Raw genomic sequence first — 72,089 nt, forward strand, 5'->3', positions numbered from 1 at the left:
CTAGATAAGCAATGGTGAGTCATATAAATGTTCAAAAATTTTTATATTGATGTATTTATTTAGTATGCTTTTAAAAACATTTTCATTTTCCTGGAATAGAAAAGGGAAAGTGTATTGTAGATAAGACAATTTATTATAAAAAAATTAGCCATTTAGAAGACCTACAAAGAGACTTAGGCTCCCACATAATAATAGTGGGAGACTTTAACACTCCACTGTCAATATTGGGCACATCAATGAGATAGAAAATTAACAAGGATATCCAGGACTTGAACTCAGATTTGGACCAAATGGACCTAATAGACATTTACAGAACTATCCACCCCAAATCCACAGAATATACATTCTTCTCAACACCACATCACACTTATTCTAAAATTGACCACATAATTGGAAGTAAAACACTCCTCACAAATACAGAAGAGTGGAAATCATAACAAACAGTCTCTCAGACCATAGTGCAAACAAATTAGAACTCAGGATTAAGAAACTCACTCAAAACTGCACAAATACATGGAAACTGGACAACCTGCTCCTGAATTACTACTGGATAAATAACAAAATGAAGGAAGAAATAAAGATATGCTTGAATGAATATGAAAACACAATGAAAACGAAGACACAACGTACCAGAATCTCTGGGACACCTTTAAAGCAGTGAGTAGAGGGAAATTTATAGCACTAAATGTCCCCCCAAAAAGGAGGAAATATCTAAAATTGAAACCTGAATGTCATCATTAAAAGAACTAGAGGAGCAAGAAGAAACAAATTCAAAAACTGGCAAAAGACAGGAAATAACTAAGATCAGAGCAGAACTGAAGGAGAAGAGACACAAAAAACCCTTCAAAAAAATCAATGAATATGGGAGCTGGTTTTTTGAAAAGATCAACAAAATAGACCACTAACCAGATTAAGAAAGAAGAAAAGAGAGAAAAATCAAATAGATGCAATAAAAAATGATAAAGGGGATATCACCACTGATCCCACAGAAATACAAATTACCATCAGAGATTACTACTAACAATTCTATGCACATAAACCAGTAAATCTAGAATAAATGGATAAATTCCTGGACACTTACACCATCCCAAGACTAAACCAGTAAGAAACCAAATCTCTGAATAGGCCAATAACAAGGCAGCAATTAATAGCCTACCAACCAAAAGAAGTCCAGGAGCAGACAGGTTCACAGCCAATTTATACCAGAGGTACAAAGTAGAGCTGGTACCATTCCTTCTGAAACTATTCCAAACAATAGAAAAAGAAGGAATCCTCCCTAACTCATTTTATGAGACCAACATCATCCCAATACAAAAACCTGGCAGAAACACAACTAAAATAGAAAATTTCAGGCCAATATCCATGATGAACATTGATGCGAAAATCCTCAATAAAATACTGGCAAACCAAATCCAACCGCACATCAAAAAGCTTATCTGTCACAACCAACTCGACTTCATCCCTGGGATGCAAGGAGGGTTCAACATACTCAAATCAATAAACATAATCCATCAAATAAACAGGACCAAAGACAAAAAACCACATGATGTCTCAATAGATGCAGACAAGGCCTTCGACAAAATTCAACAGCCCTTTACACTAAAAACTCTTAATAAACTAGGTATCGATGGAATGTATCTCAAAATAATAAGAGCTATTTATGACAGACCCACAGCCATTATCATACTAAATGGTCAAAAGCTGAAAGCATTCCCTTTGAAAACTGGCACAAGTCAAGGATGCCCTCTCTCACCATTCCTATTCAATATAGTATTAGAAGTTCTGGCCAAGGCAATCAGGCAAGAAAAAGAAGTAAAGCGCATTCGGTTAGGAAAAGAGGAAGTCAAATTGTGTCTATTTTCAAACATGATTGTATATTTAGAAGACCCCATAGTCTCAGCTCAAAATCTCCTGAAGCTGATAAACAATTTCAGCAAAGTCTTAGGATACAAAATCAATGTGCAGAAATCACAAGCATTCCTATATCCAATAACAGACAGAGAACCAAATCATGAGTGAACTCCCATTCACAATTGCTACAAAGAGAATAAAATACCTAGGATTGAAACTAACAAAGGATGCGAAGGACTTCTTTAAGGAGAATTACAAACCATTACTCAAGGAAATAAGAGAGGACACAAACAGATGGAAAAACATTCCATGCTCATGGTTAGGAAGAATCAATATCGTGAAAATGGCCATACTGCCCAAAGTAATTTATAGATTCAGTGCTGTCCCCATCAAGTTACGATTTACTTTCTTCACAGAATTGGAAAAAAAACCACCTTAAATTTTATATGAAACCCAAAAATAGCCCACATAGCCAAGACAATCCTAATCAAAAACAAAAAACAAAAAAAAAAACAAAACAAAAAAAGCTGAAGGCCTCACGCTACCTGACTTCAAACTATATTACAAAGCTACAGTAATCAAAACAGCATGGTACTGGTACTAAAACAGAGATACAGACCAATGGAACAAAACAGAGGCCTCAGAAATAATGCCACACATTTACAACCATCTGATCTTTGACAAATCTGACAAAAACAAGCATTAGGGAAAGGATTCCCTATTTAATCAATGGTTTTGGGAAAACTGGCTAGCCATAGGCGGAAAGCTGAAACTGAACTCCTTCCTTACACCTTATACAAAAATTAACTCCAAATGGATTAAAGATTTATACATAAGACCTAACACCATAAAAATCCTAGAAGGAAAACTAGACAATACCATTCAGGTCATAGGCATAGGCAAGGACTTCATGACTAAAATACCAAAGCAATGGCAACAAAAGCCAAAATAGACAAATGGGATCTAATTAAACTAAAAAGCTTCTGCACAGCAATAGAAACTACCATTAGAGTGAGATGGAAACCAACATAATAGGAAAAAATTTGTGCAATCAACCCACCTGACAAAGGGCTAATACCAGAATCTACAAGGAACATAAACAAATTTACAAGAAACAACCCCATCAAAAAGTAGATGATGGATACAAACAGAAACTTCTCAAAAAAAGACATTCATGCAACCACAAACATCTGAAAGAAAAAGCTCATCATCACTGGTAATTAGGGGAAGGCAAATAAACCACATTGAGATACCATCTCACGCCAGTTAGAATGGTGATCATTAAAAAATCAGAAGACAACAGATGCTGGAGAGGATGTGGAGAAATACAAATGATTTTGCCCTGTTGGTGGGAGTGTAAATTAATTCAGCTATTGTGGAAGACAGTGTGGTGATTCCTTAAGGATCTAGAACTAGAAATACCATTTGACCCAGCAATCCCATTATTTGGTATATACCCAAGCATTATAAATCATTCTATTATAAAGACACATACACATATATGCTTACTGTGGCACTGTTCACAATAGCAAAGACATGCAACCAACCCAAATGCCCATCAGTAATAGAATGGATAAAGAAAATGTGGCTCATATACACCATGGAATACTATGCAACCATAAAAAAGGATGAGTTCATGTACTTTGCAGTGACATGGATGAAGCTGGAAACCGTCATTCTCAGCAAACTGACACAAGAACAGAAAGCCAAACACTGCATGTTCTCCTTCATAAGTGGGTGTTGAGCAATGGGAACACATGGACACAGGGATGGGAACATCACACACCAGGGCCTGTCAGTGGGTGAGGGGCTAGGGGAGGGATAGCAGGGGGTGGGGTCTAGGGAAGGGATAGCATTGGGATAAAAACCTAATGTAGATAACAGGGTGATGGGTGCAGCAAACCACCATGGCACAGGTATACCTATGTAACAAACTTACACATTCTGCACATGTACCCCAGAACTTAAAGTATAATAATAATAATAATAATAAAATAATAAAGCTATTAAATGAATTGATGAACAAAAAATCCAAATTTAAAGAACAAATAAAAATTAATTCAAACTAAAGGCATGTCACTATTTTTTGTTATAGATATTTGTTTTTGTTTATTTTTTTTGAGACAGAGTCTCCCCCTGTCACCAGACTGGAGTGCAGTGGCATGATCTCGGCTCACTGCAGCCTCTGGCTCCCAGGTTCAAGTGACTCTCCTGCCTCAGCCTCCCGAGTAGCTGGGACTACAGGCATGCGCCACCACGCCAAGCTAATTTTTCTATTTTTAGTAGAGAGGGGGTTTCACCATGTTGACCAGGGTGGTCTCGATCTCTTGGCCTCTTGATCCCCCTGCCTTGGCCTCCCAAAGTGCTGGGATTACAGGCATGAGCCACTGCACCCGGGCTGCTATAAATATTTTTAACGCAACAAGAATTTATTAAAAATCACTATGGCTCAGTGTTATGCAGTAAGTGTACAAAAATATAAGGCTCAGTTTTCCCCCTAGACTATCAGAACATTTGGGGAAAACATAATTGCTATTTGAATCGTATGTTCTGTTACACAAAACTGAGTTTGCATATACTATCTCTCCTAATTTTTATAAAAAATACTTGGCATATTGTTGTTTTTAATATTACTTTTACAGATGAAATGGAAGCTTAGAGACACTCTAAGTGATTCAATTACGCTAGCTAATTAGTATAAGAACTGAGGCACAGACCACATTTTTAACCTAATAACATAATTCTACTGCACACAGATACTTCTAAATATTAAATTTATTTATAATATTATTTCTGAGATTAATTAATACTATTATAATTAGGTATTTCTCAATAACTAAAAATAATCAAATATGGAAATACTCTGATGGGGCGTATTCCAATAATGACTAAGCAAAGGTCCTGAAAGAGAGCTTTGTCCGCAGTGATCATGGCAGCGGACTTTGAATCCCTGCACGTTGGAAGCAGTATTCTCTAAAAGACTTGCTTTTTACAATGAAATAATTCTTGTTATAGATATATTGGAAATACTTGTTTGCCTCACTTTTAGTTCAATTTGATGTTTGTCTATGGTTCCAGATTAGGCAAAGCTAAGCCAGCGTGTTGCTGGGAGTGCCAACTTAGAGGATAATCCATGAAACAAATTAATTTGTTATTTTGTTGAGAATAACTCCCCATCTGTACACTTCTGACAGGAAAATATGAGAGTATACAAATAGCTGAATTGTGCCTTTGTCCATCTTAACAGCCAAACTGGACCAACTGCACAGGTTGTCTGATTGATTAGGCAGGGATTGTTTAAGGCAGCTGAAAAATAACCCATTGGGCAAAAACATATCAATTTAATGGCCATGGAGCAAGACGGGTGAGAAGGATGGAATCACTAGAAGATGTGAGAAGCACTGAATTCCAAGGTGCTCCCTTCAATCTTTGGGAAAGTATGACGTGTTGGTCTCCCTACAAAGATAAATTATGGCTGCATCGATCTGTTACCAAAAGAATGACTGCAAAATCAGAATCAGTTTAGTTACTTGAAGCCAACTAACTTTTTACGCTGATTTTCTTACAGAGTTCTTTGACTTTTTGATGGGATAGGGTGTGGGACTCTCCTGTGCTTCTGTCTGAGAGTGAGGGTTAGGAAATCCGGCTTCAAGCTCCTTAGGCTGCTTCAAGCTGCCTCCCTGGACACGGGGCCCTCGGAAAAGTAGCCCATTCATTCCCCAAGTCCGCGGCTCCTTTGTACTGATAATGGTGATTGGTGTGAAAATAAGCCATGTGTCCCAACCCTAGCCCTGGTGTTTTTCACGGTAGAGTGTGTTCTTTTATGGGGACTTTGTTGGGTCTTCTGTGACTTTTCCTCTTCGTTCGATTGCTATGCTGTTATCGCCTGGGAAGCAGTCTGCTTTCCCAGGAATGCGTCCTTGCTTGGAATGCCAACAGTAATGGCTTCCTTCAAACATGTAGAAGCCATTTTCGCAGCACATTGTTGTATGCCTCATATTTTATTTTTTTAAGTGTAAATTTTCTCCTTTCATTTTGTAGGACTTAATACGTCTTTTCTCACCCTGTTGTAAGGAGACCTTTTGTATATTTTTAAGACCAGAGGTTTATCTATTGAGCAAATTGGTTGATCTATTAACCAAATTGTTAATTACCAGTAGATCAATCACTGAACAGATAGAAGAAGGAAGAGATGCCGATTAAGAAGAAGCAAAATGTAAGAATTTTGAGAAAGTGTTTTCTAAAAAAAATTGGACTGTAAAACACTTATAAGAAAAAGAGTATAACCCAAATTCAGTAACCAACGAAGATGTTTCTTAAATATCATCTGTAAAACCAAAAAAAAAAAAAAATAGAAAAGAAAAAGGCCAGGCTCAGTGACTCACACCTGAAATCCCAGCACTTCAGGAGGCTGAGTTGAGCGGATCACCTGAGGTTGGAAGTTCAAGATCAGCCTGACCAACATGGAGAAACCCCATCTCTACTAAAAATACAAAATTAGCTGGGTATGGTGGTGCATGCCTATAATTCCAGCTACTTGGGCGGCTGAGGCAGGAGAATCTCGTGAACCTGGAAGGCGGAGACTGTGGTGAGCCGAGATTGTGCCACTGCACTCCAGCCTGAGCAACAAGAGCAAAACTCTGTCGGAAAAAAAAAAAAAAGCAAAACATCTTTTGGAGACATCTCAGCTTGAGCTTCAATAGCACATGGAAAACCACTTATTTTGCATATTTCTGCGGGCTTTGAAACAGTATTATAAGGTATTTAGCAAGGTTATTTGCATTCAGTGAACTCACAAAGCATATTACCTATCATTATTTGTATTATTATTGTATTTCTGTCTCAGCAATATTTTCAGTTTCTAATGGAATGATTTTTGTTTACAGAATTAGTGTCCCAGAGAAGGGAAACCCAGAGAAGTTTAGGAAATGCAGTCGTGTGTCCAGACTCAGAAAGGTTCTCTTTCAACTCTGTTGTGCTCAAATGCCAGTCTTGGATGAAGGATTGTTGTTTTTTGGTATTAAGGATGCTTCCACAAGTCTGTTGCGCACTCTGTTGCCCTCAAATGTTGGTCTTGGGCTAAGGCTTGTTGCTTCGTAGTATCAAGAAAGATTCCACAGTCTGACAGTTTTGCCTCCAAACTATCAGAACATTTGGGGCAAACATAATTGCGAATTGAATAGTATGTTGTATTACACAAAACTGAGTTTGCACATACTATCTGTCCTAATTTTTATAAAAAATTCTTGACACATTAAGTCCCAGAAATCAATTTCTAAAAGGAATGTTTCCGGTATGAGAAGGGAGGCAGAAGGGCAAAGGGGCTTTCTTATTGCACATTTCTCTCTCACATGGGAGGAACTGATTCTCAGAAATGGAACCTGTAGACACCCCAAGGGTTTTGGAAAATCAGCTCGCAATACTTGAAAGAGTCTAGCCACAGTGTCAGCAGCTTGAAAAAAGAAAAACAAGGTGAGACCTGCAATTGTATAATCATCCAGCAATATTTGTATTTTATCTGAAGTAAACACATTTTATCTTCTAAAATCATTTACCTTCTCTTCCTTCTACTGCCTTTATTTCAGTTAATAAATTGTTAGTAAAATGTTTTTCATTCTAACTGTTGCAAACCCAGGTGGATTAGGTTAAGTGGATACCACATGTTATTAGAATACAGGATAAGATTTATCTATTGACCAAGGCCAGATGCCACTTGCTCGCAAGACCAGGGATATGCCCTTTAGGGTACAGAGGTTTCAGTATTAGGCTAATTGTCACATTGGACACTCTGCCAAAGCGTGCGTGGAGAAGTGTGGCAACACATTTGAAGGATCTAGGAAACAATAAAGTCCATCACTTGCTTTTATTCGCATTGAATAAGGAACTCTCAATAATCCAGGCTGACAAAATAATATAAACTGAAGTATGCACAAGGAAATTGTATTTCTATCAATGCTTCCAAGTGCTGCTTATTTCTTAAACACATCTCACACATACCTATTTTGTCAAAGACATTTAACACATAGTGAGTGCTCAACAAATATTGTTCAATAAAAGAGTGGTACATTTTGACATAAAAATAGTTTTTCTTCAATGGTTATAGAGTAAAAATAATCAATAATTGCTTTTAAAAATCAAATTTTGTAATTGTCTGTGTTTTGGCGTATGCTGTGAATGTACCAAAATGTTGCCAAACTTCTTTGCCAAAAAAGTGAATGAAATTGACAGGAATGGTTACTCATGTAGAAAACAATTTTAGTACTTCCAGAAATGAATGTACATGCTTTGACGTTGCGCTGTGGCCTGACTCATAGGTGTGCACTACACATAGTCAACGTTGGATTACTGATCATTGGCATGTTAGATTTGTCAAATACTCAGAACAATACGGTAACATCTCACTGTATTATTTCCTATAATTCTTCATATTTTTTCTGAGTTACATTGATTTATATGTTTTGAGGCTATGCTGTTTGACCTACTAAGATTCATATCTATTTAGCTTTCTTGTACACCCATTACAAAATGCAAGAATGGTTTAAGATTGGAGTCAAATATTCTACCCCTGAGAAGCCCTGGGTAAGCTTCTTCACCTCTGTGTCTCTCGGGTTTCGTGCAAGTAAATAATACAATTTCTTTCACAGACTAAGAAATGAGCAAAAGCCTAGCATAATTCTTTTAATGTTTAAACACAAAATAGAAGTTAGCAATGATACATACTGCTGTTATTATTGTTAAAATTAGTATGACATGATAAAAGCAAACATTATCTCAAATCTGGCCTTCTTGTTTCAAAGGCAATTTTCCCATGAGACAGGTCAAAATCATTTTGTCAATTACAAATTAAAGTCAAGGTAGTGGTGTGAGACCTATGTTGCCTCTTAGTGATTGCCTGAGTTGATGAACCTGGTTTACTGTGGTATGTACCAGCAGTATTCCGTGCAATTATGTAAAAAGACCTGGGGTGTTGACTATGCAAAAGTCTTAATTTTATGATGATGAGCTGTGCTTGGCAGTACTTTTCTAGTCGTGCAAGTACACATTCTCATTACCTAGAATAATGTTCATGAGCCTTCTCTACGCTCTTCTGGTCTTCTGGGGGGAATCAACCATTCATATCATGGAGACATCAAATAACAGATTTCAATTTCAAACTTTCACAGACGATGTGTCAAAATGGCTAAGATTACTTTGCTCTTCAGAGCATTGAAAAATAAGACATGAGAGTTACTTTGATGAGCATAAACAACTCAACAGTATATGTTCAGATAAATATAACATCAGTACTCTGTGGATCACCATTGAAGATGAGCTCCATCTGACTGTACTTCTCACAAAGCTATTTGGGGGGCTATGGGGATACAGTCCATAACAACATATAATGGACCAAAAGAGAATAATAAAAAGAAAGAAAGAAAGCAAAAAGGGAAAAAGCCTGTCGGCTGATATGATGAAACATTCATTACTTTGTGGAAAAGCAGCCAAAGTGATTTATACTTCAACGCTCCATGCTGAAATCAAAGAGAATAGGATAGAAATGTTGATGAAACTCTGTGTGGGGGGCTCTGTGAAATAGGGCTATGCAAAAGAATATTTTGATTGAGACACTTAATGGCAATTCAAACAGACTAATTATGAATTAAGGTACTAAAAATGCATGTGATTTCACTTCTGAGGCAAACAGCTGAATTTTTATTTCTAGATGCAGTATTTGGCTACTCATCCTAGTATGATTGGGACAATATAACTTTATTGTGTAAGCGATTTCGAGCCAACAATGTGAAAACTGATTTTCAGAGTCTGCTTATATATAAAATGGAACACATTGAAGATATTGGTTATTCTCTTTCAGCTCTTTAGCGTTTAGAAACATATTACACAAGAGAACTAATGTTTTTTATGGTTTTCCAAAAATATTGTTATTAGAGAACAGCATTCTCACAAAAGTAAACATTTTAATCTTGACTACATGCACATAATTCATCATGTTTAAATTTAGTTCCCTTTGTTGAGAATGTTAAAGGAAAGATTGTGATTATACACCAAGTCTAGGGCAATAATAGAAACTGAAGTTACTGGAAATTTATTTTTGAAAATCCCTTGATATCATTTATTTCTCTGTAATTTATCTTTAACGTAAATATACAAATTCACATATTACATAATATAGTTATTAAGTTTTATATTTAGTTTGCGTCAGTGAGGTAGAAAGTACATGTGTGTGCTTTAGGTGTGATGATTCTGTCTGTGACATGCTAGTTGTCAGAAGAGCCAGATAGACTCTTAATCATTTGCATTCTAAAAATATCTCTTGGCCTTCATATCTAAGTAATTCTTGATGTTACTCTAGTTTTATTTCTTTATTTTTAAAATTACGTTCTCATCAATCCTTACTAGATTTCTACTTCTTCCTGAGTTATGGGAGAGAATATGTCCGAATCGAAATTATTCCATGTCAACTTTTGTCTCATTACATTATCAAGATAGAAATGAGCCACAGGTTGTGCAGCTATTCAAACAAAATAAACAAAAATGCTCTAAAATTGGTTTAGGATACTAATTTGAATACATTTTGCCACTGACTTGAAAATAGGTAACTTTAATTTAGATCATAATGTAACTTTTAAATAAAATACTATCTTGGCAGGGCGTGGTGGCTCACGCCTATAATCCCAGCACTTTGGGAGGCCGAGGCGGGTGGATCACGAGGTCAAGAGATCGAGACCATCCTGGTCAACATGGTGAAACACTGTCTTTACTAAAAATACAAAAATTAGCTGGGCATGGTGGTGCGTGCCTGTAGTCCCAGCTACTCAGGAGGCTGAGGCAGGAGAATTGCTTGAACCCAGGAGGTGGAGGTTGCAGTGAGCTGAGATCGCACCATTGCACTCCAGCCTGGGTAACAAGAGTGAAACTCCATCTCAAAAAATAAATAAATAAAATAAAATAAAATACTATCTTAATAGAATAAAAATATAGTCACTATTCTAATAAAGGTAATATTTTTAAATGACCCCATTAATGGGCTTTTTTTGTAAAATTATAGACATTTTGTATTATTTGTTTAGATATTCATAATACATATTGTTACATAATACATGTTATACAGTATGTTAAACAAAAAAATGCCAGTTTTAGGGAGGATTTAAATTTATCTTTTCATGATGAACAGAAACATTTCATTAAGTATTAGATTACATAGCTAACTCCAAACTTGTATTCATGTGTCAAAATTTCATACAGATAAATTTAATTACAGCAAAATATTTCCCATGTAAACAATAAATGTATTTATGTATTTATAGATGTTTGGAATTTACTAACTTGACAACTTTTGAAAGTATTTGTCAACAGCTAAACCTAGAGAAAGTCATGAATATTTTAATTCTCAAAATGTGGTTACTAAGAAATGCTATTTTAATAAAGTATATTTAAAAATTTTTCTTAATACTACCTATGAAGATAATCATGAAGACTAAAAAAAATCATGGCTCTAAATAACATAAAACATTTAAGTGTAAATAAAAGAGAAAAATTATTCACTTAAACATGAGTTAATAGTATTTTAGAATACCTTTACATTTGAATAGGATGACCTTACCAAAAAGAAAAAAAAAAAAAGAAAATTCATAGTAAATAATATACCAGGTCTGATGGTGGAAGAGTTTTTTCTCCATTAAGTGAATGTAAAGGAAAAAATTAAATGTGTAGGCAGATTGAGGGGGGTCAATTTTGATGAGTGACTTGGTAAGTTTAAAGTTTTGCTGTACCTTGAAGCATGTCTCCTGTTAATGTCATGTACTCAAAGACACTTTTCCTTATCATCTTCTCCCTGCCTGGACATCCAACGCCTTTTATCACACTCTCTGTTGAGCTACCAGTGTACCTTATTCAAGACATCACTGTTGCATTTCATGGCATTACCATAATTTTTATGCATATTTGCTCCCCTGATTAGACCTCATTTTGAAGAGAGCAAGAATTATGACTCCTTCAACAGCATATTTTGTTTCTTTAATATAATACCCAGCACAGTGTAAATGCTTCACTAAATACATGTGAATTAATTATAGGGTAAGAGGCCAGGGAGTGGTAACCGAGGCCTGTAATCCCAGCATTTTGGGAAGCCAAGGCAGATGGATCACCTGAGGTTAGGAGTTCAAGACTAGCCTGACCAACATGGCAAAACTCCATCTCTACTAAAAAATACAAAAATTAGCCGGGCATTGTGGCACATGCCTGCCTGTAGTCCCAGCTATTGGAGAGGCTGAGGCATGAGAATTGCTTGAACCTGGAAGGTGGAGGTTACAGTGAGCCAAGATCATGCCACTGCACTCCAGCTTGGATGACAGAGTAAGACTTCATCTCAAAAAAAAAAAAATAATAATAATAATAAAGGCTAAATTAGCTCTTTCCAGGGATTTTTGTCTTTGAAGAGAACATTCTCACTGACCAAAATGACTTTATTTCCCAGATTCCCTAGAGTTTAAATGCTGCTATAGGATTAAGTTCTGGTCAATTACGTAAAATATAAGTTTTTTTTTAAATAGACTTTTAGAAAACCCTTCAAACAAAAAAGGTGATGTATCATTCTTTATACCCTCCTTGGAGAGCAGGACTTAATTGGTGCTAAATATGTGATTTGTAATAATAACTAGAAATCCAGCTGTTATCATGTACCGTGAAGAAAAGGAATCTACTCTAAGAATACTGGAGAAACGAGCTTGAAAGATTGTGTGTGGCTTTGTGTGTCTTTACGGCACCAGCACACTAGGCCAGTGTCATGGATGAAATCATGTCTTCCAAAAATTCACAGTTAGGCCACTACCCCAGGTACTTCGGAATGTGAATTTATTTGAACGTGAAGTCTTTACAGAGGTAATTAGGATGAAATGAGGCCAATGGCGTGGCCCTAATCTGATACAACTGCTATTTCTGTAAGAAGAGGGAATGAAGAGACAGACATACACTGGGAGGCCAGTGAAGACACAGGGATAAAGTGACCACCTGCAAGCCAAGAAGCGAAGTTTTAGAAGAAAGTCTGCTTATGCTGACAACTAGATTAGAAACTTCCAGAATTGTGAGAGAGTAAACTTTTGATGTTTAAGCTGTCCAATCTGTTGCACTTTAACAGGTCTAGCAAACTAACGTGGATTTTGGTACAGGGGAGTCCATGAGGCTGCAGCAAACACCTACTGTGTGAGTGTGGTTTTGGAACTGGATGATACGCAAAGGCTGGAAGAATTTTGAGATGTTAGAAAATGTTTAGATTGTCTTAAAGAAACTGTGGATATAAATATGGAAATTAAAGGGAATTCTGGTGAGGCTTCATACAGAAGAGAGAAGAGCTGTAGAGAAATATTTGATTGTCTTAGGATACGTGCATATCATCATGAAAAGAGTGCTGGTAGAAATCTAAACATTAAAGGTGTTCCTGTACTGAGGAGGTTGAGGCAGGAGAATTGCCTGAACCCAGGAGGCGGAGGTTGCGGTGAGCCTAGATCGCGCCATTGCACTCCAGCCTAGGTAACAAGAGTGAAACTCCGTCTCAAAAAAAAAAAAAAAAAAGGTGTTCCTGGTGATGTCTCAGACAGAAATTTTAAAAAAATGTTTGTAGAAAGAAGATAAAAGATTGTTCTTTTTATTATAAAATACAAAGAATTTGGTCAAACTTTGCTCTCGTGCTCTGTGGAAAATAGAACTTGTAAAGGATGAACTTAGAAATTTAGCCTGGGATATCTCTGAGCAAAGTGTTGAAGGACATCCTGGCTTCTTCTCGCTTCTTATAACAAAATATGAGAGAGGGGAAGTAAAGAAGGAATTATTAAGCAAAAAATAATTAGAACTTGAATATTTGAAAAATTCTTATCTTAGCCCTGTCTCAAAAAAAAAAGGGGGGGAGGGAAAGTGTTCTGGAAAGAACATCAATGGTGTGGAAGAACAACCATTTGCTAAAGAGATTATGGTGCATGACATAAGGACATAATCCGCCATCTCAGCAGAAGTCAGCAACAGAGATGAGGGGTATGCAGGAAAGATGCATGGGGGACCCTCTTTGATGACCTGAAGCCTGTGAATTGCACGGGAGGCCATCATGGGTTTTAGCCAGCAGAAATTCTGCTGGATTGAACTAACAGAGACATACAATGAAACGGAGGCAGGATTTCAGACTTTTGTAATTCCACATAATGGGTCAAACATGCATTATCCTTCAAGAATGGAGAAGGACGACCCCAAATTTAGTTCAGAGGTTGACAGACCTGCCAATGGCACTACAGAGGATACGGGCCTGGAAGGACATGATTGCTTCCTCCTTGGTTCCAGGGAAGTTGGTCATCTCTTTAATTAAGGAGGGAAAGAACAACTGGCCCGGGGCCAGGGAATCAGGACCACCTGCTGGGCCCAGAGGACAGATTCTGGAACCAATGAGGTTTATTCTCAAACCTTTAAATCGAATGCAACTTGCCCTACTAGTTTTCAGACTTACTGGGAACCTATGATCCTTTCCTTTTTCTCTAATTTCTTCTTTTTGGATAGAAATGTCTATCCTATGTCTGTCCCACAATCATATTTGGAAAGCACACAACTTGTCTGGTTTCACACTTTTACAGATGAAGAGAAATTTTTTCCCAGATGAGTCATACCTTGAGTTGATGTCATCAGCATTGAGCAATCAGAAGCAATGGCAGCCCAATCCCAATGCATGCGGGCTGTAAACAAGATGAGTTAGTAGATTGTTTAAATGAGTAGATTTTAGTCCTAGTCAGGGCTGGTATCCTGTGCTTGTGATTTGCACACTCTCTTAAGTCCCGATTTTGGAAGGGCCCTGTGACTGCTTTAGTGCTCTGTTTTTCAGTCAATCAGTTCAGAATTTTAGCTGGGAACTTGTGTTTTGCAAGAGAAGTCCGACAGAGCTGTGGAGCATGTGTGGGAGCAGAGGAGGCACAGGCAGGGGACCATACTGGAACACACAGCATCGGCCCCTCAGGCATGGCAGGCCGTCAGGCAGAGGCCAGTGTGCACACCGAGAAGCTGGACTGAAGGCCCTGCAGGCACAGGTAGGAGCAGCCTGGAACACTGGGCTTACGTCCAGATTGGCAGGAGCAGCAGAAGCAGCAGCAGCAGCAGCACAAGCAGCATTCGCAGAGGTAGCAGCCTTGCCCCGAGAGAGAGAGAGAGGGAGACAGAGAGGGGGGAATTCCCGATAGGGACAAGCTTGGAAATAGAAATTAAATTGAAAGCCTGTTGTTGCATTTGATGGAAAAAATTACAGTTTTCATGTTGAAGCATTCTTGTAGCGGGAGATATGGCCATAAATGCATAAGAACAAATTTTAAATTATTTCAAAATCATAAAGCCTTTTTTCATTTTTGTGAAACCACCACAATTAAGGAAATAACAAAAAAAGTCTTTATATGAATTTACATTAAAAGTTAAACTCAGACTTAATTAAACTGATTTAATAAGAAGAGTTCAATCTTTTTAGAAAAGTTGTCCCATAAGAATCATGCACTTCTGTATATATTAAGACTGACATCTAAACTAACTTATCAGAATGTATTCATGTATTTAATGTTCTTAAAGGATATGAAAGATTCTTAGCTTCCACAGCAGTTGCGTTAGCAGAAATCACTTTTTCAACGTTAAAAATTATCCAAAAGTATTGGGATCTTATATTTGCCAAGAATGACTAAAGTAACTTTTAACTAACATGACTTAAAATAAAATTGCTAAAACCATTGTTATTTTAATTAATAAGTGAATATACAGAGAAAGGAGGCAGTAGAATTTTATGATCAATCATGTTATCACATTAAGAAAATATTATCAATTATATTATCTTAAGTTACAATACTAGAAATACTATTTTTATAATTTTTACATTTAAGTCTTTATTACTGCTACCTCTACCTTGTTTCATAAGTTGTAAAATATCTTCTCATATAAAGGCTCAATATTTTAGTGGCTTTAGTCCTACTTTTCATATTTTTTAACAAAGGGACTTGAATTTTCATTTTGCACTGGGCCTAATAAGTTTTATAGTCAGCCTTAGACTAGTTGCCAAACAAGCAAACAAGCAAACAAACAAACGAAAAACCACTACCAATGTTCAGATGCTTTTCCACATATTCAAAAAAGGATTATAATTGTGTTAAAGTATCTGGAGATGCTTTAATAAAAGTTAAGCAGAAAACTAAAAGCAAACAATAAAAACAAGGCAAAGAGGAAACTGATATGTACCAGAAGGAAAATAAATGTAGACTACGCTTCATGCTTACCATGAGCTATGTTTATATTATCTTAATAATGAGAAGACTGGGTATGAAAACCAAAAATTTTGTTCTATCTATAACAAAGGACATTATAATCATAAAAATGGGAGGTAGGCAGGGTGTGGTGGCTCGTGCCACTAATCCCAGCACTTTGGTAGGCGAAGGAGGGCAGATCACCTGAGGTCAGCAGTTCAAGACCAACATGGAGAAACCCCATCTCAATTAGAAATACAAAATTAGCCGGGCATGGTGGCACATGCCTGAAATACCAGCTACTTGGGAGGCTGAGGCAGGAGAATAGCTTGAACTGGGAGGCGGAGGTTGCCATGAGCCAAGATCGCGCCATTGCACTCCAGCCTGGGTAACAAGAGCGAAACTTCATCTCAAAAATAAATAAATAAATAGATAAATAAATAAATAAAAGGTAAGGGAAAAATGTGTGTGTGTGTGTGTGTGTGTGAAGGCATAGGTAAGCTAGATTATAATTTCAGTTTCCAAAGTAACACAGTAATATACAAACACATAAGGACAAACCTGACATTTTTTACTAGGAGCATGCTAATTAAAATTGTAAGTTTAGATACTAGCAAACATTTCCAACAGTGTTGAAAATTATACCTCTATGGAGCAGACACGAGAGAGGGTTGGAAAAATGATTTTGCCTTTTTGTGTGTTAAGTCTTAAGTTTCTTTTCAAAGAAAATGTAACCGTAATATGTATCACTTTAATAAAAACTTAAATTTAAAAATAAATACTACAAGATAACATGGAAAATTACTAAATAGATATTCAGTGAAAATGTAACAATCAACGGCTAAACAAAAACCATATTAATATTTGTAGGTAGGAATATAAAAAAATTAACGTTTAATATGTTTAGGGGCCAGTAGAAACAAAAGCGACTCATTTGTGGTTTACACTTTTTCACTTTTCTCTGTTATGTTGTCTTTTTCGCCACTATTATTGACAACTGTTAAGTTTTTAATGCTGCAGTCTTGCCTTTATTTTAACTCTGTAGGGTTCTCCGAAATGTCCTCAATGTCTTTTTCAAGGATACGGAAGAGCTCCTAAGCACAACTAGCTCCTCTCAGTCCCGTCACTGTGTTTTGTAGCAAAAATAACTTTGCCCAGGTGTTTGAAAAAAAAAATTATAAATACATGGATTTAGTGTATTCATTACTTTTAGGAGATTGGTGACAAATTTTACAAATTGCAAAATACTGAAAAAAATTTTTGAAGAAGACTATGGATTGGCAGTAAAGAGTCTGTTGTATTTTGATATGCATTTTACTGCATTTCTCCCTCTTAAGTGAATAAGTAAAAATAACACAAATGAGCTCATATGCATGCAACTTGATTTTAATTAAGTCCACAGGTCACAATAATTGCCTAGAAAGCATTTAATCCCTTAAGTTTATTACACGAGGTTGTTCTATATCTCTAAAAAGTCAGAACTGATCAGACAATTGGGTCTTGTAGGGAACCAGTTTCTTTAAACAGTGTGCAGATCATGATTTTAGCCCTTTGTCATCCATTTCAGACTTCCAATCTCCAGTAGTATAAAACAACACATTTACGCTGTTTTAAACCACTAAGCTTACCGTAATTAGTCACAGTAGCAATAGAAATGTAATACAAAACATTTCATAGCCTCTATCTGCAATCCGAATTTTATAACCCTTTTAATATACTTAGCTTGAAAAAGTGAGACTGGAAGAAAAAAAATATTAATGAACACATCTCGTAATAGTCATTTCTACCACTTCAGTCAACCTTTCACAAAGGTATTTCAGAGGCATGTATTTTATCAAACATTTATACAATCAAAGGATATCTTAACACTATCATAATGACGCTAACATTACACCTTTCTCCACATTTAGAATTCTTATGTATTCTTCAGTGCGTGAACTTTTTCAGGGAAAAGTGAACACTTATTTTTAGACACTTTAATAAATATAAAAACAATTTCTCCTCCCAGATGTTAGAGGAAAACAAACCCAAAAAATTGTTATTAATAATAAATTTTAGAAAAATATTATTGTCTAGTTAATGTCTTTTTAGAGAATTCTCTGTTGAGGATGAAACATGGCACTCTGCAATTTCATGCCAACAAGCCTGCCTTTACATCTTTTTAATGTCAGCCAAGGGGAATTTCCACAGATATGGTGGAAAGAGTGCAGTCCATCATTTTCCCCCCAAAGACCATTAAAATGCTCATTAGATTAGTTGTGAAAGAAAAATAATAGAAAAACCAACACCAACAAAAAATAATTAACCCTAACTTATATAATAAAGTTTATGTATCTTCAAGAGTCTTAGAAAATAATAGCACTAAAGCAGAAATTGTCTTTATATATATTAATGCATATGAAAATAAGTGTTCATTTTTCCCTGAAAAAGTTCATCCGACTGAAGAATACATAGGAATTCTAAGGCAAATTTGACCAAAATATATGCCTCAGTGTAGACAAAGGTATAAAGTTAGCGTCATTATGATAGTGTTAAGATATCCTTTGATTGTATAAATGTTTGATAAAATATATACTCTGAAATACCTTTGTGAAAGATTGACTGAAGAGGTGGAAACGACTCCTACGAGTTGTGTTCATTAATTTTTTTTTCCTTCAGTCTCACTTTTTCAAACTAAGTCTATTAAATGGTTGTAAAATTTAGATTGAAGATAAAGGTTACGGAATGTTTGGTATTACATTTCGATTGCTACTTTAACTAACTGCTGTAAGCTTAGTGGTTTAAAAGGGCATAAATGTGTTGTCTTATACTACTGGAGACTGGAAGTCTGAAATGGATCACAGAGAGCGACAATCATGATATTGGCAGGGCTGCATTACTCTGGAGCTTCTAGGAGAGAATTCGTTCCTGTCCTTTTTGGCTCTTAGAGACCCGGTGCATTCTTCAGCACCTTGCTCTCTTCTTTCATGCTCAAAAGCGGCAATGGTGTTTTCAACAAATCCCTTCCATAGCACATCCTTCCTAGCAAGCTGGGATAAGTTCTATGCTTTTAATAATTTATTTGTCTAGATTGGGCTCACTCAAATAATCCAAAATAGCTTCTCATTTTCAAGGCCCTTAACCTTAATCACATCTGCAAAGTCCCTTTTGCCACATAAGATAACATATTCTTTGGGTCTGTGGATTAGGACATGGACATTTTGTGTGGGTCATTATTCTGATATTGTTGAGGTTCAGGGGTTCAGGGGAGCCCTTAGCTCCCCTAGGAGGACGTTTCTCCAAGGTTCTTGGTCTCCTGCTCGCTCAAGAATGAGACAGGGGACCAGCTGTGCTCATAAAGTAAATACCAGCCCCCAAACAGTGTTGCAGAAAAGTGGTTTTATTTAGGTAGAGAAAGAGAAAAAAAAAAAAAGGAGAGGAAGAGAGAGAGCTTCCACAACTTCCACACGAGAGAGAGTGTGTGTGGAAGGGGATCCAAACATAGAGTCCGAAGGGGTGTGGAAGAAGGGGACTTTTAACCTGGGAGGAACCCCCACCTTCTCTAAGAACCCTGGCCAACAAAAGGAGTTTCTAAGAACTTCCACTGGAGTGATTGACTTTCAGTTCTTCCCGCACGGGTGAAAATTAAAACAGAGACAGCTGAAACTCCCGGATGGAGAGGGATGGGAGGAGGCATGGCGCTGGGAAGTCCTTGCCCTTAAAACTATGCTCCCTTGTGGACCCAAAAGAGAACACATTTGTTCAATACCACATCCGTGTATATATACAGAATGAAACCATATGCCCACTTACTTGTTTTAAATATAATGCAAGCATTAGAAGAAGCTGTTATAATGGCAAACGGTAAAAGGAACACTTGCATTTATTTCGCTCTTGTTTATATCAGCGGTCTTTCAATGATAATTATTGAACAGCGACATGAGGTCCATTGGAAATTAAAGTAGCTTCAGCACCATACCACACCAAAACCGCTGTAAGAAAAATGAGACATGAAGCTCAGCAACCTATGTTTTACCAATACCACAAGGGAATGCACATGCAGGCTAAAGTTTAGGGCCAAACTCTCTATCTTATGCAATTGCAGGTTAGGAGAAGTACTTTGATACAATCTTGCTAAAAATAGTTTGTGAAGCTCCTTATTAATATCTCTGAAGAACATCAACACACTAAATATTGCATACATTTTAACTGTGTGGTTATTAAAGAAATTAGTAATCATGTATTATTAAATGCCCTTTTAACTGTTAAAATCATTTATAATCATTATTCGTCATATATGATGCCTAATATGGTAATAACATATTCCATGTATCTCTTCCCAACTTTCCTTTCTGATAATAACGCATTATAAGCATCTCTTCCTAACTCTTCCTTCAGGCACCATGTGAGAGTATCTGTACCACCGTGGTGAAAAGATCTACACCATGAAATCAATAAATGATACAAATCAACTCAAATCAGAGATCATTCTTTCAAAGAGTGACTCGCCAGACATTTGCCACCAAATCATTGGTAACACTAAGACATAAACTCCCTATTCTAAAAGAGATTTCACATAACCTTGGGTAAAAATGTAGTGAAGAATTAGAAATGACAAAATTATAGAAATAAGAGTAAACATATAATATTGGGAAACAGTGAAGGTTGTTGTGTTCTTGGTTTTTATTCGTTTTCCTTTTATTTAAATTTTCTCATTGTTATTACTTTACTGATAGTATAAAAGAAGCATATTGAAAAGTGAATCATTCTTTCCAGACATATACATAGAGAGATCAAAGTCACCAATTAAAACTAAAATAAATTCAAAAAGTGGGTTATAAAACAAAATTAAACTCAATGCTATGTAAAAGAGACATACTTAAAAAGAGGAATTCAGAAATGCTAAAAATAAAGAAATGGGCAAATTAAAAAAAAAAAGGTTGCAATCATGTTAGCTGTGTAAGAATTAAAGAAAGAGAAAAGAAACATGAAAGGTGGCTCACCAGTCAAGGCAGATTCATTTTAGAGAAAATAAACCTAAGAGGCACCTTCTGGCTGAGTTAGGTTAGAGGCACACACTCTTATAGACTAAGAGTTTTTAAGGACTCAGGGTGGGAGAGTTTATCAGAGGCTTGGACTGCTTCTGTGTCTCTTTGTTGTGCTTATCTGGGAGGGAGAGTTGTGTGTCTGTTCCCATACATCTTTTTGCAGCTGCAGGCATATTCCCCGAGTCTGCTTTTTAGCTTCCCTATGTTGGTGCACCTGAAGGGAAAGGAATGTGATTATTAAGGCCCGCTGTTTTACTAGGGCCCATTGTATGAGACTGAAGTTTGGCAGTTACCCAAGAGACTTCCCCCCGACCTCCCTCTGTGCCCCAGCTGTCTTATCTGTGTTTTACTGTCTGTTCTTTCTGGCTGCTTGTAGTTAGAAAACAAGAGGTTTCCTTGAAATCTGTGAGGCTAGAAAGGCAGCTGGAACTTAAAGTGGCAGTGCTGGTCTAATATGACAGTGCTCCTGCTCTGTCAAGTTGACAAAGTAAAATGCAGAATAAAAAAGCATTTAACCAGGCAAAAAGAAGAGTCATTATTTCGAAAGTTTGTACTATACAAAGCATCATGAAGTGACCTAGAAAAAAAAATTAGTATCCTAGAAAATTAAATGTCAATATATACTAAAATCATGTCTATTCAAAAAACATAAAGGTCTTTGGAGCACTGCATAATTCCAGGTCTGTAGCAGAGGAAGAACAAGGTAATCCTAGGACATCTTCTAGAACAAAAATTTAAGAAAATGTTCAAAGATTGTTTTAGAGGGATCAAAATGTCACCATGACACATAATTTTAATTTGAAGAGACAAAATTAGCTGAATTGGGACAATTTGTGTTTCAAAAATAATAATGATGCAATTTACATTATAATACTATCCAATTAAAAACCTAGAAATATGTAGTAACAGTCACAAAAGCAGAAGACAAACTTAATGTTTCCAAATAATTTTTTATGGATACAGAACAAGAACCGTATATCATATAAGTGAAAAGAACTATCATGAAGTTAAAAAGCATATTACTAAACCACCAAAAACTCTCACACTTTTAGGTTAAAATATCTGTTATTGTTAATTTGTTTTTTACTATGCAGAAAATAAGAGGCAACAGTCACATAAAGCTACCATGAAAAAAATAGAAAGTCATTTAAAAAATAGTTTTCAAACATACTACTCAAAAAAAATCATCATAAAGCAAAATTTTTCAAAAAAAAGAACCATAACAAAACACTGTAATATGGATTTCATATAAATAAGCAATTGCTAACATAGACAATGCTCAAAGTGGACATTTAAAATCTCACACTGAAAATATTCAATGAGAAACTGAACAACATGATAACAAACACCAAAAATAAATTGAAAAAAAGTCATTCATGAAGACTAGTAAGATAAATGTAGGTGTCACTAAAAATATAACGAGATGTCCAAAAAAATGAAAGCAACCAAGAAATGGAAAACAAAATGTAGAAAGAAGTATAAATAATTATAAAGAAATTGATACATTAGATGCACTTACACACACAAAAACACACACATATAGTTGTCCTTCAGTATCCATGGGGGATTGGTTCCAGAATCTATGGCAGATACCAAAAGCCCCAATGCTCAAGTTCCTTATAAAATTGTGTAGTATTTGCATATAACATGCACATCCTCCTGCGTACTTTACTTTAAATCATATCTAAATTATTTATAATGACTAATATAATGTAAATGTTACACAAATAGTGTTAATACTGTAGGGTTTAAGTAACAATTACAAGGAAAAAAAAACTCTACATGTTCTATACAGACACTTTTTTTTTTCCAAATGTTTTTGATCTATGGTTGGTTAAATCCAAAGATGGGAAACCCTTGAATACACAAGGCAAACCTTATATAAATAGATAAATAGATTGTGTGTGCACGTGTTTGCATGTGTGTAAATATAAACACACTTATAGGCAAACTTATAGGCAAAGATGATCCAACAGAACTATAATTGGAGCCATGGAGAAAGAATACTAAAACAATGGAGCATAACTAATATACTAATATTTTACCACTATAATGCATGGTATCACAGAAGATGACAGAGTTGAAAGCTCCAGAATCCATCCTTTCATCCAAAAACTAATACTACAGTGAAAAGTGTCTGACGTAAGTACTCTGGAACTCTTGTAGACTGTAGTTGAAACATGTCCAGCATCCAGGGGAGAATGTGTTGAAGAGGCCAGTTAAGTTACAGTAACTTTCAGCCTTTTTCATAAAAGTTACCCCATATCATACATATGATGAGAGTAATATTTAGAATATATAAGAACTTTCTACAACTCTACAGCAGAAAAACAAACAACTTAATTAAAAAATGAGCACAGAATTTGAAAATATATATTTCTGCAAAGAAGATATACAAATGGCCAAGAAGAACATGAAAAGATGCTCAGCATCTTAGCTATTATAGGACTGAAAATAAAAACCACAATGAGATACATCTTCACTTCTATTAGGATGATCATTATTTTTAAAAAAGACAATAACATGAGTTGGTAAGGATCTACAGAAATTGGATTATTTGTGTATTGTTGCTGGGAATGCAAAATGGTATGTACAGCTGCTATGGGAAACAGGCAGTTCCTCAGAAAGTTAGGATTTCCATACAACCCAGCAATTTCACTCCTTGGTATATACCCAAAATAACTAAATGCAGGAACTCAAGCAGATATATCTGGAACAGTGTTTATAACAACAATGCTGAAAATGCAAAAGGTAGAAACAAATTATTTGTTCATTAAGAGAAAAATGAAGAAGCAAAATGTGATATATAGAAACAGTGGAACAGTATTCAGTTTTAAAAATAAATGAAATTCCAATATATGCTACAACATGAATTAATCTTGAAAATATTATGCTAAGGGAAATAAAGCAGACATAAAAGACAAATATTGTACAATTCCAATTATATGATAAACCTAGAATAGTCAACTTCTTAGAGACATAAAGCAAAATAGAAGTTACCAGGGCTGAGAGTAGATTAGTGTGGGGATTATTCTGTAAAAAGTATAGGGTTTCTGTTTGGGATGATGAATAATTCTGATACGTAGTGGTGATGGCTACATAAAATTATGAATGTATTTTATGCCATTGAATTCTACACTTAAAGTGATTATGTATATATTGCCACACTAAAAATGCAAAGAATACTATCACACAAAAAGCTCTATAAATAAAAGTGTTGGACTTCTGCTTCAGATCAGACATGTAAATCCATGGTCTTTGTTATTCACTTCCTTACAACAGAAGAAAAAATGAAAACAAGACAAAACAGAGCACACTAAAGTTAAAGACCTTTTAGGAACCCATCAGAAAACTGAGATTGCAGGGCATCTGCACTCCAGAAATCTGGGGACACAGGTGCATCCAAAGAGTCATGTACAACAGGAGTGCCAACATTTCTGGCACCAGGGTTCAGTTTCACGGAAGACAATTTTTCCACTGACCAAGGTTGGGGAATGTTTCAGGAAGCAACTGTTCCACCTCAGATCATCAGGCATTAGATTTTCATCAAAAGTGCACAACCTAGATCCCTTGCATGCACAGTTCACAGTCAGGTTCACGATCTTATGAGAATCTAATGCCACTGCTGATCTGAGAGGCAGTGCTCAGGTGGTAATGCTCACTTGTTGCCACTCACCTCCTGCTGTGCCACCTAGTTCCTAACAAGCCACAGACCTGTACTGTTTCACTGCACAGTGATTAAGGACCTGTGATGGACAAGATCCACCTGTCTGGAGCTGAAGCTGCTCAAGTCATGCACTGGTAAAACACTTATATGTTTATTTTGATTAATTTCTGGAAGCTGAATGTGGACTACTGTAAGTGAGACTCTACTAGGGGCTTCAGTCTTAAAGAGTCTACACTTTTTCTGAGGTTTTACTTCCAAGCTCTCTACACAGCACTCATCGTAAAAGTGCTGGGATAAACACTTTATTGCTTTAGGACAGAAAGGGTGGTAGGCTTTACAAAATTGATGACATTTTGAAATATGCCCATACTCTTTCCATAGGAAAGGTCTAATATCCAGAGGAAAAGACTATTAGAGCCTTATCCACCAGAGACAAAGAATTTTCCCCTACTAATATCCCCTCTAGCATTCTTGTTTCTACTAAGGTGAAGGTACGGTGAGGGGGAGCTATAGCACTGGAGACACTCTCATAAAACCTGCAATGCTTTGAGATACAAATCCTCTAAAAGACTGAGATGTGATCACAACATTATGGAATAATTACCCCCCACTCCAACTTACCACCAAACCAGCAAGACTCCAAGATGATGATGAATGAAATTGAAAAAAAAAACTAAATCAGAAAATAATACTAAATATAGATATTAGATAAAAACCAGAAACATAATATCTTTAGGCACTTAGAGTTAAGGCAGATAATTAACAAGCCTGGCTTCTCAGCAGAGTGACATACCTCCTTACTGTAATGAGGTTTTACTTTGTTTTTTTTTACCTAAGTTTCTATTTCATGATACATTATGCCTTGCTTTCAACAAAATCTTATAAGATATGCCAAAAGGCAAGACAAATAAGATAGAAGAGATGAAGCAAGTATCAGAACCAAACTCAGATATGAGATAAATGTGGGAAATATTGAATAACAATTTAAAATAACTATAACATGTTACGGTCTCTAAGGGAAAAAAGTAGACAACACAAGAAAGATAGAAACAATACGCTTTCATTAGTGTATGCAATTAGCACATGAAAATTCTAAGAGAGAATCAAGAGGGAAATGCTAGAAATCAAAACACTGCAACAAAAATTAAGACTACCTTTGATAGGCTCATCAATAGATTAGACATAATCAAGGAAAGAAACAGTGAGCTTAAAGATAGGTCAACATAAAGTTCCCAGACTGAAATGCAAAGATTAAAAAAGGAACAAAATAATTTTCTTAAAGGACAAAAAATTCAAGAACTGTATGATGATTTTTTTAAAGGTACAACATGAGAATTGTTGGAATATGAGGAAGGGAACAAAAAAATAGTAGAACAAAATTATTTGAAATTATAATTGGTGAAAACTTCGTAAAATTAATAACAATCACCATCTACAGATCAATAATGCCCAAAGAACACTGAATCAGCAAAAAACCTTATATATAAATATCTCATATTTTAACTGCAGAAAATCAAAGGCAAAAAATATACACATTGAAACCGAGGGGATACTTTGCTGTATTAGTCCATTCTCACACTGCTATAAAGAACTGCCTGAGACTGAGTAATTTATAAAGAAAAGAGGTTTAATTGACTCAGAGTTCCACAAAGCTAGGTGGATGTAGGGAACCTTACAATCCTGGAAGAAGTTACTTCTTTTAAAGCCATTAGATCTTATAAAAACTCACTTGCTATCAAGAGAACAGTACATAGGGAACCATCTAATGATTCAGTTATCTCCACCTTGTCCCACCCTTGATATATGGAGATTATGACAGTTCAGTCTGAGATTTGAGTGGGGACACAGAGCCAGACCATATTAGCTGTCAATGGAGGAACAAAATTAAGAAGTAGAGTGAACTTCTCTTCAGAACCAAAGTAAACAAGAAGAGAGTAGAGTGAACTATTGCAAACACACACACACCCCACACACACCCCAACACACACACACCCCAACACACACACAACGACACACTGACACAGCAACCCTAAATGCTATATGAGATAAAATTAACCTTTAAATGCAAATGAGTGTGGAAAAAACTCAAACAAAAAGGTAGGAAACATTACAAAACAACAACAAAAAAAAAGCAAAAAAAAAAAAAACTTTTCCTGTAAGAAAAGTTAAAGAAGTTTGTCAGGGAGAATAACAATATAGGTTAAAAAACAAACAAACAAAAAAACCCTGGATTTACATATTTTTTTTAAGTAAGGCATTGAAGAATTACATTAAAAAAAACTCTTATCTATATTCTTATTTATTTATTTATTTATTTATTTTTTGAGACAGAGTCTCACTTTGTCACCAGGCTGATGGAGTGCAATGGTGTGATCTCAGCTCACTGCAACCTCTGCCTCCCAGGTTCAATTGATTCTCCTGCCTCAGCCTCCCTAATAGCTGAGATTACAGGCATGCACCACCACACCCAGCTAATTTTTGCATTTTTAGTAGAGATGGGGTTTCAACATATTGGACAGGATAGTCTCCATCTACTGATGTTGTGATCTGCCCACCTCAGCTTCCAAAAGTGCTGGGATTATAGGCGTGAGCCACCGTGCCTGGCCCTCTTATTGGTATTTATAATTGATATAAAGGGTATTGAGGTTAAATTAATAACAGTAACAATACATTGGCTGATTATGTCACATGGGTGAGTGTAATGAATGAAACAATGTCATAAAAGGTAGAAAGGAAGCAGTAGGAATACTATTACAAGGTTCCTGCTCTGCATGAAAGCAGCACAGTATTATTTAAAGGTACACTTAGGTGATGTGTAAACATATATTTGATGTTCTAAATAAGTCAATAAATTCTTTAAAGATGTATAATTGATAAAAAAAAAAAAAAAAAAAAAAAAAAAAAAAAAAAAAAAAAAAAAAAAAAAAAAAAAACCTGGGAAGGAAGAAAAAAGAGGAAAAAGAGTCCCAAAATAGAAACGTTATAAACATGGTAGATATTAATTTTAGTATTCAATCATCTGTTAAATTTGGACAGTTCATACATACTACTTAATAGGCAAAGATTGTCAACGTGAGTAAAAATAACAATGATATGTTTTCTACAAGTAACCCAATGATATATTTTCTACAAGTAACCCACTTTAAATATGAAGATTCATATTGGTTACAGTTTAAGAGATGAAGAAAGATAAGCCACGCTAACACTAATCAAAAGAGAACTGGAGTTAGCTATATTAACTATAGACAAAGTTGACTTTAGGATAAAGAAAATAATGAAGGATACAGTGGGACATTATATAATTTTTAGAAAGTGCGAAAGCCCCAAGATAGTATAGAGCAAAATGATTCTTAGTGTGCATGTGCCTAAAATTAGTGTGTAAAAAATGAAATAAAAAGAGATAAAAATTACGGAAGAAATATACAAATCCACTAATATAGTTAGAGACTTTGAGACCACTCTTTCAGTAATTATATTCCCACATAATTATTCAATAACTGCTTTAATCTCAAAGTGTCCTATTTGGACCATATGGTCATTCTACAAAAGACCAATTGCAGACATTTAAAAAAACATTAGATATATCTTGAAATAATTTTATAGCTAAATATGGAACAGCTGAGCATCAAAATTTCTGATAATATATTAAATAAAGAAAAAAATCAAGACAAAAAGAGAAAAGAGAGGAAAAAGATAAAGCCTTGTTACAGAATATCAGCTTAGAAAAAAATAATTGAAGTAGAAAATCACTATTTTGTAACCACAAAGATACCATAGATTCTATTAAGGATCATCAGTATAATAAAACCATTGGGTTAATGCTACTGGATAATAAAATATTTGTACAGATTCAAAATATCACCCAGGAGATTAATTCATAATTTCCTTTGTAGTGAAGATATCTCACAATTGCTACAGAAATACCTCAGAATATTGGGGGTTGGTTTCTGAACACCACAATAAAGCAAATTTTGCAATACAGTGAGTCACATTTTTCAAAATTACCAAGTGCTTATAAAATTAATGTTTAAACTATACTGTAGTCTATTAAATGTGTAATAACATTGTCTGAAAAATATGCATAACTAAATTTAAAAAAAGCTTCATTGGTAGAAAAGCACTAAGTATCATCTGAGCCTCCAGCAAGTTGTAATCTTTTTGTTGGTGGAGAGTCTTGCCTTGTTGGGAGAAAAATATTCAAAACACAGTAAAAAGATATTCTTTACATTTGAGGTAGACAGTTGATCTATTGGAAGAAAAAGAAAGAACAGGTGTTATGCAAAACAAATATGTTTGTGAAATCGACCCAAGAGTCTCTTTGGCTGTTCTTTCAGATAAACATAAAAATTGTCATTTCTGATCTTAAAGCTTGACGCTTACGTTTGTTTTATCTGAGTTCCTTCCTCAAGAAAGGACCCTTAGGTCTCTCAAAAAACATATCAAAGAACTGAAACTCACCAGATCACCACATCCAATGAGATGCTGCCCTTCATTCATCATGACTGATTCCTTGTCTCTTCATAGTTCCCGTTTCCTTACACATTGTTACATTTCTTTGCTGGTATATAAACCCCTAGTGTTAGTCAGTCAGGGAGATGGATTTCAGGCTAAGCTTTCCTCACCTTTGCTTCAGCACCTGATTAAAGCCTTAATCCTTGGCAATACTTGGGTTCTCAGTGACTGGCTTTCCATGTGGGGAGCAACAGAACTTAGACTGAAACCCTGGTGTTTTCATAACAGATTTTGGTTCCCTGACAGGGAATGTGTTGTTTGTGGCTCAGCTGCCACAGGCTAAGGGTTTGAAAATCTCTCCTAAGCAGCTGCCCACCCAATTTTGGCTGGAGGTGAGATTCTGTTTCTCTCTGCTCCCACCACAGCTGACCCCAACCATGTTCCTGATTGTCTTGGAAGAGCTGCTTTCGAAATATGATGTCTGCATCTGGATAGGTGAGTGTCCTTTGTGGGCCCAGGCAGCTCCTCTCAATTTGGGAAAATTTTAAATGAATTTCCATTTGCAGATTAAACAAGGCCAAGTGACCGAGAGTGGGAAGCACCTTGACTGTTTCAATATGGACACTCTTGGGGGATTGTATGTAATTGTTTATTGTGTCCGGGCAAGTGAGTGTCCTTTGTGAGATCAGCTCCTCTCAATTTGGGAAATTCCTAAGAAATTTTTGTTTGCATTTGATCAAGTCCAAAGGAGAGAGGCACCCTGACTGTTTCAGTTTGGACAGTCTTGAGGCTTGTGGCTGCAGCAGTTGGATTTTGTTTTGGTGGTTGTGTGTGTTGGTTTTAGTCATGAGGAATTTTAATTCAGTAAACTTGTTAGTTTTGGAATACTGTTTGTTGCCAATATTGTTCGGAATCTAGAGTTTGCTGTTGAATGGGAAAGTGGGATGGAGTTGCGTGTTTCCAGGCTTTGCGCTGCTGTTCTAAACAGGGTCAGGCTTGGTTAGTATGTGATGTTCTTCTTTGTTGCTGTTTGGCCCCAGTGTTCTTTTGAGTCTAGAGAAGTTTGACTTTTAAAATCAAACTGCCAGGAAAACTGCTTTACCCCAAATTTCAGTTCACAGCCTTCATCAGATTACCTATCAGGGGAAAAAAAAAAAAAAACCAAAAACGCTTAACCGTGCAAAACCAGTGAGTTTGTGTTGCTATCTCATGGCCAGAGTTCCAAGGTAAAAGCTATTGGATTTTCATTTGTGTGTATATATATACATGTGTAGCTGTATTTACTTGTATGTGCATTTAATGTTACATGTTGTGTCTACCAAGTTGGCTTATAAGTAATTATAATAATTACTTATAAGTAAAAATTATTGACTGATAATTTAAAGGAAATAAGTCCCAGCAAGTTTTAAATTCACATGACTTAAGGGAATCTTTAATAAACAAGCGGCTTTAAATTTATTAATAAAATGAAAGAGAAATGTCTTCAGAATTGCCAGCATACATTTTTGAGTTTTATATTTGTCTTTACTTGGTGTTTTGAGATATCAAGGTTTGGCACAGAACTTTTTAAATCTATAAGCCCCGCCAAAACAAAATGGTCTTTATGTGAAACTTACTTTTTATGAGTAAGGCTAATTTGATATTGTTGGTTTAATGAAAACAGTTGAGTTTTCTGGTGAAAGATTTTCATTGGTGAAAATGCCCATGAAGTAAACTTTAAGGTCCTTATTTAGGTGAACACATGATACTCACAGGTTATAAACTGGGTAACAAGAAAATTATGCATAAATAATCTAGATAAACTGTTAAAACTAGAATGTGAATGTGAATGGGTAACTGCAGGAGGTAAACTTTCTGAGTAATTTAAAATATGCTCATTGGATATCTGGATCATTTCCAATTAAGAAAAAGTTGTGAGATGGGGAACTATGTTTCTAAAAATTGTGGATTTGTTCTCATCTATAAAATGCTGGTACTGGTTAGGTAGCTCAGGATTTATGGATTTCTAGGTTTTTACTAAAATTTAAGTTTACTAAGGATAAAAATTATAGTAAATACACAATTCTGTATGTAAAATGTGCCAAAAGATGTGTTATTTGTGAGAAAAAGAATAATATTGTCTAATTCAAAATTTATATAAAATTTAAATTATATAAAACATTATATAATTATTTTATGATTTATATTATATAAAATAGTTATGTAAAAATTAAATTAGGACTTGAAAAATTTATTTATAAAACAAGGTAGTAAGGAACCAGTAAGTAGGGGAGAAAGATGTGAAGAAAGGCAAATAACAATATATTTCTGGTAAAGAAGGTTATAAAGAAAATGGTAATTTTGTATGAGAAAGGATTTTGTATGGTAAGTTTTTTTGGCCTACAGTGACATGGCTGGTTATTTTTTTTTAAAAAAGTGAAAAAAAAAAAAAAATTGGGGACTGAATGGGAAGCCCAGGCATGTCATGGATGGTCTGTGTAAGTCAGATGAAGTTTTTTATGTTTCTCTGTGTATCTCTCTTCATGCACATACAGAGAAAATAGAAAGATGAACAAATTTAGATAATAAAATATTCTTTAAAACCTGATAGAGAATTGGAGAAATTTGGCTAATTAACGTTTTCATAGTTAAACCTCTTAGTCTTGATGAAGGTAAAATAATAAATATTGTGAAGAAATGCACTGGCATTCTGGCAGTTCCTTTTCAATACAGTTAAGCATGAAGCTGGATTTAGTGTTGGAGCCAAATCTTACATACCTGCTTGCTTTGTTTCACACTAGGTTTGCCATTTTATATAGATAGTGATAACTTACTGGTTATGTTCCTAGAGTGAATTTCTTGATTGCACAAAGGTATGGTGATATTGGTGGAGTTAAGAATATTGAATTGTGTGTCAGGAATTAAATATTCATCTTGTGTTTTTTTTTTAGGCTCTAGGTAACACTTTGGCCTTGAAGGGTAACTTAGTAGGAAAAAATTTAGGGTTGATTTCCTGTTTGATTTTGCTTCTACCTTTTGGTTCTTTGTTGTTTGTTTTTCTTTGGGTTTGGATTGTGCATGCATATATTAAAAAGCCATCATTTTTTTTTTTTAGTTTCTAATAAAAGGCTTTTATTTGGTTCCATGAATACTTTGTTTCTTGTGCATTTTTATCAAGTCATCATTTGTTCTATCTATCTGGAATTCTTAGGCTGCCTTTGTCAGGCCTGTAGGAATTGAGGGAGCACACTTGCCATTTGAATTTGGTTGGTTTTGCTTGCCTCTGATGATCTCGAGAGCTATGAAATCTGTACTGTTCCTGGCAGAAAAAAATACATAAAAAAGATTTTAAATTAGTTCTGAACAGAAATAGTTTATTATTTTATGAAAAAATAAATGAGAATAAAATGTCTAAGTGATGTTTATTTCAAAGGCAATTCTATTCATTTAATAATTTGAGTAGGTTTCAGGTCTTTTCCTTTAGGTAATAAGGAAAAACTATGATATTGTGGTATGAGTACAAAGTTTTAATGTTTAGAAAGGATTGGCCTTATAATGATGGAAATTATGTTGACTGGGGTTTCTCTCAAGCTAATTTAGTTGTGTTGACCATTAACAAAATCAACTGACATACACCTGGATTAGGTAGTAACTAAAAAAAAAAAATTATTTCTAGTGACTTTCTAGTGATATTTGATCTCAAGTCATTCATCACTGATGGGCCTTCATGTATGTACTTGAAAACAAAATATATGCAAATGTTGCCCTGGTTTGAAGATTTTGGTTTTGAAAGTTACCTAATCAGCTGTCAGTAACGTATGTATAAACTAATCTTGGAAACACATGAGTATGCGCTTTAAAAATAGCTGAAAAAAAATTATTTTGTGTTTATTCTTACTTTGTACTTACTGTATAGTAGTTAAGAGAAAGGAGATTATTTATCCTTATATTGAATTTCCAAAACTGATATTTGCATTTATTTCTTTTTATGATGGAGAGAAAAGTTAGCTGTCTTACTGTGAAAAGTTTGGCATAGGACTCATGACATTTTTTATGCTTTTGGTCATACTTCTGTCACTAGAATGCTGGCAATTAGATATATGCAATGAACAAATTAACCACTTTAATACAGTGGTGTGAAGTACTGCAGGCAGTAGCTCCTAAACATCAAATCACAGTGTTTTAATTTGTAACGTGACAGAAAGAATTAGAGGACTTCCTGTAGGATAAATATCTTACTAATGCTTGTGCTATTAAGTTACAGGGCTTTGACTCCTGGATTAAAAAAGGCACTGAGCCCTGCTAAATTCTGAGGATTGACACCAGTTGAAGCATCATCATCAGACTCAGGAGAAGGTGACAATTAACATGAACTGCTTTTGTAAGACACAGTGCCAAGAATTAAAACTATTCAATCCCTCTAAGCCCACAGACCATTGCAGAAAAGGAGGACGTGTGAGATTGTAAAGAGCAATTTTTGAGTGATAAGAGTAGTTCAGAGGTTTTCTATAAATTAAACATTGATATCATAAACACTCTGATCCAAGGCCAGCATCTGGGCCCATGTGTCGGAATAACAGGATTTTCTTGGAGCATTCATCTGCTATTGAATAGAAAATTGCAGAAGGTTATAAAAAGCTTATGGAAATCTACCTGATTAGTAGATTTTTTTACAAGGTTTTAAGACCAGCTTCACATTAATAATACATCATACAAAGGTAAGCTTTGGTTTTCTCTTTTGAACAAAATATTTGTGTAATATTGAAAGATAAAAGATTTGTTTACCTACTGAGTAAACTGCAGGGAGAAAAAGGATTGGGGAGAGACAGATATAGTTGGCCTCATGCTGTCTGTATTAGAGCTTACTGTTTGTGAAACTGACTCTCCTCTCTATCAAAAGGCAAACATTTTTGTTTTATCATTTAGGCTAAATGAATGACTATATTATAGTGACCTGTGATCCGATTTTGTGATATCAAAGGTCTTAAAACTTTAATATTTGACGGAATTTACAATAACAAAATTTTAAGTTCTAAATTCAGTCTTTTTGACCTTAAAATCACTTTTTTGAATATTAGGTTCCCTGAAGTCAGAGAGAGACATATTGGGCTTACTAAGCTTATTTCTTATGTTTGTTACTATTACGCAGCAAACATTGACAAATCTGAGGTGGCATTTAGCTTCCTTTTGGTTTTATTTATCATATACATTTGTTGTTAATATGTGTTTCAGGATTTTATGACATTCCAGAAATTCTGGTATGTCTTAAAAAATATTGTAACTATTGTTGTGTTAAATTGTTGTGTGCTACAGGAAAACCAAATTTCCTTGTCTACTCTGTCTTTAACTAAGACTGTCTAAAGGCTTTTGTCATTCACTATTGATGTTTTGCTTTGATCCTTCTGAAAAAAAAAAGAGCAACTTATAATCTGCTATAGCCCATGAAAAGGACTCTTGAATGCAAGTTTCTGATAATTTTGGAGACTGTGCCATTGGATTAGAGAGAAAACTTCCAGGACACTAATTGAAAGGCTGTTGTGTTCATAAAGATTGCTAATCCTATATGAAGCAGAGCAGGAGTTTTTTTGTAACCCTAGGCTCTTACATTTGAATATAAGTGAGGTGCTCAGTAATGTCCTGCTGTAAAGTCTCTGGCACAGTGTCCTTGACTCATCTCAGGATACTCAGTGGGTTATGCCCTCCTGCTAGTCTGGTCCGATATAATCACCCAGTTCCTTTCTGTGTCATCCACGGGACTCCTTACATCCGAGCTCTCTAGATAATGGTAGAGAGGGCCAAAGTTATGTGGTTGGGTGTAGCAGATACTGCTATTGCCCTGCCCAGGCTCCTTCAGCGCCTTCCATTTCAGGGCATGCTGGCCTGACTCCTGTTCACCAGCACCTGCTTCCCAGCCTGATGACTTCCCTTGTCCTCCAACAGTGAATTAACACATGCAGTAGAAGCCCTCAACTAATGACTAATGGGAGTTACCAATAGGGGGCTGAGATAATTTTTATGGCTTTTTAAAATGTGAAATATTGCAGATTCATTTTGTTTTGTTTTTCAAAGTCTGAAGAGATGTTTTCTTTTGAGCTATTTATGGTCTTGAGTGTATTGCTTTAAGTGTATTGAGTAGAACATACTTTTGTAAACAGAATTTTAGTTAATTTCTCTCCCTCTCTCTCCCTAATTTCTCCAGAATTTGTAAACTATTTGTGAATATTCTTAACTCATGGCATTGATGTTTGCATACAATTAATAACAACATGTTGTCTTTTGTATTGGGACACATTGAAGAAACTGGTTATTTTCCCAGGACTTTGACTGAAAAGTCCATGTGAGTGGTTCCAGAAAAGCCTATTTGGGAAATTCCATATGGACAATGATTCTTGCTGTACTTTGTGTGGTTAATCAGGCCAATTATATGGGACTGAAGTTTATTTTGCAGGTAGATTAGCCCTGTTGTGATTTGTCTTTGATGGAAATGGAAGACTAGAGGGATCAATGTTATATATCATAAGAAAACTCAGATTAACCTTTGACTCCTGGGTGGCCACATGATCACCCATGGTATATAGCTACCTATGACACCTCTCCTCAGCATAAATCAGCCAGAAAGTTTGATGACTGGATTCCTTATGATTAAGGGATTGATAAATAGAAATCCACCCAAGAATCACATAGGCTGTTCTTTTGGATAGACATAAAAAGGGATCCTAGTGGTCTCAAAGCTTAAAGCCTACATTTGTTTTATCCGAGTTCCTTCCTCAGGAAATAAAAGAATCTTCAGGCCTCTCACAAAAGTATCAAATAACTGAAACTCTCCAGTTCACCACATCCAGACAATGAGATCCTGGACCCCTCTTGGATCATGCTTGCTTCCTTGCCTCTCCCTAGTTGCTGTTTTCATACACATTGTTACATTTCTTCCCTGCTATATAAACTGCTTGTGTTAGTCAGGGAGATGGTTTTGAGGTTAAGCTTTCACCTCCACTGTAGCACCTGATTAAAGCCTTCTTCCTTGGCAATACTCAGTGTCTCAGTCATTGGTTTTTGTGTGGCAAGCAGCAGGACCTAATCTCTAGTGTTTTAGTAACATTTGCATTTAAGAAGGTGTATTGAACACTTATGTGGAAAATTATAGGAAAAGAGACTATGAAGTCGGACGTAATCAGATAAATACAATAGGATTACTGGGCAGTACACTTTGATGTTAGTAATCTTGAATTTTTAGCAGAAAAAAAAATCTCTCTCCGTTTGAATCTTTCTCTAGCAATACTCAGCTACTATGGTACAAATTATGGGATGGAGTATAATTCCTTTGGTTTTAACCAAGTAGACAAATGTTCAAAAGCAAATCAAGTGGAGCTACATCAACAAAGTAAAGGAATATAAAGGAAAAAGAAAGAATAAAAATCTCCATGTTGTTCTTCTCCTGCAGGAGACATTGACTTAACAACAACATAAAGACAAGATTGTGTTTGCAAGACTCCAGAAATTAGTTAAGAGGTTGCAGTACCCCAGGTGCTGCAGCCAAGCCAAAAAGAGGCAGATTGGAGGAGGTAGCAAAATTTGTCATCCTTACCCACACACAGTGCCTGATCTCTTCCCATAACTAAATTGCAAAATCAGGAGAAAACTCCTACTCACAGCTACTACCACAGCAGGAAAATATAAAGGTAGGAGAATGTGCATCCAAAATACTGGCTTTTTGCAGGGCATCCCAGGGGACTGGTTTCTGTCTTACCTGAGAGGCAATGCTGTTGGTTGAGTAAGCTGCACTCTTTTTGGGGTGGAGAGCAACTGAGAACAAAAGCAAACCACACGAATTGGTATCACATCATAGAGACTGAAATAGCATAGAAAGGCACCAGGGAAATACCGATATTAAGTTTGCTACACCACCAGACATATGACATAAAGACACAAGGGAAACTCTTCAGTAGAAACAGGTAAACTTTAGCTGGGAGATTACATGCACAAGCTCAGAGGAATGTTTCTGGAAAGGTGTTGAGAGACACCTAGAATCTCTAGCCAAGATAACTGATGAAGGCTTTCCCCAGTACAAAGACAATTCATAAAAATTGGGAGAGAGAGTTATTCTTATATGTCCACATTTAAATGAAAGATAACAAGGCATACAAAATTTAAAAAATAAAACAAAAGAATGCCCCAATAAAACAAAACAAAACAAAATAAATCTCTAGAAATGAATACTAAAGAAATACAGCTGTATGCGTTATGTGCATTAAAATAATAAAAATTAAAATAAGCATTATGCAGACATTCAATGAACTAAAGAACATAGATAATGAAACTAAATCAGGAAAACTGTGCATGAACAAAATGATAAACAAGAGAGAAACTAAAAAACAAAATATCTGGCTGGAATTGAAAAATTTGCTAGAGGGAGTCAACAGCATACTGGATTAAGCAGAAAAAAGCATAAACAAATTTAAAAACAGGTCATCTGAATGTAACAAGTTAGAGGAACAACAAGCATAAAAACTAATGAATAAAATTGAAGAGAGTGAGGGGACTCATGACATGAGCCAGTTGTTCGATATAAACATATTGCATCTCACAGAAAGAGAAGAGAGAGAGAGAGAGAGGAAGGGGCCTAAAACCTATTTGAAAAATAATCATTGCCTGAAAACTCTCCAAAATTGAGGAAGAAAATGGAGATACAGATTCCAAAATCTGAATAACTCTAGATAAGGTTATACCAAAGAGAGTTGCATTGAGACACGTAATTAATCTGTCAAAAATAAATGACAACACTCTAGAAATTAACAAGTGAAAAGCAACTTGACATGTATAAGGAGCTGACATAGAATTATTAGTGGCTTCCTTCAGCAGAAATATTACAAGCCAGAAGACAGACAAATGATATGTTCAAAAAACTAGAGGGAAAATAAAACTGTCAATCAAGAATACTATATCCAGAAAAGTCATTCTTCAAAAGTACAGGAGAAATTGCTACTTTCCCAGATGAATAAAAACAGAGTTCATCTTGCCCCACAGGAAATTCTAAAGGTAGTTTTTCATGTTGAAAAGAAAGAACACTACACAACAATATAAAATGTTATAAAAATACATACCTCTCAAAGTAAAACCATACACAAATATAGAATCCTGTATTACTATAATGTTGCTGTCTAAATAACTTTTAATTCTTGTATAGAATTTAAAGAACAAAAAATAAATAAATCAGTTAAATAATGTGTAATATAAAGGATGTGATACATGACATGTATGTAATTAAAATTAAACTGGTAAATATATAGTTTTATTTTAATCTGCTTAAAATATATAGGTGTAACTTTAAGTTGTCATATATAAACCCTATGTTAACCACAGAAAATACTAACATAGCTAAATTTAGATATGAAAAAGGATACATTATCATAGATGCTATAGAAGTAAAAAGAATTATGAGACTGCCATGAATAATTATAAACCAGCTAATTTGATAACCTAGACAATGGATACATCATAGAAACATTCAACCTACAAAAACTGAATCATGAATGAATAAAAAAATCTGAACAATCTTTAACTAAGGAGATGAACTGCTAATCAAAACTGTGCAAAAACAGAAAAGCCCAGGACCAGTTCACTGGATCATTCTACCATATAATCAAATAAAAACTATAATGCCAACCCTCTTCCATCTTTTGAAAACAATTGAAGATGAGGGAACACTGAAGGACTACTCTTGTAAGACCAGCATTACCCTGATAGTAAAATCACACAGATATCACAAGAAAACTATAATATAGCCCAATATTCTTGAGAAATTTTTATGCAAATATTGTCAACAAAATTCTAGCAAGTCACCTTCAACAATACTTGTACCAAGGCCGGGTTGGATTTATCTCTAGAAAGCAAGAATCGTTCAGCCTACAAAAACCAATCAATGTAATAGATTCTATTAACAGAAAAGAAGACAAAAACCACATACTCTCAATTGATGGAAAAAATTAAATTTGATGGAATCCAACATCTTTTCGTGATAGAAATTCTCAACAAACAAGAAACAGAAAGATACTATCCCAATATAATAAATACCACACATGAAAAGCTCATAGTAAACATGATGATGTTGAGAAACTGAAAGTTTCCCTCTAGGAAGGCAAGGTTGACAGATTTCACCACTTCTATTCAACAAGGTACTGGAAATTCTATCCTTGGAAAGTAAATAAGAAAAGTAAATAAAAGGCATTTAACTTGACAAGAAAAAGGTATTTCTTTTGGCTGATTATTTCCTTTGGCTGATTAAATGATCTTACATGTAGAAAATCCAAAATGTTCTATAAACAAAGTAAACTGTTAAAACTACCAAAGAAATTCAGCAAAGTTGCAGGGCACAAAATCAGCATTCAAAAATAAGTGACATTTCTTATACACTAATAGAGAATAATTCAATAAGGAAATTTATGATAACACTATAAAGAAGAAAATACAATAAACTTAACAAAGGAGGCAAAAGACATATAATAAAATTATTATTGAAAGAAATTGCAGAATACACAAACCAATGAAAAGATATCTTGTATTCACTGATTGAAAGACATAATATTGTTAGATGTACATGCTTCCAAAAGCAATCCACAGATTCAATGCAATTTCTATCAAAATTCCAATGACTTTTTGGCAGAAATACAAAAAATTAAATTTATATGGAATCTCTAGTGACTCAGAACTGACAAGGCAATCCTTAAATTAAAAGAAGAGGCCTCACACTTCCTGATTTCAGAACACCATAAAGCTGCAATAATCAAAACATTGCGTTACTGGCATAAAAACACACACAGATCAGCGGAACAGACTTTTGTTGTTTACTGCATTTCCCCATGGAGAACAGTGGAGTCAAATTTGTACCTTACCACTACATATAAAAACTCAAAACGGATTAAAGACCTGAAAGTATGATCTAAAACCATAAAACTCCTAGGATTAAACATAGGTGAATAACTTTATAACATTGGATTGGGCAACGATTTCTTAGATATGACACCAAAATCACAGGCAACATAAGTGAACATAGACAATTGGGACTATATCCAACTGTCAAAAGCTTTTCCACATTCAAAAAAAAAAGTCAACAGAGTAAAAAGACAACCAATAGAAAGGGTGAAATAATTGTAATCCATACAACTGACACAGGGTTAATTTTCAGAATATGTAAATAAATTTTACATTCCATAAAAACAAAAAGAACCTGATTAAAAAAACGAGTTAAAGGTCTGAATAGACATTTCTCCAATGAAGAACATAAGGTCATCAAGATTACTAATCATTATAGAAATGTACATAAAAACCGCAATGATATACCCCTCACATCCATTAAGATGGCTACTATAAAAACAAAACACAAACCAGAAAATAATGAGTGTCGATGACGATGTGAAGAAATTAGAATCCTGGTATTCTGCTGGTGGATATGAGCAATGGTGCAGCCACTGTGGGATGCTACGGATTTCCTCAGAAAACCTAAAAATGGAATTGCCATCCTATTCAGCAATTCCACTTCGGGATATATGTCCAAAAGACTTGAAAGCAGAATCTTGAGGAGATATTTGCACACCATGTTTAATGCATTATTATTCACAATAGCCTAGAGGTGTAAGGAGTAATGCCTGACAATGAATGAATAGATAAATAAGTATGATGTATACATACAACAGGATATTATTTAGCCTTAAACAAGATCCTTTCACATGTTACAAAGTGATGAACCTTGAAGATATTATGCTGAGTGTAATAAACCATTCACAAAAGGACAGATATTTTATTATCCTATCTATGTGAGAGATCTGGAGTAGGCAAAATCACAGGAACAGAAGGTAGAGTGGTGGTTGCCAGGAGCTGACGGGGTAGGGAGGGAAGAAATGGAGAATTGTTCCGTGGGTGCAGAGTTTCAGTTCTGCAAGATGGAAAAGTTTCAGAGATTTGCTATAAAACAATGTGAATATAGTTAATACTATTGAACCATACACTAAAAAAAATGGTTAAGACGTTAAATTTTGTCTTATGGGTTTTTAGCACACAAAAAGAAGCTGAATAAGATAGTCTGACATTGGCAAAAGGTTTTGGAAGAGACAAAAGATCAAGTAGAACTGGGAGAAATGAAAAGAGGAAAAAATAAAGAAATGTAATAGAAAAGTAGAACATCAGTGTGTCCACAGGCTGGGATTAATACAAGTATGGAGCAAAGATCTTTTTGTCTAAAAATAGACATTTATTTATTTGTGACTTGTGATTTGAAGATTTGTGACTTGAGGATTTGTGATGTGTGATATATGATTAGTGATTTGAAGTTTAGAGCAGCCAACAAATTAAGTAACCATTCGGTAATGTAGGAATATAAGATAACAATCCAAGTTAGAGAATTAGAAAGATAGAGAAGGTACCCTCTCTATCTATAAGAGACTATACAGTAAGAGAATTAGAGGACATTAGAGTAGTAATTTGATTGGCGGATTGGTTACAATGGGTGAGGAAAGAGCAGAAGTTATTTTCATCAACTTATCAACTGCCCCTCTCTAAGCCTTCCGTTTCAAGCATCCTATCCTTTGAATACTCCCTTTTATCTTTCTGATTAACTTCTTTTAGATCCACCTAGAAATTATTCAAGCCAGAAACTTCCACTCCAAATATTAATTACTGTATTTTCACTGACTAGAACCACTTCATGTCCTCTCTTTATTAAACAGCTTAGACTCCAGGCAGTCTGGATTGAGTGATATGGGGATAATGCTGAAAATGGGGAGATGAGGTAAGTATCTAGAAAATGGATAGTGAAATCCTAAATTCCCTCCCGAACTTGGCAGCAAAAACGCTAGTATGAGGCCTTCTGTACCCTCTCTGTCACCTGTCCTCTGTTATCTCATCCAAGATAATAACATTTTGTCTTTTGAAAAATAAATAAAGATGGATAAAAATAAAGATAAAATATATTACCCTTAAAGCCCTCCCTCTATCTGTTTTAATCTTCACTCTTCATGGTTTTAGTTTATTGTGTAACTGTGGTCCAGGTTCCCTTGTTCCATTGGGAGAGTTGTTACAAAATATCAAATATTGACAGCCTATGAACTACGGAAATGTATTTCTCACAGTCCTGGAAGCTGGAACATCCAAGATCAAGGGGCTGACTTAGTGTCTAGTACACCTGTTTTCTGGTTCATAGAGGGCACTATGTCACTGCATCCTCGCATTGTGGAAGGGGCAAACAGGCTTCCTCAGGCCTATATTATAAAGGCACTAATCCCCAAGGCCTTAGCTCCAAAGGCTTTCCTTCCTAATATCACCACCTCATGGATTAGGATTTCAGCATATGAATTTGGGGATACACAAACATTCAGATGTAGCATTCCACCCATGGCATGCCCAATTCATGCCCTTCTTGCATTCAAAATACATACATTCCATGCCGATAGCCACAAAAGTTTTCACTTATGCCACCATCAACTTAAAAGACCAAGGTCTCATCTAAACAGCATCTAAATCAGATATGGATGACTTAATGTATAATTCATTCAAAGGCAAGTGCTCTCCAGCTGATAGTTGTGAAATCAAATGTGTCATGTGCTTTCAAAATACAATTGTGGGCAGGGATAGACTGAATATTCCCATTCCAAAGGGGAGCAACAGGAAAGAAATGAGGACCAAGAAGTCCTGGGCAAGTCGGAAGCCCAAAAGGGCAAACAATATTAACAATACTTCTGAGAATAATCTTCTTTGGTTTGATGCTCTGCCCTCCAGTCTCATTGGGGCAAGCATCCTGCCTTCTAGACACTCTAGGGTGATGGCCCTGTCCCCATAGTTTTGAGCAGCCCAGTATGGTGGGTAGCTCTTTGCCTCGAGACAACCTGGAAGGCAGTTCCCTGAGTTGGCCCCATCTCTGCAGTGGCTCTGAGCCTGGGCTGCATGCCCGTGGCTGGAATCACACACGAGTAGCTCTTCTTGTTCACAGTCAGTGGTAGTGACTCCATCCCCGTGGCTCCACTGGGCACTGCCCTAGTGAGAGCTCTCTTTGGTGGTCCTTCCCTTATGGCATTTCTCTGCTTAAGCCTCACAGTTCTTTGGAATATCTTTTGAAAGCTAAATGGAGGCAATCACGCCCCACCAACATTGCTGGGTTCTGCAAATGCTGCTCTGGGGCCCACCAAAACTGCACCTGAGGGGGCAAGAGAGTGGTGATGGAGTGCACGGGGTTCAGCCTGGGATGTGGGCTGGTGTCTGTCAGTGAAAGCCCTCTTTGAAATTGTTCTGCTCCCCCAGGTCATTGCACTCTGGCCTGGGATGAGAGAGGCAGTCCTGATGATCAGAAATGCCTTCAAGATCATTCTTCCATTATCTTGGACAAAAGGTCCTGGTTTCTTTTTACATCATGGACTCATCTCTTTACTAGATGGTCCAGCTCCTGCCCGTTATCCATTCCTTTCTCTTGAATTTTCCTCAAATAATTTATTTTTAGTGACACTATATAGTAAACGTTTTTGCTCATAGACATATTGTTTAGAGTAACACAAAGGTACAAGAGGAATTAGAGTCATCCCCTCTTACCCATGGTTTGATTTTCTTTGTTTTGTTACCAGTGGTCAACTTCAGTCTGAAAATATTCAATAGAAAATTCTGTAAGTAACTCATGTTTTAAGTTGTGTGCTCTTCTGAGCAACGTGATGAAATCTGCTGCCACCCTGCTCCTTCTTGCCAGGGACATGAATCCCCCTTTTGTTTAGTGGATACATGCTATAGATCTGCGGTAACCACAAATCTTCCACTATGAAACCGAGGAAGAAGGAAAAAGAAATTCATGCTAGTTTTGCTGCCATACTTCAAGCTGCAAAAGATAAGGGCTTATTTAAGATGGAAAGGGCATTACATTTGTAGATGGAAGACATGAACAGAAATGTGTTCCAATTGCAGCAACTGGGTTCAGTGTTACCTGCAATTTCTGGCATCCGCTAGGGGTCTTCAAACCTGACTTGCTAGGTTAAGAGGGAACTAACATGTAGGGTGAAAAGAGAAATGAGCTGAAGACAAATCTCTAAATAGCACCATATTATGTGAGAGAGAACTGGAAGTCAAAAGAGGAGTTTCTTCTATCACAAAGAGGATAGGATTTCACTGCTGAACATCTATTTTAGCAAATAACCAATTGACATTTACATATTTAATCCCCTGGGAGTCCCTTAATTAATTATGGGGAGAGTGGTGTTGATCTGTCTCTCTCTGTGTGTGTGTGTGTGTGTGTGTGTGTGTGTGCATGCGCGTGTGCATTTGGGTATTAGTTTGGGGAATACTATGAAAGGAGTGTGAAAGGAGTGACTTACTGGCTATATAAATTCATCAAAAATAAGTTAAAAATATGCAAGTTAAATAACATGATAGAAAACATGAACTTCAAAGTGCTCCTACAAATTATATTGAGGACAGAAACAAGAGAGTGCGTAGCTTCCGAGTTCAGATGGGATCAGCAGCCAAAAATCTAGATTTTCTTTTAGAGAACAGAAAATTATGTTACCTTCTATATTATATCTGTTCAACACTTAATTATTTCACATTTTACAATAGTGGATATTCCAGGAAGTGCATCACATTAGCACATGGCAGTAAGTACCCCCTGGAAATCAGCCACCTATCCAACATTGGAGATGTGCCTACCTCAGTTTTGGGAGTTTGGGCTGACTGCAAATGTAGACACATAAACTGCCCCATGCACAAACCCAACAACTGTCATTCAATTTAAAATAGCAGTTGCTAGAAAAATAGGAAAGTAGTTAATCTGTCTGTGCCTGTCATTGTCATATTCTGTGTGCTACTAATGAACTGCTTCTAGAACATTGCAGCATATAGAAGAGCTCCTCAAAGTGTGTGTCCTCCAAGAATCGAATTTCCAAATGACACTTTCTTTGGCATAATGATCAGTGTGTATTTTTATGAATCCAGGTATCTATATTTATTATTACTCAATTATTGTATTAAGTATAAGGTAAAAGTAAAGTTCACATAGATAGTTTTTTATATGATCTCAGATAGTGTATAAACCAAATACTTCTAGCTTATTGTGAAAAACAAGAACATGAGGGATAGGATGAATACATGTTACTGATATTTGAATGATCCTTCCTGTAGCAGCTAAGGCCATTTTCTAAATTGAAGGGGAAATATTCCTAACATCAAACCCTTACTTGAAAATATATGGGCTGGGATGGGGACAGGGAGGAATCACTGTGATGTGTATCAGGGCGTCATTTCTTCCTCGGAGTTCCAAGGCAAGTTAACTTATACATTGAAAAATTAGCAACTTACATGCTAAAACTTCGATAGTATTTATCTTGCTGAGTTTTGAGGCCATCTGATTCCACAATAGCTCCTAGTCTCCCTGGGAAAGCCGGAGGGGACTTTCTCCTCTGATGGGCTTGATACCACCTTGCGTGGCTTGGAAAACAGCTATGCTGTGTAACAGATGTGTCGTTCCCCTCTTTAAGTATGTACTTTTATGTGAAACTCATTTTCTGCTCTCCAGCTTGTTTGCTACTCCTTGTTTTGTCCTTCCCTTTTCTTCTAATATTCATGTTTCATCAACCAGCACTAAAGCTTTTGAGTCCACACTGTCTCGCCCATCCGGCAGTTCGTGCTACCAGATACACTACGTCCCTGAACGCCTCCTCCAGCTCTGAGTTTCTTCATTTTAATAGACTAACCCTGACTACCAGCAGAACAATACATAACGAGTGTGACAGGCATGCCGTCCTTTAAACCAATAGTCTTCAAACATTTGCTCAACGCATGGAGGAGAGGAGGGTTGAGAGGATGGAAGACAGAAGGGGCCCAGGGTCACCGAGCAGTTTCATGTCCATCCATGCTGTTGTATATTCTACCTCTGGCCCCAAACTTACTGCCACTTAGAAGACAATGCCCTGAAAATACGTGTCTTTTCTCATGGAGTAAAAGACAAAGTTCATCCACAGAGGATTAGAAGAGGGAGAATATATTGAGAAAAGAATGGTTGGAAAGTGTGCTTGCATAGACCCTGTAGCACTGGAGCGAGCAGAAAATCAACACCAAGACAAAAGTATGCCAAATTGCAGGGTCTTTACTGCCGGTGGCCACGGAGGACTCACGTCTCTTCAACTCGTGGCCCTGAGCTCAGGGGGAGCAAGGCATTTAAGCTGCAAAACCACATCCTTGTTCAGGGGGGCCCAGTGGTGTGCAAAGCAAGCTATCTGTACAGAAGCTAAAGTTAGCAGTTTGTTGCAAGGGGAGGGGGGTAGCAGTGGAAATTTTTACACTTAACACTTCTGAGAATTGCAGTGCAATAACAGTTCTGAGAACGGCACCTCTGCCCAGGGCCCAGGTGGCTTCTCTGTAAGATGGCAGTGGTTAGGCTTCTGTTTTTGCCCCTATCTCAACCCCACTCATACAGATTCATTATTGACTTTCTTCGGCCTTCCTATAATGAAGACCATTATCATTCGAGCATTAAATAAAACATGTCTAGCACTTTGTTTAACCAATCAATGGTGTTTAATTCAGGGAAATAGAGTAGACTTTCATAAAATGTTTTTTCTTCCATTGGGTGATTCTGGTGAAACTTTGAGCTGATTTTTTTTTTCTTTCCCATAGTGATTAAAGCAGCTGTTGAGAGATGATGCAAGGGCCAGAGCCAGCCTTTTGATGATTTTAGTCCTCACTAAGCACCCACTCTTCCTGCACTTTCCAGACAGGAACTTGCTTGATCTTTATGACAATCCTATGCATTTTATTACTCTCCCCATTTCACAGATAAGGAAAAATCAGGAGCAGAATGTTAATTAAAACTTGTCCAGAGTCACAGAGCCAGCAAGAAGAAGCTAGCTTCAAATCTACAATGCGGCCTGTGAGTGCAGAGTTAAATCTAATCACAGTGATTTAACTTTTCAGAAAGGAATTTTAAAACTCTGTTTTACTCTTTATAGACAGATGATCGCCAAAGTAACACGTTGTCACATGTTTATAACTGACACACATTCTTTGATGCTTCTGTACTTTGCAGTGTTTGGGCTAAGCTCTCGATTTTAGCAACGTGTCATAAGGAATCCAGTGCTTATGCAACCTGCGACTATATTTCCTCTTGTCAAACGTAGCCATTGTTTACCTCAGTGGCTCACAAAAACTTCTCATCAATTCATTTGTAAAGCTATCAAACTCCTCTAAAAACCACTGTCTTTTAAACTGGAGGAGATCCGCTTTTTCAAAATAATTACGGAAGTTGAAGGTAGAAAGAATTGCGACATCTTTCTTTGTGTGCTGGGATCCTTTTCACAGTGCCAATTTCATTTGTACCTATACGCTTTAAATGACACTTAGTTCACCCAAACTTTCTGGCTGACGCAAAATAGAATTCTCAACCCCTGAATTGCAATCTCGGAAGATAACAGGCTTACTCTGCGCACCTTGTACTGTGATTGATTTTCAGACACTTTTCAGCAATCCACTTGCTGTCTAATTGAAAAAAAATTCTCCAGTTTTCAGACTGTGTAAGGCGTGAACTTAGAGCAAAGTAGATTTTCTCCTGATTAGAAAGAATCCAAATGCATTAGAGAATGGATGTGAACGAGAAGCAATGTCTAAATGCAAGCTGCCTAGCCCCTCTGGGTAGCTGAGATCATAATTTTTTATAGCACAATGGTTTCCAGAGTTGGGCATTCACAATCAGTAAAGCTTCAGTACTTAGGACTTATGTAGAATTGTCAACTTTTTATTTTGAAGTAAGAACACTTCAATACATGCATACACACATGCACACACTGAGTCCACTGCCACTGTACCACATATACAAATATTACCATTTGCTATGACCTTCATTTTATAAGTGAACAGCTATTCTAAACAAACTTGAAAGGATATAATTTCTGATAAAATAATAATTTTTAAATAAAACTAGCTTCATGGAAATTTTACTATGGTGCTCTTTATTTTCTGATTTTACCACGAGTACATGACAAGGGCTTAGTAGAATAGGAATGATCACAAGAATGATTATTTTGTGGATCATAAAATCTCAAATAGAAATCCAAGTTCTGCTACAAAGAGCAATCCAGTACCTGGATATCATATTCTGAACATACCAGACTTCCAGACATTTAAACATCTTTTCCTTCAACAAGTATTTGTTAAATTTATCCTCACTGTCAAATTTCTATATCTAAGCCAAGAAATGACAGCTACATACATAAATAAGAAACAAAATATGATAGGCATACACATACGAGTATTACATATATTCTGTGTGCATAATGTATTGTGCAACAAAATATCAATTCAATACAGAATAAAATCACTGCAATAAATTTGTCAAATATTACATTTCCTATTTAATTAGAATCATGAGGCTGAAATAAATCTGGGAGAAAATAGCAAAAAAGATAAGTGGTAAGATAGGATATTCTATAGCTTACTACTATATAGATGAGAAATGTATTAGGGTTCTGGTGCTGAGAAATCCTAGTCTAGCAGTTGTTAGGAACCAAGGCGAGACCATATATCAGTTGGACAGAAAGGTACGAGCAGCATTATACGAAAGCAATACTTTAGGATCTGCGACGGTTTAGGAAACATGGTATAATATGTCAAGAAGAGAGATGGGGAGAAATGTTTGTTTTTAGTGTACGTGTTCATATCTTACAGAAAAAGTGTTGGGTTAGTTATCAACAGATATACATTCTGGTATGGGCTGTCTTCTGTGTAAGTTAGTCTGCCTCAATTTCCCTTTCTGTAAAAAGAATAATGTTTACCCCTTAGTCTGTCTCTCAGGGACACCATGTTAATAAAACTGTCTAATAGAAAAGTATAGCAAAATACACACATAGGTATCAATTTGTGCTGTGCTCAGAGCAGGTATGGCAAATGTATTTCAACCTGTGTGTGAACACCAATGTTCTGAATAGTGATTGTCTCTGGGAGTGACATAGTGATGGAGCAATTCAGGAGCTAAACAAGGTACCAAATAGTGTGGAGTCTATTCCCACTATTATAAAAACAACTCACAATTGTGGAATCCACCGCAGGGGTGAACAATACCGTTTTCATCTGCAAAAATCTTATGCAATTCTTTCCAAACACTTTCTATTTGTTTTCCCTTTGTTCTGGTTATAATAGCTGTGGTCCGTAAGTGCCTCTTATTTTATTTTTTTAATGGTATGATGAAACCTGATTACCTTCTGTTTAGGTTTATTTTTCAGTGGTTTTTTTGAACCATCTTCTTGAGATCTAACAAAGGGAGAAGTAACTGTTGCTAAGGGCAACCCAAAGAAATGAGTTTTATTATGTGAGAAACAGGCTCGCCCCTTGAAAAGACTGTCAATAATGACTTCCAGTGTGGACATCTCCAGCAAGTAGACACTGAGCCTTATCATTCCTGTGCTCCAATTTCAGACTTCCATGTGGCATCTCTTTCAACCAGCTGAATGGGTACAAGTATGCCAGTTTTCCCATCTCCCAACTCTCCCAGCTCTCTATTGATAGGTTAACAAGAGCAAAGCTGAGTCTGTGCCAGGTGTCATGTCAAGCACTTTATAAATATTAGCTAATTAATCCACCTGATAACTGCATAAAGGAGGAACTATTATTATCTCTATGTTACAGAAGATAATGTAAGAAACAAAGAATATGAGTTTGTCTAGGTCTGTACACTTAATAATTAGAAGAGCTGGGATCTGAACCCAGGTGACGTAGATGTATTGTGTCTATCCACCCCACTAAGCTGACACCCAAGACGTGGAGTGAGGATTTATGTAAAATGAGGAATAAATGCATGCGATTAAATTTAAAGTTCTTTAAAAATTATCTGATGAAGTAAGTTTCTATCATTTCCATGTTTGCTTAAATTTAACTCTTTTGTTTAAGCTTACTGTGTTTGATACAACTACGTGATTTCAAATCCAGTGAGGACTGAGTTTGCGGCAGCAGATCAGTTCAGGAGCAGCATGGGGATTTGCTTGGTAGCAAGTAGCACCCTAGGGTGTGCCGCTATCTGGACGCAACACACCTTTACTTGTAGGAGAGCTTTTAGATTATTAAATAACAAACCTAATGCTAAATCTGTAAACTTGTGAAGGTCATTAAAATGTCCTTTTGTGGCTAAATGTTAATGTAGCGGTCTCGTCCCATCTTCCAACATGGAGGAGACATGTAATTCTCAATTCCTGTAATTGCGATGAACTTGAATGCAAAAATGCAAGATGGAACAACTGGGCACCTTCCCTAAGCTCTCAAACCTCTCTCTCCTTGAGCTTCCTTGAACCAGCAGGGCTCATTTGCTGGATTAGAGCCACAGAGTTAGCTTGCCATTTGTTTACCTCAAGCAAACTGTGATCAAAAGCCCCTAAAACAAGCTAGAAAGCTGGCTTAGTGGAATCAACATCTGGTAGATAATACTTAAATTCCCTGCAATCCTGCTTTTACTTACTAGTAGAGTAAAATCGATCTTCCCTTTACTGGGAAAAATACAATAAATTATAACTTTCTCATTGTGAGTTTGTTGGTTTTGAGATTTTTAAAACGAAATTGTTGTTATTTTTCAGAGTTGTTTACAGAGACATGTAATAGCTTTTGAAGTGATTTGTAACATTATCTTCAGAAAAATTAGGAATGTGATGAAAATTGGTCAATATCATTTTATGACTTCTGGATCAAGAATACATTTTGAGAAACACACCTCAATAAACTTTTAAAATGTATTTATTTTTGTTACAAAATGACGATCATGATGCAATTAAAAACTAGAAAGTAAAGCAGTATTTGTTCCCTAACATAGGTGTAAAGAAAATTGTATCAAAAACTATAATTGATAAGAAAAATAATAAAATAAAATGACATTTTAATTTGTATTTTCCATAATTAAGGAATTGACTTTGAAGGTTGTTTTTTTTTAAACAACATGGGCCTTTCATATTTTGAAATGAATCTCAACAAATAAGAGTTGTTATTATCATAGTGAGTCACTGCTGCTGATTCAGTATCTTGGGAAAGAATATATTTGAGAACTACTGACTTGAATATCCTGCCTTCATTATAGGTGATTGATACAGCTTTTGTACCTTTATTGTACCTGGATAAAGACACAAGTAAGTAGGAAATGTTACATTCGGAAGAAAATAGAACCTTATGATTGTCTATAAAAATAATCTTGTACTCAGTATTTTAAGGCATATGTGATTATAGGAATACATAATTCGGAGTGCAAATTCTGAAGGGAAAGCAAACTAAATATCCTTAAGATGTGAGTTTTGAAATCGATGTACCATCAATGGTAAATGATAGATAAAATTATTTAAACCAAAATTTATTATCTTTGTAACTTTCAGTTATAAAATAAAGTTGATTGAACCCCTACACCAACACGGCAAACCTGAACTTAGATTGTTAATTGAACAAATATTACCTGTATACTCACCATGTGCAAAACAACTTGTTAGGTTCACAGACAGTGTTAGCACACGGCATAAGCCCACGATTTTAGAAAGCATGTTTGCGTTTGGTCACCGTTTGTGGAGGAGAAACAAGATCTTTGTGCAGTTTCTGAGTAGGAACTAAATGACCAGCACAATTATTTATCTCTCTAAATTCCTATAGTGTTTCAGTAATCTGGGATTTTACAAAGGAAACACACATTATTTGGGGATAACTGGACTTGTGTAATGGAATGAGAGCAATATACAATTACAGTGTAGTTAAAGTATGATTATATTAAACACAAACGCAGTACAATCTTATTATGTCACATAGCAACTATAACACCATGTACTACATATTAAGATTCCAGTACATCCAGACATTGGTGAAAACCTTGGGGAAACATGGCCCTATGGCCAAGAAAACCTGCTTCTCACTCTTCTTTGGTTAACACTGTTGTTTGCAACCTGCTTGCCATATCCCAGTGGAAGGGCAAGGTCTTTCTGTGTGCCTTATGACTAACTACAGAGAATTCTTTATCATTTGGATTGCAGTTGCTCCATATTTGACCTCAAGAAAATTCTTATCAAGTGTATTTCTATGTGAGATTTCTTTTTGAACATGTTTTGAAAGTACATGTTACCTATTGCTCAGAATATGTTACAGCCAGCATATCAGGGTATATCAATTTCAAAGAAAACATCATCTGTCTGTGTAGGTTGATCTTTCTCTCAATTATAGGGCAAGAAGCAAAATGTTCAAAAATATTGCATTCCATAACACTTCTTGAAGTCAAATACTGCTTCACCCCTTACCTGCAACCTGGCTGCCCGCTGGTTAAAGGTCATAATCTCTGAGTCAGCAGGAATCTGGTGAGAAAGGTAAGATGTCTGGGTGTTCACTACACTGCCTTCGCTGCCTTAGCTATGATTGTCCCCTTGCTGCTCTCAAAGACCCGTATGTCTCACCTGAAGCAAACTAATTTGGTTGAAGAGTATAATTTTGTCATATCACACTTCAGTTGATTGAGAAGTAGGTAGTACATTCTGGTACTGCCCAAAACATCAGTTCTCTGTTTGACAGCACAGTTGCTGCATTAATTTCTCTCTGCCTAATTAAAAACAGATGGAGGCAACCATGTGATATTCAGGACTACCTGTGAAGGAAGTAAACCAGTATGGGAAACTCAGGCCTGTACCAAGACACACTCCATTAAAAAAGTAAATACCTGGGAACCATGAGGTTGACCCTTAAAATGATCTGAGGGGTCATGACTTGGAAGTTAAGTCAGACAGGAAAGAAAATAAGTTTAGGGCTGAAATGTGGTGAGGTCTGGAACAGGGCAGTCAAGTGGCAGCAGAAGTACAGGTGGGATGATGACATGTTTGGCAATTAATCTAATGACCATAGAACTTTCATTGTTTCTTACTCAAGAATGATATATTATTGTGCAAAATCTTCTTAAATCTGCCAAAACATTTCAACTATTCCAGATACTTCTGTACCAGCTCTGGAAGGAACAGGGTCACATTGGATTCTCTAATAAAATGATCACACATACCTGAGGCAATGCTAAAAATGAATGACCATTCATCAAGCTCTTATCATGTGCTATGTACTCCACTGTGTTATCAAATTTAATGTAATAAGGCTGACAATCTTATGAAGTAGGTTTAATAATCTCCATTTTACGGGTGGCAAATATGATGGTTAAAATAAATAAATATCTTTATCTGGTAGTTAATGGTGGAGACAGATTAAAGCTTTCCTGACTCTAAAGTTTCAGGCTGTTCTTTGCTGTCATGGAATGGAATGCTTCTGGTCTTTCCTCTTTTTCTTCTCCTTCTGATATTTCCATTATGTGTACATTACATCATTTGCAATTGTCTTGTTCCACAATACTTGGATATTCTGTTCTTTTTTCTTCTTTGTCTATTTTTTCCTTTTCTCCTTTTTAGTTTTGTAAATTTCTATTGATAGATAACTTAGCTTCAAGATTCTAGCCTCAGCTAGGTCCAGTCTACTAATGAGCCCATCAAAGGCATTCTTTATTTCTGTTACAGTGCTTTTTATCTCCAGCATTTCTTCTTGCTTCTTTCTTAAAATTTCCATACCCCTCTTTTCATTGTCCTTTTGAAATTGCATGCTGTCTGCTTCTCCCTTTAAAGGCTTTTGCATATTAATCATAGCTGTTTTAACCTATTTTAGTTGTTCATTAAGTATCACAGTTTGATACTTTCAACATCACTGCCATATCTGTGGCTGGTTCTGATGTTTGCTGTATCTCTTCAAACTGTGTTTTTGTTTTGTTTTACTTTGTTTGTTGCTTTTTAGTATGCCTTGTAATTTGTTACTGTTGTTGAAGCTTAACATGATGTGCTAGGTTAAAGTAAGTCCTCTAAAAAAGGCTTTAGTGAAGTAGTGTTAAGGAATGGGAAAAGGAAAAGCATAGTCCTATGATAGGTCTCAGTCTTTTAATGCGTCTGTGCCTGTGGGCTGTGAACTGCTGCTAGTCCACACACCCCACCTCCCACCCCACCAAACACACACATGCTTAGGTGAAGCAGGATGGCTGGAGAGAGCTGGAGTTGTTCGTTTTCCTTACTTCATGTAGAAGGTTAGGGCAGCCAGAGGTGGATATTGACATCCCCCAGGTCCGTTAGGCTTAATCCAAATAGCCTAGGTTCTTGTACAGTAAATTCTTTCAACAGCAGGCCTTCTTAAGAAGAGCAAAATGCTCTGGCATGTCTTAAAATAGTTAATGTACCCCCATCGTCCCTGCCCAAAGCACAAAGGGATTTTTCTCTGATGCTAATTGTGAGCATTTTTTAGAGTTCCAGAAGGTAAAATTCACCAAAGTGTGGGTATCCCCTGGAATTTTTAACTCTCAGACTCACCACATTGAGTCTAGTAGTTCCTCAATTACAGTTCACGTTTTCTTATGCAGGACTGGGTTTCTGCTGTAGTAAGTTGTGAGTTTTTTAATTAATTATTTATTTTTTTGAGACAGTCTTATTCTTGCCACCCAGGCTGGAGTGCAGTGCTGTGATATCGGCTCACTGCAACTGCTGCCTCCCGGGTTCAAGCAATTCTTCCGCCTCAGCCTCCTGAGTACCTGAGATTACAGGTACCCGCCACTACACCTGGCTAGGATTTTTGTACTTTTTAGTAGCGACAGGCTTTGCCAGTTGGTCTTGAACTCCTGAACTCAGCTGATCCACCCGCCTCTGCCTCCCATAGTGCTGGGATTATAGGGGTGAGCCACTGAGCCCAGCCAAGTTGTGATTTTCTATATTTGCCAGTTTGATGGGCAACACTTTACTCTGTGATTTCATTTCTCTAATGAATTTAAGAAGAATTGTTGAGTTTTCAGTGTGTTCTGTATTTTATTTATGTACAATGAAGGGAAGAATTTCAATCTCCTTGTATACCATGCCAGAACCAAGAAATCCTGCATTTATTTTTATTTTAGAAAAAAAATACAATTAAAAATAAAGTTTCATCAAAAATTATACTTTATTTTTATAAACTAAGCTAATAATATTAATAACAAAGACAGGACAGAAGTAACAACTTTAAAATGAACAAAATTAACATTTTTCTATTTAAAAATCACTAATAACAAATAGTAATAATATACATAACAAATATGTACAGAATTTTTGTAGCATAAAATGATAAAAATGAGAGGAACCAGACTTTTGAAATTATACAATGAAGATGCTTTTGAATCCTCTGCCCCACAAAGGCATGAACATATTTAAAAAACTAATGAAATAAATTATTTCTGAACTCTAGAAATTAACCAAAAGCACAGAACAAACTAGAAACCATTTTTTTTCCCCAACAAAAATGACTAAATCTTGGTAAGACTATGGAGAATGTGGTGGTTTAACTTAGACTACTCCAGTTTCCCGCTCCAACCCTATGGTGTGTTAATCAAGATTAGAGAAGGGTAATCTGTTTTGGAAATCCCTCTAAAGCCCCAAATCCAGAACTGTGTCAATATTTTAACAATATTTCTAGCATCTTGCTCAATAAACTTTATCCCCAAGATAATATAACTACTTGACTCATATCTCAGATTCAAAGAAAAAAAAATCTTGCTTCAGGGCATTAATAAATTATAACAATCATCTGGAATTGTTAGGCCTACAGTTCTCTAAGTTTATGAAAATAGAGACTATCAATAAAGATGTTTGGAACATAAATAAAAAGAACCAAGTAGAAGCTTCAGAATTTAAAAATATAACTGAAATGAAAATAACAACATTGAATAAAAAGAATGTCTTGTCAGGCAGAATAAAGGTTAGAGAACATGAAAATATATAAATATATAAACAATATTTAGTATGAAGCACAGAAATAAGTGAAAAAAGATCAGCAGAGACTCATATAACTGTAGAATACATTCAAACATACCAAAATACATGTGATAGGAGTTTCTGAGGAAAGATGAGAACAACATGGGAGAAAAAAGTATTGGAAAAATAATGGACAAAATTTCTCAAAGGTTATCAAAAATATTAATTTGCAACTACAAGAAGCTAAAATAAACTCCAGTTGAATAAAGTCAGATATGCCCAACTGAAAACATAATAGTCAATGTAAGGTTTATTGCCGAGGTAAAATGAGGAAACTGAGGCAAGTATGAGAAAATGAGAAGCCAATTTATTCAGCTCCCGGGTGAGGTTCTGTGGTCCAGGAAGGGGCCAAAGAAGTCACGCCTGGCTGTTTAGGTCATGGGGTTTTATGGGAAGGGAAGGCAATTGATTGTCTACTGGGGAAACAAAGCAAAGGCAATTTTATTGGCTGTCAGGAAGCAGGAAATGCCTGAAACTAGTTGCTATTGGTAGGTGGGTGGGACTTGATTGGCTGTTGGGAAACAAAGTGAACACAATCCTGTTGGCTATTAAGGAGCAGGAAATGCCTGGAGCTAGTGGTTATGGGTAGGTGGGTGGGACCTTGGGTAAGCGGGCCTTCCAGGGGCATACAGAGCAGACTGCTACCGGGCAGGGTCTGATGGGGCTTCTTTAAAAAATTTTCCTGCAGGGTTTATCAACAGCAGGCTGGGGGTTGAATGCATAATTTAGTGCTGAATGTGGGCTTGGGTCTGGTATGCAGAGGTGGGTATCGGGAAGCCATGCGGCAAGGCCAGATAATGAGCTTGGGTGATGACGCAGTTATCAGGCGCAGAGAGAGATGGATGTGTCCGTTTAACCCTCTGTGAGGCAGCCAGCCTTACAAACTATCAAAAATCAAAGAGAAAATCTTTGAATGCAGCAAGAGAAAAATAACTTATCAAATACGATAGATCTTTAATAAGAAAAATGGTTCTCATCAGAAACTATGAGGGCCAGACATAAGCAGTCTGACATACATAGAGTGTTGAAAAAAAATACTTTCAGCCAGGGATTGTAATTGCATCAAAACTATCTTTTAAAAAACAGCATTGATAAGTGTATAGTTTATAAAGATGTAATTTATATAACAATAATAGCACAAAAAGTATGAGGGATAGAGACTATATTGCAGCAGGGTTTCTATGCACTACTGGAATGAAATTAATATCAAATTGAACTAGATTATCTTAGGTTGAGGTTCATGTTGTAATATCCAGAACACCACTTAAACAAATAATTTGCAAAAATGTATTATTTTAAAAGGAATTTAAATTGCACAGAAGGAGTATCCGTTTAACAAAAAGAAGATGGCAATAATGGAGAAATGAAGAAACAGACAATATAAAACATACAGAAAGCAAATAGGAAACCACTACTATACCAAAAATTACTGTAAACATAAATGGATAAAACACTTCAATCTAAAGTCAAAGAGTGTCAGACTGGATTAAATAACAGACTCCAACTACAGGCTGTATACAATAGACACACTTTAGACTAAAGAAACATACAGCTCAAAAGAGAAAGGATAAAAACAGATACTCCATACAAATGATAAACATAAGAGAGCTGTAGTAGCACTTCTAATATTACAAAAGGAGATTTTAAGACAAAATAACAATACAAAAAATATTACTAAAAACAAAAAGATATATTTTATAGAGATGAAAATGTTATTCTGCAGGAAACAGTTGCAAATGTACATTCATCTAACAACAGAGCCCCAAAATACATGAAAACAAAATAGACATAATTGAAGAGAGAAATATAGATTTCAGCAACAATAGGAGTAGATTTCAGTATTGCACTCTCAATAGTTGACAAAACATCTAGTCAGAAAAAGATAGGAGAGAATTAATTAAGAAAATAAGTATGTCCACATGCAAACCTGATACTTCAAGGAAGAATGCATTTCTATAATTACGAGACAAAGCAAAAGCATTGGATCTGTGGAATGTCCAGGGAAAGGGGAAGTGCAGTGCTGTGGAGCATCTCCAGAGCACTGAGAGGCAAAGGTACAACACCAAAGTATTACTGGAGTAATGAAAGAATCATGTTCAAACATCATTTCAAATACTGTAAATTTTTAATAAGCTGAAAAAACAGTTTTTAAATTTTCAGCAGTATTAAACATTTACAAGCATTGCTATCTAATGCTCACCAGGAGCACTCTGTTGGGAATTCTGGTGCAGACTGTCTTATTTTCAAACTCACAAATTACTAATCCCCATACTGATCCAGTAGCTTCCATGCAATTCAAATGAATTTTAAGTATACACATAATCTAATACTGATGATCACTCCACCAGCTTGACAAGACTCCAGCTAAGAAGGAAATAAGGAATGTTTCTGTTAGAATTCATCATTAGGTAAACTCTGTGAGTTTGTTACTGATCTGGGACATTTTTAGACCTGGACAAAAATATCATGGGGAGATGCCTAAGAGATAGGTTTTTATTCTCAACATAGCTGACTTTATCCTTAACTTATTTTAAAATACTGTAAATAGATTGGTTTCTTCTCAATGGAATATCCATCTCCTGCTTTAGAAAGCATAGAGCCAAACCCATAATCATATTTTGATGATGCTAATTATCAGGTGAAAATGGTGGCTTCAAAAGGTATGTAATCTTATTATCTAATTTTTTCCATTAAAAATATCAAAATAGCCAAAAACATCGGGTAGGCGCACCTTTCTCAATATTCAAATGAATAAAGAAGCCCACAGATGACGTCAGCTTGCTCTCTGAGCCTGGCTACTCCAGTCCTCCAGGAGGACCACAATAAAACAGCATCACTAAAACTGACGTTGTTTTAGGCTTAATGCAAGCGACGATAAATGCTATTTGTTACATCTTTGTCCTAAAATAATGTTTTCCAACCTCTAACAAGGCATTGCTGACCTTTTGGATGTATCTAAAGTTGCTCTTTCCAAAAAACCTTTGCTCTTCCCTAAAAGATACATTACATACCATACAAGTTTTAAAAATATTTTCACTGACCCCCTAAAAACTGATATTCAATAACTACGAACCTCAATTTGATTAGCATTGTACATTCTCAAGTTCAATTTTGAATATTTTTGATTATTAAAGGGATAATTGCCTACTTTTTTCTCAATATCTGACCAAGACAATTTATACTTGAGTAAGACATTCCGTCTGAGGGAAATGATGAAACCAGAAGCAGTCTATTACCTAATATATGCCCTGCTGGCAGATGCTGGTCTTCAAATGATATTTTCTTTCTGACCTGTGACAGGATAAGCATAATAAAGTTGAAACTGTGGTGCTATCTCCGCTCACCGCAACCTCCGCCTTCCGGGTTCAAGAGATTCTCCTGCCTCAGCCTCCCCAGTAGGTGGGAGTACAGGCATGGGCCACCACACCCCGCTAATTTTATATTTTTAGTAGAGATGGAGTTTCTCTCTGTTGGTCAGACTGGTCTCAAACTCCCAACCTAAGGTGATCCGCCCACCTCAGCCCCCCAGAAATGGTGGAATTACAGGCGTGAGCCACCGGGTCTGGCCGAAATTTTTATAGCAATTTGAATCTTATAATTAAAAGATGGGATTATGAGCTGCATGTTTTTTATTTTTGATGTATTAATTTTTATTTTATTTTGTAAAAGTTTAAATCTGAGACATATGGAAAAAAATATTCTTTCACCATAGAAAACAGGTCGAGAAGTAGTGGTCTACAACGGATTTGAGGGCTTGGTAAAAAGAATTTCCTGTTTGCAGATGACCTTGTGGATGTACAAATGAAGTGAGAAATTTGTTTTACGTTAATAATGCCTCAAGGTAGAACATCACTTTGCTTGATTGTAACAGTGGTTAAAATAGAAACCACAGCTGCTGCTGAAACTGTGAAGACGTAAACCTCTTGGCAAGAGGTTCCAAGCATATGAATTGGATGCAGCAAGGGTGGATTATAACAGGGAACTTTACGGGAGGTGTAATAAGGCCTTAGGGAAACAGAACCAATAGATTCTAGTAGATTAAATATAGATCTTTATACCAGGAGATTTATTATGGCAATTGTCTTATGCAGTTATGGAGGGAAAAAGTCCCACAATATGCCGTCTGCAAGCCGGAGAACCAGGGAGGCTGTTGGTAATTTAGGCTGCGTCCATGGCCTGAGAACCAGGGGAGTTAATGATGTCACTCCCCTCTGAGGCCACAGGCCTGGGGTGCATGGGTGGGGGCTCTGATGTCAGTCCCGGAGTGCAAAGGCCAGAGAACCAGGACTTCCACTATCTCAGGGCAGGAGACGTGGATGTCCCAACTCAAGGAGATAGAGAATTCACCCTGGCTCAGCCTTTTTGTTTAATAAGGGCCCTCAGATTGGAAGATGCCAACACACGTGGGTGAGAGGGGGCTTTACTCAGTCTGTGGTTTAAATACCAGTCTCTTTTGGAGACACTTCACGGACACAACCAGAAACAATGTTTAACCAGCTATCTGGGAGTCCCTTGGTCCAGTCGAGCTGACACATTAAATTAACTATCATAGGGGGCTGGCTGGAGAAAAGGTTAAGGGTCCAGAGGTTAAGTGGAAGAGGTCAAGGAACACCTGGGGTTATAAAGATAGCTATGAAATTACCAGTTCCTCTAATGGCTAATTTGCCTCAAGTATAACTGTCTTTGGGTGCTTTACTATCTACTTTTGTGTTCAACTTATTTAATGGGATTTTTATTTTTAGCAACTGAATTCATTCAATATGTATTTCTATAGAGCATTTTTTAAATGGTTCGATGTTAGGAACGGTAAACGTATTTTGTACAATCTGAATTTTTTTCTTAAACACTGTATCTTCTTATAGCTCTTAGAGAAATGTTAAGTTTACATAAAACCTTGCATTAAGTATTTAATCCTGTTTTAAAATTCATTCACATTTCAGATCAATAAGTATTTTCAAATTACATTAAAAGTTGTTTCTTTTGTACCAAAACTATCATTGAATGATTCTTTCATTTGGAACCTGGCTGTAGGTAAAGAGGCCTACAAAGAGAGAGGTGAATGGGAATTAAACTCCTCTGAGTAAGTTTAAATCCCTCTTTAACTGTTTTTTTTTTTTTTTTTTTTATTGCTATAGTTTCCTGACTTGTTTACTTAATCGCATTGAAAATTGTGTTTGAATTGGGATTACAGGCACGCGCCACCATGCCCAGCTCATTTTTTGTAGTTTTAGTAGAGACGGGGTTTCACCATGTTGACCAGGATGGTCTCAATCTCCTGACCTCGTGATCCACCCACCTCGGCCTCCCAAAGTGCTGGGATTACAGGCTTGAGCCACGAGCGAAACTCTGTCTCAAAAAAAAAAAAAAAAAAGAAAATTGTGTTTGAGACTTTTTTAGGTAGATTTACTACTGTCTAAGAATTATTATTGATTGTGATTTTGCCTCATTCTTCGTCAGGGCAGAGGGCATTTTGCTAGAGAGCAGTGATAGTTAACCAGGGTGATGTGGGGCTTGGGGGTATTTCATTTATTTCCTCTTTTGCCAGTTAAAAATATTAAATCATAAAACAGTATACCTTTCCCATGTTAATACATATGCAAGGGAAAGTAAATGGTGTTAGTGACTCCTGAGCTATGTCACTGGAAGTTGAAAATTAATGATTGCTTGCATTCTATCTGTTCATTCCAACACATTTTAAGTTGTCCTTTGCTCAAGTTAGGTGCTCAATCTCATCTAATTAGCTCCTCACAAAAATCAGTTCAATGAGCAATAGCATCAGAAATGCTTATTATTTCTTTCGGAAGGTAGATATGTTACTAATATTTGAAGACTATTCCCTCTGTGAAACCTCCTCTTAGTTTGTCCAGTTTCTTGTTCAATGGCCATATATTAACGTCATCTAGGTTATTAGTGACTAGTTCCAGAGAAGAAATCAATAATATTTTCTTGTGTCAGGCATTAAGAACATGCACATCTTTTTATGTTTTGATGTATAGGAAGCTTACATCATTTGTATAGCCAAAATTTGTATAGCCAAATTTTCTGTGATACTAAAATAATAATAACTACAGTTGATGTATTTGATATATATAATTGCTACCCTGGGGTTGAGAAGTTTTGTTTTACTTCTATTCATCTGAGGGCAGTGCTCCTTTTATATTTAGAATTCTCAAAGTTTTCTCAGTTAAACATACATTGTAATTGAATATGTTATTATTGTATTACATGCTAGTTTTTCTAAGTAACTATAATTTCACAGTAAAATTTTTCACTTGATTCTCTCTAAACAGGAAAAAATGCTCCAAGGTTTTCACCTGAAAATACTTTTAGTTTAAATAAGTAGGTTTTATATCAAAGATGTGTATGTGTGTGTGTGTTTTATGTGAAAGATGTGTGTGTGTATGTGTGTGTGTGTGTGTGCGTGTGGGTGTGTGATGTATAACCCTTCCCACACACACAACAAAAATTATCAAGCAGGCATTTTGAAAAGGGTCAACAACATAATGACATACTCAACTGTGATAGCATCTGCCCTACACTCCAAATATTTGTTAAGGATTGCACTTGACTTTCCAACACTGGTTTTCAGTTACTGCAATTTCCACAGAACATCACTATGGAGGCCCTAGGAATAATTGAAGCACTTCTTTAAATTTGAATTATGAAAATATAAAAATGCTCTACAAAATTATCAAATCCACACTACTAATAAAATTTTACAAAAATTTACCTTAAAATCTTACACAGGAAGGCTATATTTTATACATATATATATAATGTATATATAGTCACACAAATATATATATATGTTATTCATAGAAATGTCATGCTAGAGATTACTTATAGAATCTATATATGTGTATATATATATGTGTGTATGTAAATCTAATATCTAAATCTCTCTATATACACACACATATAGAGACAGATTCTATAAACAATGAATCTCTAGCATGACTTTTCTGCATGGAATTGATTAAATCCTGAGAAATGTGTTTAAGTCATTTTCTTCTGATTCCTGTGTCTCAAAAGGTGATTCTCATTTTTTCTATCTTCTCTGCCCTATACTTCCTTAAATAAACTTGTCTAAGAATTTTCAATAATTAAAGAAGAGGAGCTTTATTTTTTTTGTTTCTTGGGTTATATTTCTATCTCAACTATTTCTGATTCTTTTTGCATAGATATTAATCCATTCCTGTAACTCATTTTTGCATGTGGTATTCTCTGTCTATAAGGTGTTGCATCTCTTTATCTTTCTGTCCTTATAATTCCATAATCTATCCCACTAAGTAGAGGGGTTTCTAATATGGAGTTTCACAGCAAGAGCTTTCAGAATGACACTTGTTTGCAATTGTTTTTCCAATGGATAGAGTTTAGGATGCTATAAACTTTTCTTAAACCATGTCCATCTTTTAATATAAACTTTTGACAGTCTCAAGCATAAATTGATCATAGAAGGTAATCTACTGTTTTCTTTTTTAACTTACTGCTTTTTAACTTTGTTTATTGACCTATACATTGGTAGCAAAATAAGGCCTAATTCCCAATTGCCACTGAGTCAAGGTCTCTGCTTTACACTATTTCTAACCTAGTAAGAGTTTAAACTCCTCCTACATAGCACCCCTACTGTGAGCCACATGCTTCTTTAGCTCCATAAAACCACTCCCAAAGAAAGAATAAAACTGTATCCTCAGCATCTGACCTCTCTGGCTGGTAGGGATTGCAATTGGGATGAAAATGTTCATAGCTACTTTGCCAAAACTCAAGTTAAAATCAAAGATGGCAAGGAATCTGTGACTAGTTGGCTGATGTTATAAATAATCCTGAAAGTCTCAGGAGCTGAACACTATAGAGAACATTTTCTTACTTACATAAAACCAAAAGCTGGCTCCGATTTGGGGGTGGGGGCCTTTGCCTATGGACACTCAGGAACCCAGGCATGCGCAATTTGTGTTCTGCATTTGTTAGTGCCTGGGACTCCTTGCCATTCAGCCAAAGCATGGGACAGTGGAGGAGTAAATCTACTTTTATGTTACTTTGGACATAGATGAAACAAAAGATTCCACTCTCACTATTTGAAAGAACAGATCTCACAGCTTCAACATATGGACAGAAGCCTGGGAAACATATCCCAATATTGAAAGAGCCCTCTTCAGAACTCAACCGTAAGTGAATGGAAATGGTGGTGGTTAGATGCTGTTTCAGCCACACGTGGAAAATAATTTTTGTTTGATTTCTTAATTTTAGAGATAAGAAAACTGAGGTCCAGAGATATAAATGATACGTTCAATGTCAGCAAAGAAAGTGGATGCAGATAGAACTGGGAGCGGCTTATTGTCTCAGTGCTGCATTGTGTAAATCTCATCATGACGCATGACCTGTGGGAGTGCTTAGGCTCTGCCCATCAGTGATAACACTGCTTCCTCTTGAAAAGACAAAAGTGACTGAGAATTCTGGTTTTTACTAAGGCTGAGAATTGCGGTTTAAAAAAACAAACAAACATATGTCATGACTAGAATGAGCATATAATTTATATTGCAACCAGAGATATTTTAGAGATTATGATGCACAAACCAGAAAAAAAAAAACATGACTTCAGTCAGACTTTCTTGGCAAGAGTCTACTGGAAAATGTTTGTAGCGAAGACCTCAAGGAAAGAATTGACAATTTATAGAATTTTTTTCCAGTTTCTAGCCCCAATTTAATCATTATTACATATTTTATGTTTTCTTGAGCAGAAATTCTTTGCTGTTGACACATCAATTGATTTTAGAAAAGACTAAAAAATGTAACTTAAAACATTCTGAAAAGAGCATGAAAGAGAACAAGCAACTCAAGTTGAACATAATTCAAATAAGTTGCTTCCTTACAGTGTCTGAAAATTTCAAAGTGATCTACTACTAAGAGATAGTGGGAAGGCAGAAGATGACAGGCAAGGCTAGGGATGGGGAAAACATTTAATCTTCAGTCTCCAAATTACTCCAAATATAAAGTCTTATAAATATGGAAGAATGCTACAGAAAAATAGACTTGATAAAATATGCTTTTATGTCATCTTTTCTTGGCAAAGTTTTCCACATGCCAAACCCTACAGCACAAAGAACCTTTCCCTCAAAGTATCTGTAAACATTTGCAATTCCTTGTAGAATGCCAACTGGAGCTAACATATGGTACTATCAACGGAGCCGTCCAGAATGACTGCCCACACAGATAACTTCGCTTTAGCTGTCTCCTCTTTCCAGTTTAATGATGTAGTGTTGGCTAACTCTTCAGATATCTTCCAGCAGGAGAGAAGACAACACGGTTTTCAAATCCCCTTTCAAGAACATCCTTAAAGTAAGCAGAACACATTATCATCTGTATGAGTTTTGTGATGCTGTAACTAGTTCTGATCAGTTCTCTAGCATCATTTCTGCTTGTAGCTGTTGACTCTTTATGGGTGCATATGCTGAGCAAACATCATCTGCAGACAAGCTGGGCATAACACCAGCTGAGGAGAGACAGAGAAACTTGTCTCCATTCTGCAGCGGAAGAAGCAGTGACTTTACTTAGAAAAGTGATTTTTTTCTTGTTTTATGCATTTTATTACTTCATTTTTGGAATTTTAAAATTCATAATTTCTAGAATAAAGGCAGAGGATGCTTAGAAATGTTGGAATTTGCAATCGATTGTGCAGGAAAATTATTGTGAGCGTGACCTGGCACAGTGTAATGACAGCAGTGATAATAGCAATACAGACTTCACTCTGTGGGCTTACTCAGAACCAGACAGTGGGTTTAGTACTTCAGGCAGGCTTCCCAACAAAACCCTACAGTTACATGTTATTATCAGGCACACTTAAATGATAATGAGGAAGCGGAGGTTAAGTAAATTTTCCAAGGTTATTTACTAAGTAATGGATTAAGATAGACACATTTATGTATGTAAATACATATGTATGTGTAATATATAGAGACCATATATATTATTTAAACAGACCATTTATATTATGCATGTCAGTGTCTAGTGTATAGACAGATATATGTAATATGCTACTATATATATGGTATATCTCTATATAAAATATATTATGTATATATCTATATATAGTATATCTATATATAATACATATATAATATACTATTATATATATACTATAGGCATATAACATATGTATTATATATAGATATACTATATATAACAGTATATTATATATGTACATATATACACATATATACATATATATGTAATGGTACATTATATATGTATTATAGATGTATACATATATTTATATATATAATATATAATATATTTATGTATTTTATAAATATGCGTATATATAAATATACATTTATATACTTATAAATATATTTATATTATATATAAATATATTATATATAATATAATATAAATCATATAATGTATAATATATAGTATAATATAAATATATATAATTAATATATATTAAAATAATAATATAATATAATATATAAAAATATACATATAATATATAATACATATATTATGTAAATATATACACTATATTTATATAATATATTTTTATATTAACACATATAAAAATATAATATATGTTAAAAATAATAAACTGTATTTATATAATATATAAAAATATCTATTTATATATACATATTTATATACTATAAAATATATATGTATGTATTATATAATATATGTATTATATATAAATCTATATATTATATATGTATTATATATGGGTATTATATATAGATATATACTATATATAGATATACTATATATATAATACATTCATTTTTATAATATTTATCTGCCCTACTTAGATGAAATTTTTATATAATCCTAACCTTAATTCCTTGAACTTCTTTCTGCATACTATTTGGACAGTCCCCACTCTTTATGCTTTTTTTTCCTTTGCATTTAACTAAAGTCAGCAAGTTTGCCTTATGGCACCTTAAATCCCATGGTGGTAGGCACAGCATCTCTAGAATGAAGGTTTCACTGGCAGTAGAAGCCTTGTCCAGTTCATTTCTGGCAGTATCTGTGGGAGTGCCTGACATACAAAAAGCATTCAATATTTAATTAACATAATTTGAAGAAATTCATAGCCGTTACTGTCTCCAAACAGTCTCCCCACCCTGCCGCCACTCCAGTGCCTGGACTTACTGCAGAGAGAAAAAGCATCAATTTTTTAAAAATTAATAGAGAACGTTTCAGCGAGAGTGATCCTGGGTAAGCCCCTCAGATTTTTCAGGATTCTTGTTTTACTTTTATTTTTTATTTTTTTGAGATGGAGTCTTACTCTGTCACACAGGCTAATGTGCAGTGGTGTGATCTCTCACTGCAACCTCCACCTCCTGGGTTCAAGCAATTCTCCTGCCTCAGCCTCCCTAGTAACTGGGACTACAGATGCCTGCCACCTCGCCAGGCTAATTTTTGTATTTTTAGTAGAGATGAGATTTCACCATATTGGCCAGGCTGTTCTCAAACTCCTAACCTTGTGATCCACCCGATTTGGCCTCCCAAAATTCTGGGATTACAGGCATGAACTGCGCCCAGCCAGGATTCTTATCTGTAAGGCAGGGTTACACCCAACTTCACAATGCTGATTGAATCATTTATCATTATGTAATGAATCTGCAAATATTCTGTAAACTGAATCATATCAATACTTTCATGTTATTTTATAATCATACCTTTCCATGACTAATTTTAGGTATTTCCTGCCACAGAATAGCATTGGCATAGTTAATACCCAACACAAACTGTTAAAATATTTTTATTCTAATTATGAACAAGGCATAAGCAAAACATGTGAAAATACAAGCAGTAGAAGAGTGACATGATGAAAAAGTGACTCCAAAGGGAAGACATCACCGGCAGGGTCTGTGGAAGAGCAGGACCCAGCCCCTCCCCCTGAGGATGCGTGCTCCAGGACATCACTTTATCTTGCAGAGAGGGACTGGGGACATCTATCTATGTTTCTCAGTTACGGAGCTTTCAGCAATTTGCTTCTGTGATTCTCTGCTCTCAGCTTCAGTCTTGCAGACTAAAAGTAAGGGAGTGAAAAAGAAATGTCAGCAAGATTCCTCTGACATCTAACTTTATGATGCTCAAACATCCCAATTCCCATCACGATTTCAACATGAATGACAGCCTTGCCTTTATTTTGTTAGGGATAGTTGCTCCCAAAATTCCAATCATGCATTTAAAACAGTTAGATATAAAGTCAACTTTTCTTTCCCAAGCGAAGAGGGCAGTTAAACTTACGTCCAGAGGGGAAGCAAAGCCTCTGGGCATCAGCATTCCACAGGAGTTTGTGCCTGCACTGCGGGCAGCTCTAACTGTTCCCATGCCGTCAGTGGGGAAAACGAGAATGAGAGCAGTAGGCATTGCATTCTCCCAGTAAATGCTTTCATGATTTTCTTTTTTTTTGAGACGGAGTTTCACTCTTGTTGCCCAGGCTGGAGTGCAATGGCACCATCTCTGCTCACCAAAACCTCCACCTCCCAGATTCAAGCAATTCTCCTGCCTCAGCCTCCCGAGTAGCTGGGACTACAGGCATGTGCCACCACACATGGCTAATTTTGCATTTTTAGTAGAGATGTGGTTTCTCCATTTTGTTCAGGCTGGTGTCAAACTCCCAACCTCAGGAGATCTGCTGGACTTGGCCTCCCAAAGTGCTGGGATTACAGGCCTGAGCCACTGTGCCCGGCCTCATTTGATTTCATGAATTTCACAAACAGTTTAACAGGAAGTACGATTTACTGGGCGCCTATTTCTTAGGCACTGTACTAATCATATTATGTATATTTTCTTTAACATTCACGGGATTTTGGAAATGAATAAATCTGTTAGAACACGCTAAACTGATGCTAAGAGAGGTTGTAAATACATTGGTTACGATTCACACCACAAGGAAAAGAGAGGGCTGTGGTGCACACAAGTCAGTCTCGAATGACAGAATAAGGATTGTTAAACCCTCAGGCAGACACTGGCAAAGACTGATTGATTCCACTGCACTATGAACTGAATGTCTCTGCCCCCCTCAGATTTATACACTGTGATGATATTTGGAGGTGGGACTTTGGGGAGGTAATTAGGTTATGAGGATGCAGCCCCCGTGCATGGGATTAGTGCCCTCAAAAGGGAATAAAGAGATTAGAACTGTCCCTCTCTGTGTGCCATGTGAGGACACACCCAGAGGCCAGGCATCTGTGAACCAGGAAAAGAATCTTCACCAGAATGCAACCAGCTGACACCCTCTGCTCATACTTCCAGCCTTCAGGCCTAGGAGAAGGACATGTTTTTAAGCCATTGTAGTCTATGGTATTCTGTAATAGTGGCCTGAGCTAAGATGTGAAATGAATGACGTTTAAACAGCATTGCCCTCTACACCGGGGGTCCCAAACCCCGGGGCCGTGGACTGGGACTGGTCCATGGCCTGTTAGGAACCCGGCGGCACAGCAGAAGGTGAGCAGCTGCAAGGGTGTGTTACCACCTAAGCTCTGCCTCCTATCAGATCAGCCAGGGTATTCGATTCTCATAGGGGCAGGAACCCTACTGTGACCTGTGCAGGAGAGGGACCTAGATTTTGTGCCCCTTATGAGACTAACTTATGCCTGATGATATGAGGTGATCTGACAGGTTCATCCTGACACCATCCCACCTCCTGGGTCCATGAAGAAAATGTCCATGGTCAATTGTTCCTGCACCAGTCTCTGGTCCCAAAAAGTTTGGGAACCGCTGATGTACGTGACCACTCCATCTTGCTGGGATGGTCCTTAGCAATGGGTTTCCACGGTTATGTTATACCTATTTGTAAAATACACAAACATAACGTTATTTTTATTAATCTGTGTCTCCTCTTCATATTTGAAAAGCTTCAGGGTCCACAAATGGATGTGCCCCTGCTGATTGGTGCTTCAGTTCATTCCCTTTATGCCTGCCTCATATACCCTTAAATCCTGGGAGGGTGGCTCCTGATGGCTTGCACATGTGTTTAATTTAGTCTTCTCTCAGTGTCTGTCTCACTGTCTCTTTCTGTAATATACACATGCACACACCACTTACACACACACACACACACACACACACACAGACACACAGTCTGGCTAAGCAAAATACATGAAGTACTTAGCATATATTAACGTTTAGTGCAATTTTGTGCTGTTACTACACTCAAAGAACTTTAATCTGACCAGTGAGATCCAACCAGTGTAGACACACATGGGAAGATACTATGCAATCAGACTTCAAGTATTTAGGTAAAATTCTTGGACATTGGATTATTTGTGGGTTAGTCTACCATGTAGATTATTACAAGGTATGGATACAATATTTTACATTCTAATATAAGCAAGAAATGGTTATGGATTCAACTGAATACTGATTTTTTTTTTGTTTGCAAGCAAACACATTACTTTCACATAACACCTTTTCAAAGTTGAATACTTAAGTATATTTTCAAAGAATATTCATTGAAGTTAATATTCTTAACTACTGTAACACTATATTAGGTATAGAATTTTTAAGTTTATTTTTAACTCTTTAATAAGTTAAATGAATTTATTACATGAGTTGTATTAATTAATGTATCACCTCAAGGAAACATTTAACTATGATTACAAAAAATTAAAATTGTGTTGAAACTTACCTGTGCGATGCTGAAAAAAAGAAATCTGGTCTAAACATGTCTACCATCAGGCCACAGCGTTTGCGGCAGAGAGATTTCCTAGGTTCATAATTTCACTCCTGCCAGAAACAACAACTGTACAGACACCCTCCATTTTCTAGGTTAGGACAAAATTAACTGAGCCTTAAGCACTCTGAACTTGCTATTCTACTGCCACTATTGCTAGCCTAGCATGGAATACCAGCCTATGGTTGACGTTTATATCTGCTTACTATGTGGTTTCTACATATTGAGAGAAAGATAGCCATATCACAAATATTGCCTGCACTAAACAAACCCTCAACAATTTTGTTGCTAACCATTCCTCAGTTGCAGTGTTTAGATCCTACAAACCACCCCACATCTGGTTCTAATGCAAAGAATTCCCACTGCTATCAGAGAGAATATTACAGGAGAGATATTAAACCCACCATTGCGGAGTTCTCACGGTACTGGATGACAAGTGAAAAATAGAGTTGGAAGAGCTGTCTGCTTTCCTTATGAGACATCTAGCAGAACAGCTGTAATGGGATTAACATGATTCCTCCCAGTCTGAGTCAGGAGCATGACTGCTTTATCAGCAGGATGTATCCCTCTACTCCACTTAATTTGTTTTCCCTGTGATAGATGTAGGATCCGATTTATGAACATCCAGGGAATCAAATATGCACACTCAGAGTGGAAGGGCAGGTTAAAGAACTATGAGTATAATGTTACGAAAGTGATATTTTCGCTGGAGTCCCATGGAAAAGACAGAAAAAGCAAGTGATATAAAATAACCTGCATGGTCATGCAGCTATAACCTGTTGTTCTTGCTGGCCCCTAAGAAATGAGAGCTTGACACTTAAATTAGGACAAAACATGAATACCGTTTCTCCCGAATAGAGGATCAAATGATCTTTAGACCCCTAATAACGGCATTCTCTGCTTCTCAGAGACATCCTTCCATTAACCATGAATTCCAATTTCCTTTTATAGTATTGTTAAAATATAGTGATACCAGGAAAAATAATACATACAGCCCTAGGTGACCAGCGTGCAAGATGAAGTTAGCCTCTACACTTCATACGATGCGTAGTTACTGATTCATTATTATAAAATAAACATGAGAAATGCATTAACATCTGATATATTCTCTGTTCCTTAAGTCTTAGCAGCCATTTACTTTGTGGAGACTGGATGATAAATAATATTAATCAGCTTAATTTAAATGCCACAGGGTAAACATTTTAGGTCACATGTGTTGGTGCACTATTTTTATAAACGTTGCCAGAGATAGGTGAGTGTGTTTTACATACACAAAGTCTATGTACATTTTTTAAGCAGTGATATATGATTAATTGAAATCATTTATAACCTAAATATGAACATTTTAAAATCTCATTAACAAGTCCCTTGGTTTTCAGA

This window comes from Cebus imitator, unplaced genomic scaffold (assembly GCF_001604975.1).
Source record: "Cebus imitator isolate Cc_AM_T3 unplaced genomic scaffold, Cebus_imitator-1.0 Scaffold225, whole genome shotgun sequence".
Classification (NCBI taxonomy): domain Eukaryota; kingdom Metazoa; phylum Chordata; class Mammalia; order Primates; family Cebidae; genus Cebus; species Cebus imitator.